The following is a 61608-nucleotide window of genomic DNA, read 5'->3' on the forward strand; positions in this document are numbered from 1 at the left end:
AGACATATTGTATTTGACAGTACAATCATTTGATTCATCTAACCTTATGGATGATGCAACTACATTTTAAGGTTGGCTGGTCAAACTTAAATCAAGTATTGTTGCACTTGAGTAATCAAATCAAGTGCTGTAGTGGAGTGGACTGTATAGGTCTCACTTTTAACAACATAATTCATGCAGTGTTGAGCTACTCCTCTTCCTCTGACTCTTGTTTCTCTTTATAAATAATGTAGTAACTGTGAGAGACTTGTATTTTGGTCAGTAGACCTCCATGGCAGCTCCTGTTCTGCATGTGTCGCGACCATCACCCAGCTGTTGATGAAGATGTCTCTTAAGTTCCCCATCTTGTCTGTCGGTGGACACTCTGTCTACATACTCTTGTAAATTCACCACCATACACCGCCATCTATCCTGAAATAGGCACAAGAACTCGGGCCTGTGAGCTGTGGGTCAGGATGTCATGCAGCAGAGTGTCGTCCTGGTGTTAATTATTGGTCTCTCATTGGGGGGTGAGAGCGGCCGCGGCTATATTAAACTCCTCACTGGAGTGGGATTCCTGAGACACCCTGACCCCACTGTGGCATTCCCCCTGTTGTCATAGCTCACATGCTTCTCCTGCAATCCTCAGGAATGTGTGTGCAAAAGTCAACATAGTAGTATTATATATTTATTATGTGGTATTTTGGTATTTTGTAAGATGGTATGCATTAACACATGATATTGATAAACACTAAGTAATATGTCTTTCACGTTTGAAGCTAAATGGCTACGTGAACGGCTGTTCAGAAAAAAGATGATCTTCACAACAAGGGATATTTCTTTGAAAGAGGCTCTTGCACAACAGCCTGTATATTCTCCGGGGATTTGGCTAGAATTTGAACACGTGAAATTTAGTTGCCTCAACACGCCCTGCCTGTACATCTCTGGAAAGCACTGAAAGCTCGGAGCAAGCTGTCAGAGGACGTATGAGGTAATACTGTTACACCCTAATAAAAACATGCTGTCAAGTGAATGGGAAAACAGAGTATTACATTGCCTTGAATGAACAGCAAACACATGGCAGCTCAAGGTCAGGATCTACTGGCGTAACTAACTGTGCACGCTGGTGTCTTTAATGTGTATGCCCCCTTTAAATTCATGCAGTGAAATATGACAGAGTGTTTTTAACCTTATCAGCTCAGTAATGGACAGAAAATATTGGTTATATTTGAACTATAAGAACTTATGTATACATCATTATTGAGGGACAGCTGTGCTAGCATCACCGAGGCAGACAGGCAATGCTAATATTAGCATGCTGAAATGACCATAGCAACAATGCTAACATGGTGAAGTTTGGTAGGTATAATATTTATCATAACGTTCAACATAGTACAAACACTAAGGTAGTCTGAAGATGCTGGAAAGCTCATTAGATTTGCCCATATTTGGTCATCAATGTCACTGTTTCACCTGATGATGGCGCTAGATGAAATGGTAAAACATTCACAAATGTGATTACAATTCATTCTAAGCAGGGAATGAATGTTGGCACTGAAATCCATTTTCTTCCAAAAAACAAATGTCTACATCATGGAGATGCAGAGGAAAAGTAAGGTTCATCCTCTGGGGTTCATGAACATGTTATAACCTTCAGTACAGTCTTACATATCTGTACAGTCTTATATATCTGTAATATATATCTGTAATATCTGACCAACCTTATAGTTGGTCAGATATTACTGGTTACTGACTGACGTCCTTGTCCATTGAACAATATTGCTCATGCATGGCAGTGAACCTTCATCTGATTAATATTAATTTGTTTGGTCACATGTTGGATGTAAATCAAGGGCTTGATTTGTTATGCAAATAAGGGAGATAGTGGGCAGCTCTGTTTTGACTTCAAGTGGGTTTGAGGGCTCGAAGTCGTTGTTTCAAAGTTTTACAGTAATCAGGTTGAACTTGATTTTATAATATTTTAGATATTGTGCAGGAAGACTGGCTAGATTCCTGTTGTCCTCCTTCAAAAACTCTGCCCTGCACTCACACTCAGTTACACAACTGTCTCATCTTTGGCTCTATTATTTGTAGTTTTATAAGAAAATTACAGTTGATCACAGGAACAGGTCTCAACTCGGTGAGGCCATAACACAGAGCACATGGTTTATTCTGCCTCTTTTTCTCTCAATACTTTCTCTATAAGTGAATGTCTGTTTCATATTAATCATTATGCAACATGTTTCTCATACTGAGAAACAAATGCAGACCATAAATTCTGAACTCCTCGTGCTGTTCCTGCTTCAGCCTGCAATTACTGTACCTACAAAGTGGACACCAATTTCCAAAGATGAGTATTATGGATAAATGCACTTAAAATAAAAGGAGTCGGATTAAATGGCACATCAGGCAGAAATTACTCTGCTTTTGTATTTTATATGATTGTCCTATATATGATATAGTATTTTATATCTGACCAACGCAGGTTAAGAGGGGGAGAGAGAGAGAGAGATAGAGAGAGAGAGAGAGAGAGAGAGAGAGAGAGAGAGAGAGAGAGAGAGAGAGAGAGAGAGAGAGAGAGAGAGAGAGAGAGAGAGAGAGAGAGCAGTAAACAGTGAGCAATCTTAAGTGATGAAGCAGATGGTAATCACAGTCTAGACAGGGAGGGCAGAGAGGAGGCAGCAGGCGATGAGAGATACTCGGCCTTACTGTTAAATCAACCACCCACAGCAGTTACATTTTAAAGCCCTTTTCAAAGACTCCACTGTATATTTTCTGCACCGCAAGAAGCAGGCACTCAAATTATCATGGTAGCGCATCATGATGAACCAACAGCACCAGACTAGAATACTAATATACTGGCATAGAAAAACGGGGGAGTTTGGTTTAACGCACGTCAACGCATTTGCTGCATATTACCACACATATTCTGCCTGTTATATGTACAGCAATTTTTTCTTTCTCCTGACATAGACAGATGCATATGTTAAGAAAAATATGTGAGAGAACCTGAAGCAGAGCTTCCTATACGCCCCCTTACAGTGTCCATTGTATGCACTAGTACTTTTCTCTAAACAGGAGAAATTTCCTTATGTGCAGAGTCATGACTATTTTACATGACAATTAATACAAACTCATCTCACTCTGCTGATACAGTTTTAGATTTGACACTAATGACCTGCAAGCACATCAAGTCACAATGAATTTGTATTGATTGGCCTACGAATAGTTCAGGGTATTGGAGAATGTTTATGTAAAAACAACTGGATCAAATGCTGCAGAGGCTGCAAGGCCTTATGGGTAGACTGACAGCACAGTCCAACTCGAGTGGAAGGCTCTATTAGGACATACAGACAAATACCAGACAAATACATTGTGATTACTTCCATGATGAATGATGATTAATGAATGGAGTTCATCAGTCATCTGTCATTATGAGGGTTATCACTGTGTTTGTAGGTGGAGAGCTCCACTGTATCAGCCTCTGCAGTGAACCTCCCTGCCACACAGTCTAATGCTGTTACAGTGAGTCCATCTGCCTCAATCTACAAGTTCATAACAGGAACTATGATTTAACAGCAATGAATTGACAAAGAACAAATACTCAAATGAGCCTTCAACGTGTTGACATTGAAAGGCCATGCTGAATGCTCACACGGGTTCAGAGGAGGGCTTGCGCCCTCTAGGGTCAGAATTGTAAATCTTTCTTAGAATGTAAATGCACTCAAACCCTCATGTTATGATAAAGTGAACAGCTTTAAATGGAATAATGCACATTTTATTTGACTGAGGGAGCTAATGCGTTTTGATACATCAAGAGATTATGTGTTTTTCCCACGGACAGTAAACTTTTTTCCATCATATAAACTTCACCTATTTTGATTATTGTTTGAATATTAATGTCATAAAAAATCACGTTTTTTGCAGTAATAACTTCTAACATTTGCCTAATATTTAAATAAAAGTGACACAATAATATGATCATTATGAGTTATAAAAAAAGCAATTTATCAGCAGATTGCAATTGAAGTTGTATCTGTTCACCAGTAGATGTCAGGCTTAACACAATATTCTGGTATCGTTTTCTTTATTATTAATGATCTCCTGTAAACATCTGCTCCGTTTGTGTGATGTTGTCTCTCCTGTGTACTTGTGTGTTGCTGGTCCAACACTCAACAAGTTTTCCCACTGGTTAGAGACTGAAACCACAAAGGTATTGCAGGGCTCTTTGCATCACAGTCCGCACACTGGAAAGAGTGTTATTGTGAGGATATCTGAATAAAGGTCTATAATGTGAATTATACATTTATTTGTGAAATGTTTGTTTAATTTGTGGCCATCGTATAACAATGCTAAACTGTGCTCGACTTAATCTGAGTTTAAAACAAGTTAATTTTAATGGCCTTTGTGGTTGTCATGAACCAGCTCCAATTCAAGGCAAAATCAAGGGAGACCGGAATAAGGGAAATGTATTTAACTAAAAACAAATACCAACTTAAAACCCAAACTAAAACCCCACATGGCTGAGAGGAGTGACTGATCTGAAGTGAACTGATCTCTATAGCCGTACTGTGTTTCAATTGGGAGATTTGGTTGCAGGTGTGGCTTCATTACTCCTGATTCAACTCTGGCTGTGTCCCAAATCACTCACTTATCACTATGCAGTCCATTATAGAGAAGTCCCTATAGTGAAGTAGGGTTTAGTGAATGTGGATGACAAAAGGAATGAAAAAGGCAAAAAAAAAAAAAAAAGCCATGAGCAGAGTGGGTAGGGTCATCACATTGGTCCAGTATGACACTTATAGTAAAGCCTGATGTTGAAACTTGAATCAGTTCAGATTCACTGAAAATGTAGCTGTTAGTTGCATTTTGAGGATTATTCAGAGAGGTAGAAGAATTTGTAACTATTTCTTTTTAAATGTTCTCGTTGAAAAAGAGTGTCATCTGGTGGTTTGTGTTGTCATAAAATAATGTTTTGCAGTAAAAATTGCTCAAATCTTTTTTTGCTCAATATAATATAAGTTACAAATCATACAAATAAAGATTTATGGAAGTATCACATGACTATCTCTTTAAAACAGCAAGTCATGACCTTCAGGTAAGATATAATAGTCATACTAAAGGTTTAAGGAGCCAGTTGAAAGAATTAAGTGATTACTAAGAGATACGGTCTAAATATGGTTAAGACATTGGACATTTTGATGGAATAAATCAAAGAGATGGACATCCTATTTAGGGGACCCCAGTGAACCCCAGTCAATAATATTTTATGATAAGTTTCAAAATATATTTGCTTAGTGGTACTTCACTTGGATGTTTTACCCTCTGGGTGCATGTGGTTCATGTTTGACACGTAGCTGCCGTTTGCACAGTCGACTGTTGAAGCAGGAAAGTTTCTCTGCGCTCAACTTAAATCTGGGTTTAAAACACGTCATCATCTTTAACGTCACAACTTATTTAAAAGCTGCGTAATATGATACAATATGTATAAACCAGACTAATATAAACGTGAATCTGTCAGTTCCCACACTGAGAATTTACTTTTTAGATAGATATGTACTTTATAACCAAATTGGGAAATTGCGTTACAGCAGCATGTCAAGGCCACTGCTTGTAGAGCGAATTAGCAATAAAACAGATACAAAGAATTACAATAGCTGAAAATAGAATGTAGTAAACATAAATTTGACTAAAAACTGTACATACTTCCTAAGTAAATAATACACAATAAACTACTGGGATACAGAGTAAAGTACAGAATATAATAGAAGAGATGATGAACTAGGAACAAGTTCCATATTGTGGATTTTTCAATGAGGCCCAATTATTTGTAAGTAGTTTGTGTTGAATAATTCCAGATGAACTATTATTATTATTTCCAGTAGTAGAAGTAGTATTTAAAGCAAAGTGTTTTTTTTAAATATGTGAGAGACCCTGAAGCAGAGCTTCCTATGCTATGCAGGCATGTTTTAAAACATGTCTGCATAGCCATACATTCCAGTTCGGAGGGCCGGCATAGTGCCACCTGCTGGTTTGTGTTGATGTCATAAAAAAAAAAAATAAAAAAAAAAATGTTTTACTGAAACAATTATATAAAAATGTTTTTGTTTTGATCTCAAATAACAAACCATACAAACGCAGATGAGAGGAAGTGTCCTCCTCGTGGGGCTGTTTGTGTAAAAACAACACACCGACAGCCTCATGTCAGATATACTGGTTGATGTGAAAGGTTGTGAAGCCACTCGGGTAAAGAACAAATGGTTATTGAGAGATGAAGTGTAAATGCAGATGATGATTAATGGCTGCTGCCGCTGCCGAGTCGCACTAAGTCCGCCTTTGACTTGTGGCGTTGAGGAGGAGCTCAGTTGTTTATTCATTCACGTCAGCCCCTCTCTTCCCTTCCCTCCTTCCTGCTACACACAACGGGGACCCACCGTTGTAACAGTGTTTCCCAGGTCCACGTCCACCGCAGCCACGTCGCCACCATAAACCGATTTTGGAACCAGGTGAGTGGAGGGGCTTTCTGTGGGGTTCTCCCCCGGGCTGCGGACGGCGGCCGCGGCGGACGGGTGCTTTATTCGCCGGAGCGTTGCCTCGTCCGGGCCAGCGAGGCGGCGGAGGAGGAGGAGGTGGAGGAGGCGGAGTGCCTCAAGCGGAACTTATTAAATTCCTCCCGAGCAGGACGCTAAATGTAGCCGCCATATGTATGTGTGTGTGTGAGGCCATTTTTATTTTACCGCCACTGCGTTCCGTGTGTTTGTTTCTGTTCCTGCGGGTTGTGTCGGTGCGGGGCTCCGAAAACAAATGGTCGATGTAGGTCAGCAACTACAGTCAAAATGTCGTCTTTTCTTTTCTCTTTTTTCTTCTTCCACTACCACATTCTCTCATTCCACGAACAGATGGCGTCGAGAGGGGGGTGGGGGGGATGGAGAGACCGGGGGAAAGAGCCGCATAGAGGAGTGTGGAAGGGGGCTCCACCAGGCCACATTATATCCCGGGTCTGTCCATCACTTAGCCCGGACCCACCCACCCCATGTCGAATCACCGGAGGCCCAGGTGTCTCCCGGGTAGCTTCCGTCTTAAACAAAGTTTTCACCGCCAACTTCTCTTAAGCAGAGCAAGTTTCTGCTTCTTTACCACGAGGTGTAATGGTTTCATTTCGAGCCACAGTCCAGGTGTGGAGATCATGTCTGCCCCCCCCTGTCAGCCCTGGTGGATGTAATGCACACTGGAGGAGGCCACATTTTTTGGTCACACGGGAGGGGGGGCTGGGGTGGGGGTATGTTGTTTGGGGGTCGCACCAGGAAGATGCACTGCAGCAGATAACCTGTAGGTTGCCAGTCTGCTCCAGTGGGTCAGGCTATCACCAGGTTGGCTCCAGTGGGTCAGGCTATCACCAGGTTGGCTCCAGTGGGTCAGGCTATCACCAGGTTGGCTCCAGTGGGTCAGGCTATCACCAGGTTGGCTCCAGTGGGTCAGAATATCACCAGGTTGGCTGCCTCCCCACTTGAGGGATCATGGACCGGGCCACAGGTTCATCTCCTCCTCTGCTCCTAATGACGCCCGTGCCGCCGGCTGTCACCCTGACTTCCTGTCCTGGTTGTCTTGCCTTTTTTTAGTTTCTTCTGCTTTAGTGCCATTTGTTTTTAATGTAATGGAAAGCCTGAGTGAGTGATCACACTGCTGACCCCATGCATACCTGCCATGCACTGTCTCATCACATAATGTGCAGTGGTGCAACTGCATGCAGCAAAAAAGGCAGCTGCATACTGAGCATACCAGTCGGCAGCCCCGGGGACTGGAGCTGTGATGCAGCTCGGTGTCAGTCGGTGCAGTTCCGTGGCTGGCAGCGGCTGAAGAGATATTTTTGGGTCATCAGATTGATGGTCATTTGCATATAAATATTCAAATGAGTCGACGTCCTTCAGCAAGGTGTCTGTGCCGTGCTGCAGATCTTGCTGTCTGTCGTTTTTATGTGTGGAATTGACCCTCTCTGGTATCACTTTGAACAGACCAGAGTCCTGAAATGACACTTTTTTTTATTGACTTCATCATCTCGCTGCCCAAGGGAGTGAAGGGCGTCAACCAACGCGGTCCATACTCCCCCCTATCAGTGTCACTGGAGCCTTTCATCAGAAGATCCCGTTTCATTGCTGCTCTTAGGTCGAGCATCCCCACTCATTTGGTCGCTATTTTGTTCGTAAGTCAAGTGATGTCGGCCTGGTATTTTGTCACAGTACAGTGCACCCCCACCTGCCTTGTGTGGAGTGCATTTCTTGTCTTTTACTGTGCTATTTTCCCTGAATAGTCAGGCAGCTCTAGTGGATAGCCTGTCATGGCTGGAGTGCTCTGCCTCCCCGAATGCAGTTTTGAGGCTCTTTGACTTCCACTGTTTGATGATAATATCTCTAGTCTGTTTTTGCCTGAAGGCATCTCTGCAAATTTTAATTTGCTTTGCAGACTTGCTGTCTCTCAGTTGGCTGCTATATTTGTTGTCTTCTGTGTTAACCTTGTGTCAATAGACTATCTTACTGAATTTGCTCTGCCGTTTTGATTTTTCAGTGTGGTTTGAAGACATTCAAGTCTTTATTTGGACCAGGCCACGTTGTTTTAAGCGTCGAAAGATTGCTGATGATTATACGATAGTCTTTGACGATGTGTATGATGATCTCATAACCTAATGTAATAATAGTGCACTTGAAAATTTGTCAAGATCAACAAGAAGCTGGCAAGCTGTCAACCATTCAGTTTTGTACTTTGTCTGCAGAATAAATGCCTTCAAGTTTAACAGTGCAGTTTTTTATTTCTTCGTCAGCTTGAGCTGTACAGTGATGAATGAATTTTCCCAAGTCTGGATCGATATTGTGTTATTACAGTGCTGCTGCTACGACACCATCTGTATGCTACTCAGGGGATCATAAGCTGTTCACCCATGGATCATCAGTGGGCCTGGTAACTGTGTTGAATGAGGTCCAGCAAGGCCAAACAAAACATACATCAGGACATCCACAGTATTTCTGGAAAAGAAACCAATCATCTTTGCAGACCCTGTGAATTAGTCACATCTCTTTTATAAATGAAATTACTGAAAGTTAAGTTCTCTCCCTTTTTTCTCCAGCCTTTATCTGGATGTGGGACTGAAGCTGTGGTAAAAGGTTTAGAATAGCCGATGATGGTGTCAGCACATTGCATTGCACAGTCGTGCTGCAGGCAGGGTTAAAAAAAGAGGCTGATGTTTCTCGAAGCACAAAGACCTAATGTGTAGAGCAGGGCCTGTTGGTTACTGAACGACCTCTAGAGCGTAATGCCATTTTGTGTGATGTGTAGGCCCATTTAAACACCACAATACTCAGGCCTTCTGGAAACAAGCCCTGCAATGTGGCATTGTTTGAAATATAACAAATTAGGATTATTTGTGTTAGTAAAGCAAGCTGACAGTTTACTCTTTATGGCTTTATTATCAATAAATGCAGGTTGTCTATCTTGAAAGGCAAATAACACAGCTGTCTTTTTAAATAATATTGTCTGACTGAAAAAAAGCATAGGTGTATGATTGTAATCTAAAACAAAAGCTACAAAAAACAGGATGGGAACCCACAAAGTGTCACTTATTGATAATATAACTTGTCTGATGGCAGATTCGTCAACACTCATCCTATGTTTTCCTTGATATCTGTAGCAAATGTTAGCAAGAATTTTTAGTCATGTTTGCAGCATGGCAGTGTCAGACTGTTAGTCCAGCACTTTTGTCCAGACAAAAATATATCTCAACAACTATTGAAATCAATGATCCCAGAGGATGAATCCTAATGCTGTGGCGATACTCTGAATTGTTCTCTAATGCCATCAAAAGGATGACATTTTAATTTTGGAGTGAAATGACAATAATGACTGTTGGATTGTGATGACATTTTCATGACGTTTAGGACCAAGGGGGATGAATCACTGTAAATTATATAACTTCTCACTTATTCGTTATATCTGTAAGCATTTACTGGATGGATGGGTATAGCGTTTGGGCAGATGTTCATGGTTACCAGAGGATGAAGCATTGGGACTTACTCGATCCCCTGACTTTTTTTTTTACCTTGGTGTCACCACATATATTATGAATTTCCACTTTTACTTCATAATCTTTAAATTTCTACTGGATGGATTGGCTCCCAAAGGGTGAATCTTCTTTACTTGGATGATCCCCTGACTTTTCCTCTTGCGTTACCCGGAGGTTCACATTTCTGTTAGTAAGTGAAATGGTACAAAAACTGATGGATGGACTGCCATTGATTTGAGTACATTTATTCATACAGAATGACCAAGGTAATCTGTAAATTTCTCATCTGGTGCCACCATCAAGTACATTTTCAATACCTTGGTTGATTACCATCACTGCAAAAAAAAAAAAAATTCGCCATTCCCATCAACATCAGTTGTACTTTGTCACATTTTCTGTGTGAAACCAGACGACTGGCAAAATAGCTGCTTCTGTGTTCTGCCGATATATTAGCTCAGACTATACACTAGTAAATTTAACGCAGAGTAGTTTTTATGAATCTTAAGTCTTCTCCACGAGGTGTATCCAGGAGAATCTCTTGACAAACTACGTAATGTCCGTTAGGTGCAAGTCGTGCCTGTCACTTTTGGTCTTGTTGCTGATCTTGCTAAATACTGTCCTTGCCAGCTTTAGCTGTGTGAAGTTGTTATTAGTTGTCCGCTGAGTCATTTCGGGCCGGTCAGTCCTCATACTCTGCCAAACTCTATGCTTGAATTTTTTTTTAGTGTTGAGCTTATTTTGCTTCAGTCAAAACGTGGTTTTGTACAATCTGCTAATTATTTATGGCTTATTTTTTAATATTCACTGTTTTCACACCTACAGAGATGCTTATCTTTTCCCCCTCATACTCTCGATAATTAGCCAAGTATTGAATCATGACTGGACCATAATCTTATGGGCTGATCTGGTATAGTGCAGAATATACTGTTTGCAACTATATCCAGTGTTAGCCTTTTGCCTCATGTCACTGCAATCAGCCTAGCTTAATACCACTTCCCAGCATAATGTAGAGCAATGGCCTACTTCATACCCCCTTCGATGTAATTTTAGCTTTGTGTGTTTGTGTGCATGCATTGTTTGTATGTGTTTGTGCAAGCTTATCTGTTTTGTGTCTTTCTCTCACCGTCCCTGTTTCACATCCTCTCGATTCCTCCCTTTGCTTTCACACTGTCTCGGTGTGACACTGTTCAGGGTTTTGTTATGGCACACTGCATTACTTCAGCTCATTATCTGAGTAGTTTTACTCTTAGTGATGCTCACCTCTGTGGATGGATTGCAGCCATTTTACAGTGTTGTTTTGATTAACATTTGTTTTGTTGCTCAGCCATTACTGCTGACATTGACTTTTTGCTGAGGTCAAAAAGTTGTGCTGTTGTACAAGATAGTTGGATCAAGTCTGTGAGTGAAATCATGTCTTCAGATTTCAGTAAATATGCTACCTTCAAAGTTTTGTTTTTGTAGAAAGGAAAAAACATTTAATATTTATTCTGACCATTTAGTATTAAAGGTCCAGTGTGTAAGATTTTGGTGAAAGTGATTTATTGGCAGAAACTAAATATGAATCAGTCCAAGTTATGTTTTCACTAGTGTGTTTCATCTGAATTGTTGTTTTCTTTACCCTAGAATAGGCCCTTTATATTGGAATACTTTATATTTACATCGAAAACGGGCCCTCTCTTCGGAAGTCGCCATGTTTTTCACAGTCGTCCAAACCGGACAAACTAAACCTCTTTTGAGTTTTTGTAACAACTGAAGGTTACAACAGATTCTATTTCATATTTAGCAGGGGGAGGAGAGATGAGGGGTATTCAGCTGAAACATTCAACTTCACAACTAGATGTCACTAAATTCTACACACTGAACCGTTAATGTTTTTTGGGGGGGATAAATAACAAATTCTCACCACCCAAACTCTTTCTCTTCTAAAAACAAAAGATATACCTGATTACTGTCATCCCAACCTACTTCTATGGATACAGTCCTTAGTCAGATTTGGCTCATATGTGCATAAGGCTTGGAATCACAGGTGCTAGAGGAGCTCATAGCTCAAGTAATCTCATCATTGGTGTAGAATAATCATTAGTAATAATAATAATTATTAGTATTATCTCTTAGGCAATCACTAGAAATAGAAGATTCTATTCATTAATATTCAATTAATAGTTTGGTCTGTATAGCATACAGTAAGAAATGCCATCACAAAGGTGATGTCATGAAGTGTCTTGATTTGTATATTCAGTATAAACTTCAAGCGTGAATTATTTATATTATATTATATTATATTTAAGAAACATTATCATGAATATTAACTAAACAAACGCGTCAAAATATTTGCTCATTCATTTTATGTCAATCTACTAATTGATTAATCGTCTTATTATCTGGTAAGTTTAGAATGAACTGCTTCATTTGGTAAATGTGCTCATTAATCATTTTAACTCTGTGAATGAGAACAGTTAGGCAGCTTTATTTAAGCACTTCGGTGATACGTTTTGGAAACACTGTGAACTTTTCTGGGCTTAGCAAAATACCTTAGCATCTTCTTCAAATGGCAATTGCACCTTAAAGCTATGGTCAGGCTTGATGTATTGGTCATTGCTTGTCAACACGACACCTTCCTTTTTCACACTCGTCCCTGAGGCACAATGACTTGATGCAGTCTTTTCCCAAACGATAAGTGGCGCTGCTGAGAAAAAAAATCAACCACATTGCCAGAAAAAGGCAAAGTAGAAAAATAGAAAAATAAAATACAACGATTTAAGAACCAGCTTGTTTCCTTCAGGTGCACTGCTTCAGGCTTTTGAGCAATTATTTTCCTTGACGAACCAGTTTTATCCACAGTTTCCTGAAGAATGCCTCGTCTTTACCAAATGTCTTTGTTAATCTCCCTCCAAGAGCCTTCTGAAAATTTGTATGTTCCATTATTTATTACATTATTGATGGGTCCTAAAGAAGTCTGTGCAGACGGACCTGAAGAGTATTGCCTCCAGCTCCATCCATGTTGAGCCTGATGCACCACGCAGCAAGTCAAAAATGTTGGGAGGTGTGCGACAGCTTAAACAATGCCATAAACAAATAAATTAATTTGGGATGCGTGCCGCTGTGCATAAAGACGGGACCACTATTGATTAATTAATTGCATTTAGTGGGTTAATAGGTTACATCTTCTCTGATACATTTACCATCCCCTTAGTTTAGTAAAGATCTGTATCAAGGAGCCACATGTGCATCAAGTTCATTCTGTAAGAGAAAAGTGGGTTTGGGTGGGGGAAGAACAACAGAGCAGTGAAGGAGTGGTGGGGATGATACTGGAAGAGAAAAGATAAGAAGGAAGTGATGAAAATGGGGAAAAGTGAGAGAGGAAAAGGGGGGTGTATCCATGGAAACATGAGGACAGACTAATGGGTGAGAGGAGGATAACGGAGCGATTTAGTTTGAAACTGTTAGTTACAAAGCACTGGAACAAAATGGTCGGCCCACAGCAGTATTTAACAAAGCAGCAGAGAACTTTTGGACGGACGTTAAATTGTGTATTTTATCAAATTTCCACTCAAAGTGATTCTGTTTGATGGTTCCATGCCATCATATTTTATTGTGCTATGGCACAATATTTAATTTGTAACATAAGAGTGAAACATGCTATGAATAAAATGGTATTAAAACATCTGGTGCTGATGTTTTAATACTGTAGGGGTGCTTTGGATTGAATAAAACCAGATTCATCTTCGTCCCTTCACATCTGTATTGAGAGAATGAGCCGTTCAACAGGCCGGTGTCATGAAACTTTTTTTTCATTTTTAAGTAGAGGAGAGATAAGATGTAAGTGGGAACAGCTGCAGTTAACACACCACGTGTGTGAGAATGTAGGACTTTATTCCCAAAGGACAGCTCCTCATAAATATATTACAATGTATACTTGCCTCAAGTGCTGCAAATGATATACAATAAATCTGCAATTTGCACCTGCTGGAAGCATTAATACATATATCTTAGATATCAATTAATGTTGGTTTCAGGTCAAACTTTTTATTATAAAATCATTCATTGTACAGAAGCACCACCTCAGACTGTCTTTTCTGATTCTTCTGACTTTGTTTATACTTAACATGGGGAATATAAAAGAAAGCTTGAAAGGTTTAGGGGTCACTGAAGTGCAGGTCAATATGGTTCAACTCCTTGGCCATAGGTAAAATACTGATATGTGTATTTTTTTTGTTATTGAAAAACAGCTATACACTAATACCAATTACAACAATTATGTTACAACAAAAACACACATTAACAGCTTGCTTAAAATGTTTTGCTCTCTACTTATTTTAAATAAAATAGATAAGTAACCAAAATCTAAATTATGTAAGGAAATATATATATATAAACATAGTGAAATGTCTATGGTTTTAAAGGTTCAGTGTGAAGAATTTTGTGACATCTAGTGGTGAAGCTGCATGTTCCAGCTGAATACCCCTCACCTCACCCTCCCTGTCTAAACATGAGAGAGATCCTGTGGCAGCCTTCAGTTTAGTTTGTCCAGTTTGATCGACTGTAAAAACAACCATAACATAACTTAGAGAACCCGCTCCCCATTTAAATATAAAGTATTTAAATATAAAAGGCCCATTCTAGGTTAAAGAAAACAACAATTTGTACAATTTAGATGAAACACACCAGTGAAAACATTACTTGGATTATTAGATATTCATCTCTGCGAATAGATTACTTTCACCTAAATTTTATATACTCAACCTTTTAAATAAAAGTCAAAATCCCAAACAGTCGTTATGTATCAATGTATGAGGTAACACGATGGGGATTTAGCCTATGGCCCACTGCTGAAAGTATCGCAGTATTATTTAAATATATTTGCTGTATTATGGGTATTTGTGGCAATATTCCTGGAAAATAACAATATGTTAAGTTATGCTATTGTTAACAATTATCTGCATATGAATGCCGGACACAGAAATGTTATCATATGATGGACAATTGTTTCTGAGAACAATGCAAACGTATCATGTCCTGTTGCTACAGCTTCCCATAAAAAGCATTCCACTGGTAAAACACGAGTTGACTTTTATTATGAAATAGTCACAAGAAATGTAATGCTAAGCTCACCACTATTGGTGTGAAATATTGTGAGAATGACAGAACAACATCAGAGAAATACAACTTTGAGGGACATGCCATCTTCTTAGAACTGCAGCCTAAAGTCTGATCATAGCAGCAGCTTTGGGTTTCAGAGTTGGAGCTCTGAACTGTCTATTTAGCCTGAAAAGTTATTGCTGACGTGTTCTTTCTTCAAATAACTTTTTGTTCTCAGTACAATAGAGGACATGAGGTTGGGTCAGTCTGTGTGTGTAGTAACACTTCTTTGAGGTCAGCACGGTGTGTCAGGACCCTTTGACCTTTCAGAGTGGTCACTTTTAGTGGTGATCATGTTCTGACTTTTGCTAGTTTCATGTTGTGCTCTCGCATCCAAACCAATAATCTAGAACAACATTTCTGACCCTGTGAAGTCAGCTCTTCTTGTCTATTCCCCTGCTCTTCCTGTGACCTATGAAGGAATTAAATGATCAATGTGTCATAAATACCAATTCTTATATTATCTGTCTCCCTCCTGAGAGTTTAAATATCACTTTGATTTTAAAATGTGGGCACATATTGCAAATAATCATTAATCAATTTCTCTAGTGCGCAGCATTTTACTCTAGTCGCATGAACTTAGATGTTTTTGATACAGATACTTAAAAGTAGTTTTCAGTGTATTGGGGCACTTTTTCTCTGCCATGATACTGCAGCTTAAGTTTTATTCAGATACTGAGCAGTGGTCTGATACCAGTGCTCTCTGCGGTGTCCTGCCATATTGTTATTTGTCCCACCAGAGTTTCATGTTGAACCAATTAGTTTTTTGCACATGCATGATAAAAGAGCTACATACAGCTTCATTGTAGAGCTGTATGTAGCACTACCTGCCTTCTTCCCTCGGCAGCAATGGAAGAAATTTCATGAAGGTTGGCCATCAAAACATCCTCTCAGGCTGAGGGTCAAGCAGTTCTCCACTGACAGGCCTTCTGAGTAGATGCTCTTACCTGTCACTTGAGCAAACGGTATTCTCTTGTGTGTGTGCCCCATCACCCCACACAGCCACAAGTCTAATAATTAATATGCTGCACATACTGGTGTTTTATGAATTTTAACCATTTAGGTTATGGCAAGTTTTTTAATTAATCTACAGACAATGTTCAGTTTTTTCCCCCACGCTAATAGATTGGTTGTTGGAAAAAATCTGACCATTGTCTCTTGATTAACTAAAAATCTATGTCAATAACTGGGTTTTGCCTTCAGTGTGAAAGGGTAAAATTGGCATTTTTCCCAGGTCAAATGATTGTATTAGTCATGGGTATTTTCTTGGCCTAAGTTCCTATTGGCAGTGATGTAAACTTGACATGAATGACTTGAAAGATGGACTCTGTCGGTACATTTCCTCCCACTGAATAAACATTAAGTCATTAAAACATCCTGGATTAATTCGCTGCCATCTTGCTTAGTGATGTCATTTGGAGCCATTGTCACGCATTAGTGATCAGGGAGTGGAGTTGCAGTATTGTGGTCCTGCTAATACGCCCACCTCGCCAGTTCGATTTACACATCTCAACCCATTTTAACTGAAGAAGACACCCTAACAGACACAGACCAGGACTTATAGGACAAGGACGTTGTTGTAAAGAAGAGTCCATGGAATTCTTTAGTGTGGAGACATTTTGGTTATTCAAAGTCCGACGATAAGCAGAGTAGTGTGCACCGCAAACTGTGTCGAAAGCATTTTCCCACAAAGGCCGGTGATACCACTTATCTTTTTTACCCTCTGAAGCAGAAATGACAGAAATAGTGATTTCATTTATATCGGGATAATATCGATATTGACTGAAAAAAAGAAGCGCCCAGCTCTACAGCAGGGCCCTTTATTCAATCTTTGGGCTACACATAATACTTGTTTGTTAAGTTGGCATGGCTGGCATCGGCAGGCTTTTATTGATGCCAGTTTGCCAAAATGTAAACAAAAATAAGCTTCAACAGAACTACAACCTGTGGCCTGCGTTGTGACTGAGTGAATCCACGGGAACAGGGGCGAGAGGAGGGGCTGATGGAGGCTTGCAGCTTTCTCAGCCCCTGCAATACAGTGATATCAATCTATCTGTGATAAGATAAAGTCGACCAATATATCAGTTGCATTGTATTGTTGAGTGCCGCAGCAGATGTGAAAAGTAAAAGATGAGGGCCTCTGGCTGTGGCCACATCACAATGTACCTGAATGGAGCTGATGCTAGTTGATTATAATGGTACTGGTTGTGTGTGTGTGTGCATGTGTGTGTCTGTGTGTGTGAGGACTTGTAAAAACCCACAATACCATTCTTCTTTTCCTACTCCTTATGCTGCATCCATGTTTGTGAAACCCACAAAATAGAGCGAGATAGGGTCTGTTCTCTCTTTCTTTTTCTCCCTATTTTTTCTACCTCTTTCTGTTTTTCTCGCTCTAGCTCTCTTCCCCTCCCCCTCTCTCTGTTTCTCTTTCCTCCTCTCTCCCTTTTTCATTCTCCCTCCCTCCCTCCCTCCCTCCCTCCCTCCCTCCCTCCCTCCCTCCCTCCCTCCCTCCCTTCTTGTCTCGCTCTCTCACCCTTTTTCTGTCTGTCTGTCTCTCTCTCCCTCCCTTTTTTTTCCTGTCTCGCTCTCGGTTTCCATCATGCTTTACCCCTCCCTTTCCTCTCTCTCTTTGCCTCCCTCCCTCCCTCTCTCTTTCTTTCTCTCTTCCTCTCTCACGTTGCACACTGCCCCTCCCTCCCTCTCTCTTTCTCGCTCTCACGTTGCTCTCTGCCCCATCTCTCTCTCTCTCTCTCTCTCTCTTTCTCTCTCTCTCTCTCTCCCTCCGTGTGTCTCTCTCTCTATTTCTGCTGCTTCTCTTGCTCTCCCTTTACATCCTCCCCTCCCCCACTGCTGCCTCTCATTCTCTCTCTCTTTCTCTCTTTACTCTCTCCATTTTACTCACTCACTCACTCACTCACCCTCCCCTCCCTCCCTCACTCACTCACTCACTCACTCACTCACTCACTCACTCACTCACCCTCCCCTCCCTGTTCTCTTTATCTCCTCCCCTCCCTCCCCTTTCAATCCCTCTTTCATTCCATCCAATCATCTGTTCTCTCTCTCTTTCTCTCTCTCTCTCTCTCTCTCTTTCTCTCTCTCTCTCTCTCTCTCTCTCTCTCTCTCTCTCTTTCTCTCTCTCTCTGCCTCTCTCTCTGTGCTTCCTCTATTACGCCCCATTTTGTCCTCTGCAGTTTCCCTTTCTCTCTCTGTCTTTCCTCCATGTTCTCTCTATCCTGCTGTTTACCAAACTCCCTCTTCACATTTATGATACAAACTTTATTTAAAAAACAGTTTTTTTCAACCAGAAAAAAACAACATGTTTGAGGTAGTTTGTTTCTAACAAAAGCTGCCCAATGAACAAAAACCTTTTTCCATCTCAATTATTTCATATTTGTTTCTCATTTAACACGTCCATCTCCACAGCCGTTTACTGGCCTATATTATTCTCGTTAACCCAAATCATAATCACCGGCATCCTTTAAAAATCGGCCCCCAAGCTAGCGGTCTTTATTCCAAAATGGCGGTCGCCTGTTTGTTTATATTCAACAAGTGGCTAACTTGCTGGGCCACAGAAGGACCACAAATCGCAGTCGCCATCCTCAGGGAAATGTAAACTAGATGAACCATGTGACCTCCTCACCTCTCAGGTTCACAGACAGCATGGCCTTATGAACACCACTGTTCCGTCTGCACAGCTGGAAGCGTTTTGTCACTGGTTGAGGATTTACTGGAAGATAAATGCAAGCATTGGTTTTTGGCATGGATAAGATTTGGCAATATTTCAGTATACTTGAGTTGTGGAATTATAAAGTAGCGCTGTTTTAGGTGCTCGTGGTCAAGGATGTAAACGTCCCATTTATTTTCTAAAGAGAAAATCGAATGTGGCTTACAGCTGGAGCATCTTTACGGCTTGGATAAGTCTATGAAAACTCAAAGTCTTTTGAGTGCCAGTGACTGAGGCTCATGGGTATTGGAGTTTTGATCCACCAGGCCAAAGTACAGATTATTATTTCTTAGAAGTTAAGTCAACAATTAGAACTGCTGGGAGAGTCCTGTGTTTCTGTGTTAAATACGTTGAGGATATTGTCTGCATTTCTTTTGAGATTGGGAATACACAGAATGGGGACATACATTGGGAACCAATGACCCCACTGTAATGCCACTGAATTTGAAATCATCACAGCGAAGAAACTGGAACCAATAAATATTGGTCATTGTCGCTTCATAAATAAACTGAGCAACTTTTATAATTCTCGATTTTTTGTTTTCTGTTGACAGGACCCACAATCGAGCTATATCATGCCTGACATAAAATACTCCTGTACCACATTGTTCATCACTGGTAGTTCGCACAGGTTAAAGGCAGCCTGGTCTGTGTGAACCATGTCAGGCTCTGACATTGTCCTCAGTGTCTTTTATCCACTTACCCATCTAGAACAAGTCTGCATCGAGCTGGACAGAGTGCAGTTTACACCTGCTATCAGGACGTGTCTCACTTTGGTTGTATTTCACTTCCTGCTCCCTTTTGACTGTATCTCTGAGGAACTGTTTCTATGACAGAGATATGATGTTGTTGTTCGCACAGCTGGAACAGAGGGTTGCAGTATTTACAGTGTGTTTTGCATCAGATAAAAACTTTGTAAAAGTTACTGTTTGGGTCACCTCTCACTGTAAAATAGTCACAGGAAATTGTGTCGTTGGCGAGTGAACAGATACCAATACTATATACTATGGTTAATCAAAAATGCATCTATGAAAGTGTAAATGTTATATTTAAATAATATTTTCTGCGTTTTCAGATGGAGGATAAGTCTGAAATGTTGCAGGTAATAATAGTCCAGTCAGGAGCAGCAGCAGTTAGCAGGTAGATGCAGAGCTACAGGTGACAGGCTGTTCACCTCCAAGGGTGTGAAGTTACCACAGGTGTCTCCATATCTCCCAGAGCTGTTATCTTCATGATTGCCACTTTGAATTTGAAAGGCTTTGCTGTGCAAACATCTTGTGGTGTTTTGTGGTTGACTGAGTTATGATTGATGTGGGCTGTATAGCATAACCCCAAAGAGCATCAACTATTTGTGAAGAGTTAATATTTTTTGATGGAAACTTAGAAATCACTGCCTCTGAAAGTGGAGACAGGACAACCCCATCGCACACAAAACTGAGAAACACAAAGAAAATGAGAAAAAAAAGGTGAAATGTCATTGAATACAATTATTAAAATATGCATATGGGGTTAAACAATGATGACTTCTATGAGATAAACCAAATCCACACATCACGACTCACTAAACACTACTGATAAAAAAAGAAAAAATTATCTGATAAGAAAATTTCCCCTAAAATATTTTACTAAATTTATTATGTTATCCATATATTGTTTGAGAAGTCTACCAACTAGAGTGTGGATACCGGACCCATGCAAATCAGGGCAACATTTTGAAATTATTTCCATGTTTGGTTTGGGTTAAGTCACGTTGGCTGGGCTGTATACTTGAATTGTTAATGCTGCATGTGGCTGTATTTGGTGAAAACGGTGCTCAGGTTGGTTTCAGGCACAAGAATAAGCAATGCCTCTCGGGTTTGGGAAAAGCTAGACAATTTTTTTCTTGAGTGTTGAGTTCGGCAGAAAATTGCAACCAGAGCCAACTAATCTATTGCAACTAGTCTTATTCCTTCAGTTTCCTTGTCTGCAAATATCTTATTTTGTTAAGATCCAGAACCAACAGTTTAATTATAATCAAGCAAAACCTAATTGTGTATTTTAGTTTAGTTGAGGAGTGATTAGTTTCAGTTCTTTCATTTTCCTTTTTCTTAAAATGCTATCTGGCTAGCCAGCAGTAAAACACAGGGCTGCCAGTATATTTACGTTTCTATTAAAAACAGAGAAAAGCACAGCCTGATATTACTGCAGCTGTGCTCTGTGACATGGGAGGACATGTGATTGATTGAAAGGGAGGAAGAGTAACGTCATGGAAATGAATGTTGTGGCCGTACAGCACGGTGGAGAGAGAACACACCTTCAGCAAATCATGCATTGACTTACGCAATAGTTAATACTGCACATCAGCATCTCCAATTACAATCAGCAGTCCATTCACAAGAATCTCACTGTCCTTGGAAGTTAGAGGAAGTTTGTCATTATTTTAGAGCTGTTGGGTTAAATAATTGGTTGCAGAAAATGAATCAGCAACAATTGTTATTGTTTTTTTATTCACTTGCTGAAGCTTCAAAATATGCCATCTTGCATTACACTTCCATGACACTAATGAGGTTTTTTTTAATTAATATATTAACTTTTTGAATTCGACAATACCCTGAATTCTTAAATGACTTTTTATAAACCTGAGCAGAGCATCAATCCACACATTTCCAAATTGTTTCTGTCAAAATACATACTAGACAACATGTTAAGTATATATTTCAAATTTATAGTCTTTTTTACGTGATGTTTTCTTGAGACAAATTACCATATAAATCGATACATATCTTTATTTATGGTTGCCAATATTAAAACTCAAAATTTACAGAATAAACAATGCACGAAAATGTGTATATCTTTTTTTTTTTAAAATCAATATCAGTCGGACTCTTAATATTTTCATATGTAGGTTTACGTAGTTATTTGATTCTTCTACTTTCCTTCTGTTGTTGATTTGCAGCCTTTGTGTTGTCTCAGTTTCATAATTGGCAGGACGTGTGTGACCTTTCTGGACTCTCATGCCACCACTGGCACCGTCTCACAGCTCCACGACTATCTCATCTCTCCACGCATCCCCAATGTCGCTGGTGGTACTCTGGTCACAAGACGACTTGAAAAGAGAGGAAAGTTCTTCACTCTTGAACCTTGATGTTTCCGAGGACGTAAATCAGTGACCCTGTGTGTGTGTGTGTGTGTGTGTGAGGGATCCAAGGTGCATCATTACAAGGCGTACGATACGCTTATTCTCTCCCGTAACTCTTATTCTTCCCTTCATCCATCTTCCATTTCTTCTCCTTCTTTTACCGCATTCTGCTCCACTCTCCCCATCCCCCTCAGTCTCTCTCTCTCTCTCTCTCTCTCTCTCTCTCTCTCTCTCTCTCTCTCTCTCTCTCTCTCTCTCTCTCTCTTTCTGACTCTCCCCTCCACCCCCTCCCCTCTCCTTTCCTCCAGTATTCTTTCCTTCCAACCCCTCCTCTCTCTCTCTCTCTCTCTCTCTCTCTGTCTCTCTCTCTCTCTCTGTCTCTCTCTCTCTCTCTCTCTCTCTCTCTCCCCCCTCCATTGGCTCATCTCCTTGTCAGTTGCACTTGCATCCGAGTCAGAGCACGAAACAATCTCTCCAATACTTATTCTCTACTCATAAACCTTACTTGATAAATGAGAGGAGCAAGAGAATCAAAGGCAGAGGGAGAAAAGAAATGGAGTGAGGGAGGAAGAGATGAAAGCCAAAAACAAAGGACTCTGCAAGGGATAAACCTGAAGGAATAAACAGATAAAGGGTGAGAGACAGGCAGGCATTGGCAGAAACAAAGACAGAGATTGACAGACAAAGATGGAGGAAATGTGGGTGAGTGAGGCGAGAGGCAGCCCCGGAGGGTTCATCATTTCACACTGAGATGATGTCGATTTTATTTTTGTTGTTGCGTGTGACTTGAGGTGACTTCACTCATTTATCACCAGACTATCAAGGGGACATATATCCGCTTAAACCTGCTCACCCCACCTTTGTATGTTGGGAGACTATTTTGCTTGTTTGTTTGTGTTTGGTCTGCATTTGCGTTGGTGTGACCAGATTCACTCCTGAAAACTGTGGTGAAATAGAAGAGAGAGGGAGGGTGGGCAGTGTAAGCCCCGCCTCCCCTCCCCTCTCACGTATAAGTAGGAGGCGAACGTTGCCCGCTCGCTCACTCAACACTCACGCCGAAGAATGAGATCCTTGAAGCACCTGAAACCCCACAGCAGGAGGAGCGTGGTGAGTTCATTAGCTGTCCCTCGTAGTATGTTGAGCCGTAGTTCACTGAGGTGGAGGGCAACATGGGTTTGTTCACATTGACTCTGAAAGTCAGGTAAGGGAAGCTACTGAGAGAGATTCTTATTTTCCTTTGGGTGTTTTTAGTTTTTAAAGTTGCCGTTTGCAGATTTTTCTAATCTCTCACAAATGAAGAATTGTCTCATTAGCGCCTTCTCCATTTATCCTCCTCTGAGCTTTTGCAAACTCTACCTTTTTCCTCATTTTTCTCCCTCATGTATTTACTTTTTTTCCCCTTCTATCTTTCATTCTGTCTGGCTTTCATTTTGTCATTTTCTTTCTGCTTCTGTCTCCTGGTGTCTCACTGCCTCTCTCTCTCTCGCTCGCTCTCCCTCCCTCCCTCCCTCTCTCTCTCTCTCTCTCTCCCTCTCTCTCTCTCTCTCCCTCCCTCCCTCCCTCTCTGTTTCAACATATCTTTCTCTTTCTTCCTCTTGCTCTTGCTCCTGCTGCCTCACACTCACCCTCTCACTCTTTCACTCTCCCCTCACTCCCTTTCTCTCTCAGCCTCCCTTCTTCCCTCCTTCCCTCCTGTCTCCCCTCCCCCTTCTTCTCCTTATCTCTCCTTCGTTCTTCCTTTACCTTTTTTCGTTTTCTCTTTTTTCATTTCTCCTCTCCCCCTCCCCTCCACTAGACTCCTGCCTGGTCTAATCTCTCTCTCTCTCTCTCTCTCTCTCTCTCTCTCTCTCTCTCTCTCTCTCTTGCTCTCTCTCTCTCTCTCGCTCTCTCTCTCTCTCTCCCTCTCTCCCTCTCCTCCTCTCTTTTTCCTCTTCTCCCCCCTGTTCTCTCCCTTCTCTCCTCTGTTTGTTTCCTCTCCTGCTTTTCCATTTTTTCATTTCATAATCTTGCTCAGTTTTTTTTCCTCTTTCTCTCCTTTTGCTCCTCTCTTACTTGAACGAATGTTTGTGTGTAGATCAGTTGGCCATCTAATCCCCTGCCACACATCCACACTCTCTCTCTCACACACACACACACACTAGCCTTACATGGAGAGCTGAATCAGGATGGTGTCTCTCATGGTTACTGTGTTTCTGTCACTGCATCTAAAGATTTGCATGTGGAAAGTCGTGTTTCAGGTTGACCTCTTGTATCAGAACAAGTGTTTTGGGAACCTCAGGTTCATATCTGTTTTTTTGTGTTTTCTTCTCAGTGATGCAACACTCAGCTATATGAAACCAACACCTGTTTCTCTCTCCTTCTCCCGCTCTCTTGACAACCAGCTCAAAGAAACACAGATTGGATCACCTTTGGCGTTCTGTAGTTTGACTGTGGTCGAATTATCATCATGGCTTTTTTGCCATTATAACAATTTCAAATGGAAACCACCTGATTAAGTTATTAACGGCAATAAATGTGATGTAGTGTCCTAATCGCTGCTGTTTGTGAGATAGACCTTAAAAATTGGCTGAAACAATAAAACCCAGGATGGTGACAGAAAAAAATCTAAACTAATATTTCCCGTCAGTAAAATGAATCATGACAAAGTTAGTTTGTAGTCACATATGTAATTGTGAATGGCTTCCTTGCTGTGCTGATGCCTTGTCCATCCTCATGTGTGTCTCTTCCAGGAGGAGGCGAGCCGGCGCCTGGGTAGATGTGAGCCCAAGGTAATGGCCAGGCTGGTGGACATAGGCACACAGACAGATCCAGTAGTTGTGCTGTCCTTGGCCCAGGCCGCCGTGCTAGGTCTCATCTCCCAGAATGAAGTGTTTGGAGCTACAATTGCACCCAACGGCTTCTATACTGGCGAACCCAAAGAGTCCCCCGCGCCCCCAGTAGACGGAGTCGACTACGAGTACGCAGACCAGCTTATCGGAGCCAACGGAGATTACTTAGGAGACAACTTGGGAGAAGACGGTCAGATGCAGCCCAGCTGTAGTCAGAGGAGGTGGCATCAGGGGCCACCCCAACATCCAGATGTGAAAATGGTTGGCCCCGACCGTCACAGCCTTCAGGCCGCTGACGTGTCCTTGTCCCACGTGAAGGGGGAAGGAGTAAACTCTGGATTGTCGTCCTGTGTCCACATTCTTAACAACATGGCTCCCAGAGGTGGTTTAGTACAAGTCGATCCAGCGACCCTTCGAGGCAGCACCAAGAGCTGTGTAGAGTGTGAGCGGGAGGTAACAAATCAGCCGCCAGCCAACGCACACGTTCACCCTCCGCCCTCACAGGTGGGCCATAGAGGAGGGGAGCAGGGCCACAGAGGACTGCAGGCCCAGCGTCCCATGGTGGGCCACGGTCGAGTTGGGCGAGGGGATGAAGAAGAGGTGGAACACCAGGGGAACAACATGATGAAGCCCACACAGCAGGATGAAGCCATCAGCAGCTACTTCCAGACCAGTGAAGTGGGCAGCTATGATTCGGGAGAAATGGGAATGGGGGGCGAGTACGAAGAGAGCGGCCAGAGCATGATGTGGACAGATGGGACTGGAGGAGCGCAGCACCAGCAGCCTCCACAACCACAGCCGCCTCGTCGGCACGGCGGCCGCCGAGTAGATCGGCTCGATATCAACATCCAGATTGACGAATCTTATTGCGTAGATGTGGGAGACGGTCTTAAGCGTTGGAAGTGCCGCATGTGTGATAAATCGTACACTTCCAAATACAACTTGGTCACACACATCCTGGGCCACAATGGCATCAAACCACACGCCTGTCCTCACTGCGGGAAGCTGTTCAAGCAGCCCAGTCACCTCCAAACCCACCTGCTAACCCACCAAGGCACGCGGCCCCACAAGTGCACCGTCTGCAAGAAAGGCTTCACCCAAACCAGCCACCTGAAGCGACACATGCTCCAGCACACCGACGTCAAGCCCTACAGCTGCCGCTTCTGCCGCCGAGGATTTGCCTATCCCAGCGAATTGCGAGCACATGAAGTGAAGCATGAGCGGGGTCGCTGCCACGTGTGCTCACAGTGCGGCATGGAGTTCCCGACCTACGCCCACCTCAAGCGCCACCAGACAAGCCACCAGGGCCCCCACACCTTCCAGTGCACAGAGTGCAACAAGTCGTTTGCGTACCGTAGCCAGCTCCAGAACCACCTCCTGAAGCACCAGAGCCCAAGGCCTTACACCTGCTCCCAGTGCGGCCTGGAGTTTGTTCAACTCCACCACCTTCGTCAGCACTCACTCACTCATAAGGTACTGACACCAGACACTACTGCTCCCACCCAGACACCCTGACTGTTACATACAGGCCATGAATTAAAATATAATATTTTTTCTTGTCATGTAAAAGCAAACAATAGTGGAGAAAGAATGCAAACAGACACATGATAAAGAGGCACTATTAGATTACAACAGGCCTCACCTCAGTTCATCTCCTGTCCTTTACCCACTGAGATCTGGGTGAAGTAGACAGGTAAGAGCACTTGTCCAGGCAGGCGTCCATCCTGCCTCCTGCATCCTTTTGTATGTATGTCAGATTTTTGAGGTGGCTAAGACCCTGTTTAGACCTGGTATTAAAATATGTCCTGAGTTAATGGATCACAAGTAGTCAGTGCTAAGTGCAGGTCTGAATATATCCTTAATGTGTCTTGAGGTCTGATCAATCAGACCACATTCAGAAATGGACACAAACACAAACACTGTGACATCAGTAAACTCAGACTAGGTAAAACGTACACTGTTTGGTCTTTACAAACACAAATGATGTATGTGTTGATTGCATATGAAGCAGGAAAAAATATTTGATTGCAAATGTTCACAGGAGACATATTCAGGACACATTTTGATGCCAGGTGTGGGCAAAAGAACTTAACGCTTAGCACTTTTGATCGGATCACCCAGGACAGATGTTTATACCAGGTCTGGACAAGGCCTAACACATTTCTGAAGCCACAGTAGAAGAAACTGCAAAATCTCCCATTATAGCAAAGACTAATCAGTTCCCCCAGTCTAAAAATGTGAATAGATTAAATTGAAATGATACAAACACTATTTAATCAGCAACATACTAAGGACAGACTTTGTCCTTAGTTCTGAAGACCCTAACTTTGTAGTTCTACCAGGTCTAGATCAGGAAAGATTTGTTTGACTTCACAGTGAGCACAGTTAATCACCCATTCACTATTCACTAGAAAAGCTGCAGGATGTGTCTCCTGGGAACATCATCAAGAGAATAGAGTTTCTAGCTTTGAACAGACGTTTGTTCATGTTAACAAAACAGAACTGATCGGATGAAAGATCCTGCAAAAATGTCTTAATCCGACTGTGAGCTGAAAAACAAAAAATTTTTCACTTAGAAATGTCCATAAATTTCCTGTTTAATGAGACAAGGCATTCACATGTACTTATCTTTTATAATCCTCGTCTGAATGAGCTGTAATCGCTCAGTTTCTGCTGTCAGTTCTACACACACACATGAATGCAGTTACTCACACACAAAAACACACATGCGTCTTGGGAGGGAAAAAATCTCATGAAACAAATTTGATTTGTAAGGATTTACCTAAACTTGAATTTTAAGTCACACGTCATCACAATGTCAGAGGAGTCTATATTCTAAATGGAGTTTTTTGTTGTGGCTTGTATTTGGGCCTGCTGTCTGTCCACTGCTCCCCCTGGTGGACAACAGCAACAACATCCATCTATTGTGCAGACAGTTGGTGGACTGACATAGCATTTGTCTGCTTATACAGACGCCGTTTTTCAACCCACCACCTGTGATACATGTCTGTTTCCCTCGATTTTCCCGAATCCACTTTTTCAGTGGCACATTTTTGTCTGCAGACACTGGCTGCAGAGCGCAGCGTTTGTGATGCAGATTCATTTAGACGGGCAACCTTGGATGTTTCGAGTTGTTTGCGCCTCTGACCTGCTTCTCAGTGTTTATACATTTACTGTTGCATGTGGCTGAGAATATTATGGGAGCAGTATAAGGTCGGTACAGAGGTCTTTTGGCGTTGCACTACAGTCACCTCCTTTTGCTAAACCTAAAATGGCTGCCTTGGATTCATGGTCAAAGACATGGACATCTCACAGACGAGATTAAAGGATCTTTATGTTAAAATGTTTAACAACAGTGCTGCTGAAAGCCCAGATTTATTTTTTTTATATTTCCATGACAGGATAAAACTCCAAAGCTGTTCTGTCCATGAGAGTGAAGTTGTAAACCTCCTCTTTGTGCTGCATGTTCAGCAGGAAGATTATACCACCTATGATGTTTTCTGGGAGAAATCAAATGTTAAGTTACAACAGCATAAATGTAGTGAGTAGTTTTTATGGGCACAAGTGTTACAGCCAGCCAGGACAATCTAATCTGCTAGCATTTTCAGTTTGCAACACACCAATGGGTGTACAGATTAATGTCAGTGCATTACTTTCATAATTGGTCAAATGTATTTGTTGTTTTCAATGAGTTCTAAGCACTAGTGCAAGGGCCATTCTTATCATGCTAGGAATGTAAAAGTGACCTGCAGTGATTGAGCTGCAGCAGGTAAGTAAGTGTTTATTCAAAGTTAAGTTTAACTCAGTATGCAGAAATCCGAACTGGAGAATCAGTGGCCCCCCGTTGTCGTGAATGTGCCAATGTCGTGATCGACAAGGTATAATGTGTCCAAATCCCATCAAACTCAACACTGCACTTCCTTAGGCCCTTAATAATACACATGCTAAGCGTGAAGCCGATGAAGTGATAGTTTTTTTTTATATTTGCTCCACTTACAGTCAGACAGATAATTCTGCAATTAGTAGATAGAAGAAGATATTTATGGACTTTTAATAGTATCAGAAATATCAAAGACAATCAAATTAATTGAAAAAGGCAATTCCCACTGAATCTGAAAATATGTGTCACGTCTGTGTGTTCAGTTGTGACCGAGTTATGACTCAGAGCGTGTGTGTGCGTGCATGCACTACAGTAACTACAGGTTTCAGCAGTGACCTCCATGAGGTGTTGCAACTACTGCCCATGTTGTTAATCAGCACAAAGCGTCCAAATCATAAAAACTAATCTCAATTTGTTATAAACTATCTATAATTATGTTCAGACCTACATGAACCTCACACTGTTTTCCTGCAGTCTCACACCTCCCCTCACTGATAACCTGTGAATGAAGCAATTATTTCACTTCTCTCACACTTTTACCAAACAATGTGGCAAACGAAAATAAAAAAAACTGTGATGCTCGCTGTTATATCAGAGGAACCAACACTTTCCTTCTGTTTGGACTCCGCAGGGAATGAAAGGCCACAAGTGTGACGTGTGTTCACGAGAGTTCACCCTGTCTGCCAACCTGAAGAGGCACATGCTCATCCACAACAGCGTCCGACCCTTCCAGTGTCACGTCTGCTTCAAAAGCTTCATCCAGAAACAGACCCTCAAGACGCACATGATCGTCCACCTACCTGTCAAGCCATTCAAGTGCAAGGTGAGTGTTTGACCTTGAATTAACACCCTGGAGGCCATCTGTTTGTAAGACATGTTCCAGCAGTCATAAAAGAAATCGTCAAATTAAGCCAAAAATAAACAATTTGGATCAACCATTCTGTAAAAACTAAATTCTGCGCTCCATACCAATACGGAGTCAGAGAAATTCCGTAAATATTTAGCTCCTACTAGGATTCTGATGATGGTATATGAATTTCATCATATTATCATGTTGTTTAGCTAATGTGAAAATCGTTTAATGTTGCTCGTGGAGTCCACTATTTTTTGTGTTGGTAACACTCCTGGACACAAGGACATAAATTGTATATGTTGATTCAAGTTTTGCAATTATTTGTAAAAATGTATCCTATCAAAGCAGTTAAACCATCTTAATTACTTCTTATTGGTTTATAGCGTAGCATATACTGCACAGAAATAACTAAATTACAGGAGAGACAAGAATCGGAGTTTGTAAACTGCAATAATGGGATATGAAGAGTACAGACAGAGAAGAAGAGAAAGTGAGATGTGCCTCATGGGAAGGCCCCCAGCAGTCCAGGCCGTCTGAACCTAAACTAGGAGCTGGTTCTACAGGAGAGGAGTCAGGTATCTAAAGGATTTGACTGGTGATCTACAACTACTTTTAGAGAATCTGTGAACCACAAGCAAGTCTGTATTGCAGGAATGCATTGTTCTAATGGGGTTAAAAGGAAATATGAACTATATAAGATGTGGTTGTGGCATTTAGGGATTTGTACTGTATGCAGGAGAAGAATTTCAGAATCCCGAGAGCTAATGACCGGGCAAATATGTTGTTAATATGTTTTATTTTCTTACTTCTTGTCAGTGCACTTGTAGCAGCATTCTGAATTAGCCGGTGAAACGTTTTTGGTCTGAGTGACGGAGGAAGAAAAAGCTCTGTCTTGCTGCCTTTGCAATCTCATCTGTGTGGTGTGACCAGGCTCAGATCCAGGCTGATGTAAATCCTGGGAAATCTAAAGCTGCTGAATCTCTCAGCTCCTGCTCCATTAGTGTGGATGGGGGCGTGCTCCCCTCCCTGCGGCCTCACAATCAATCTACAATCAGCTCCTTGGTCGAACTGAGCACAGGATCTCCTGATACTCATTTCTGCTCTGTAAGCAGACTTGTGACTGTTTGTGATGCAGCTGATGATGGTGGTGTCCTCTGAGAACTTGGTGACATAGTTGAGGCTATGCAGTCTGGAGAAGAGCACAGGGCTGAACACACCCTCCAGGGGAAGTGCTGAGTGTCATTGTGGAGGAGAACGGGCAGGTAGTGCTGATCTGAACACACCCTCCAGGGGAAGTGCTGAGTGTCATTGTGGAGGAGAACGGGCAGGTAGTGCTGATCTGGGGTCTGTCTGTCAGGAAGTCCATGGTCCAGCTGCACAGAGAGGAAAATGAAGTGCAACTCGACTCAGTTTTATGAGGAGTTTGAGGGGCTGTAGTCAATGAACTCTGCATGTGAAAGATGGGAGAGGACAGGGTGCCGTGTTAATACTATCCTATCATCTGTTTGGTCTTGAGTGGACCAGGAGATTTTAATGCATTTACCTTTTTAAAGGATTTACATACGTGGCTCTTGGTGTCTGAAGTGGGCAGTTAGAGGAAACACTGGCATGGCGTGGAGGAGGAGTTCAGCTGTTGTCCGAACACAGAACATTGTGGACCTAACTTAAGTTTGCACAGTTAATGTGTACAAACTGTAATCAATTTAATAAATGGGTCATAAAGCAATTTAGTAAGGTTCAAAAGAGAAATGAGATTATCTCCTGCTTGGAGCTGCAGCTCGTAAAGGTTTAGCAATTTGAATTAAATTCACATTCTAACATTGAGAGAAAATCCCAGAGCTTAGAGTAAACTATTGTCTGGAAGGCTGATAATATCTTTACCACACTAATGCTTTACTGCATATTTTCTGAAAATGTCTGTGCTCATAAATATCACTGTTTTGATTTTTGTTTTTCAGGTATGTGGCAAGTCTTTCAACAGAATGTACAACCTGCTGGGCCACATGCACCTCCACGCTGGGAGTAAGCCTTTCAAGTGTCCTTACTGCACCAGTAAGTTCAACCTGAAGGGGAACCTCAGCAGGCACATGAAGGTCAAACATGGGATGGAGGTTTCACCAGAGGGACAAGGTGAGGACGTCTGTACATTCTGTCTTTGTCATGTTCTCTGATTTAAAAAAGATTAATTGAATATATTTGTTTATCTTTCGCAATGTTCAACCTCGCATCAAACGATTGTATTCATGCCCCTTTTCATTCTTCAGTGGTATCACCCATCAGTGTCATCAGTGACGCTCAGATCATAAACCTGCTGCTGGCCGAGTCCTGATCTGACAGCTTTGAAGCCAACATCAGATGTTTTGATGTTGGCTGTTTTATTGTTGGGCTAAGACATTCAATATTGATTTTATTTTTTTGACTAGACAAACATCAAACATGATCTCATGTATTTTCATGTTGACTTCAGCTGCATTTGAATTTGAATCAGATCAGTTCTGGGGTTGAGTGCTTGTGTTGCAGCGACCCTGTCAATCATATCTGATCTTATATCACACACAGTTCTCTTACTTAAATTATGTTTTTTTCTTTATTGCATGATTAATATGTAACTTTACCTTCTTCCAATGTAATTTCAGTGGCTTTAAATCTAAAAAAAATCAACCTTTATAAAACGTAAGAGGTTTTATTATCCATCAATCAGACTAGAGCTAATCCAAGCTGCTATTTGGTGAGAGGCAGGGTGACCCCGGGACAGGAAGTGCCAGTGTATTGCAGGGCCAGCATAAAGACACAAATACTCACACTCACACCCACGGGCTGCGGTCAATTTAAAGTCTTTGGACTGTGGGAGGGCGCTGGAGTACCTGGAGAAAACATTCACAGCAAACTTCACAAATGCCGATACTGGCTTGAACCAAGGACACTCTTGCTGTGAGGTGACAATGCAAACCACTGCAATGCACTGTATGATAATTTGAACTCTTTTGATTTAACACAAGAACTCTTTCCTGTCAACACTTCAGCAAGAAAACAACGTGCAACATAATTAGCCTACAACTGCAGAGCCTCTAACATCCCCTCAGGTGATGTTTTTTTTATCTTGTGCTCACAAGATATTTATAAATGATGTGTGTGTCTCTAACGACATCAGATGCTCACCTCCTCCATGATGGAGAGAACTCCGCTAATCACCTTGGAAATTCTCGCCGCTCTTGTAAGGAGAGACACAATTACCATCTGCAGGAATCATTTGCTGCAGTTACATGAAATTATTTACCAAAAGCTGATTGTCTTTTGCTAAAAAGTTCATAACTTGTGCCCATAAGATAAAAAAAAAATTGGGAATGTTAGAATTTCTTTGACGTGGTGACTCTGATTTATGTTGTATAGAGAATATTGTAGCTTTTGAAATGTACCTAACAATAAGTTTATTTTGTATTTTCCAGAAGTCCTTCCAGAAATGGAGAGCCAGGGGGAGTATGAAGGACAGAACTTCAGCTTTACTTCACCAGACAATATGGACAATGGTGGCTCCCAAAACCTCACGAAACTAACCACAGCAAACATGGAAGACATGGAGGAGTATTACAACTTCAGCAAGGATACGAGCAGCTACACTACACCCTGAGTGGTGGATGACCAGAGAACGGGATTTGTTGTTTTTTTCAAAGCAGAAGGAAATTACAGATGCTCTTGTCAAGGCTGTGGGAGACTCTGGGGAAGGGGTTTTCTTTTAGTTTTGGCCTCGATCCAGAAGAGCCAGAACTGCCAGACTCTGACGGGAGGCCGGGCAGCAGACACACTTCAGAGGAGACGTTTCAGCTCTGCAGAGCAGAGACGCTGAAACCGCTGACGCCGTGTGGAGCTCCTTTTTTGGGGATTGCTACTCTAACAAACTCTAAGACTCGAACAGTGAAATGTGTATGTTGTGTGTATGTATCAGTTATTTGAGAAGAAGAAGAAGAAGAAGAAAACAAAAAAGAAAAAAGGTTGCAGAGACATCAGTTACATTTGATGTGATAGAAATTTGTAAACCATTCGGACACTTTTTTGTCATTCACAACCAATGTATGCCCTTATATTTTTGACTGAAAATGCCAGTTGGATACATTTGCCGATATGCTCCCACCATGTTGGCTATTTACTCACTGTGTATGGAACTTTTGATACATAGTCACAACATATTCATAGGTGTGAATGCTCTTACTAAACAGATCCTAGTCATGGTTACCTGTTCCTGCCCAGCCCTCAGTTTAACACAGTTCACACAGGCCAGTATTTCAGTGTGTTTATGTTTTGTTTTTTGCACGGGACATTGTAAACTTTTTCTTAGCAGAGCACTTACTACCAAAGTTGCTTCTGTCGCATGTCTGCTGACACCAGAAATGAGCCCTCTCACAACAAGGCTGCAACATGCAGTGTGTTTACCCACAGTTTTCTCTTTCACATTGGTTTTGCTTTACATTTAATAATCAATCCTGTGTAGTGAATATACTGCTCTAGTTTTTGAATTACTGAGTGATCAATACAAAGCACTTTTTCGTTGAGATCTGTTGTTTTTCTGTGAAGCCGTCTTCAGTACAGGTGGACTCGTTTGCCTACAGGAGAAGGGTTTTGGGGAAATAAGGTTATAGAATCTTTAAAAGCCCATTACGGCAATATTATTCAAATCAAACAGATATTCTTTCTCAGTAGGTTTGTTAAACTGCAGTTTCCTTCATATGGGTATTTCAACGTTTGTCAATTAACATACGAAGTGAAGAATGAGCGTTTCGAACAGAAACTCTGCAGTCTCTTTTTTTGTTTCCTTGTTGTTTGTAGTATCAGCACTCTTAAATCCAGGACTGTTTTCACTTCACTCTCAATTCAATTAATTCAGAAAAATAGTTCCTCCCTTAAGGGAAAAAAACTGAAATAGAAATTAAAGAGAAGCAGGGGAATATTTGGAGCTCGTCCTGGTTATGTTTTTTTGAACGGTTGAATTGAAATTGGACTGACAATAGTCCTGCTCTTCATTTTTCTGTTTTGGGGAAGACAGTCAGCTCCCCCTGTCCTGCCATGCAGGTCAGCCTTGATATGCACACTTACCCAGAGGAATGGTCGACTAGTTCTTTTTTTCAGATGAGGAATATCAAACTGAGACCTCATGGAAATTGACCATCAATTATTTAATAAAGGTTCTCTAGTTTAAATGATGGAGACTGGAGTTGTGATCTGTCTCTTCTCTGTGTGTGTGTGTGTGTGTGTGTGTGTGTGTGTGTGTGTGTGTGTGTGTGTGTGTGTGTGTGTGTGTGTGTGTGTGTGTGTGTGTGTGTGTGTGTGTGTGTGTGTGTGTGTGTGTGTGTGTGTGTGTGTGTGTGTAAAATTGCCATTTTGCCAAGAAATCTAAACTTAAAAATAAAAATGAAAAAATACATGTTTTTACCATTTCTTGCAATTGTATTTAAAGCTATTGTTTCTTTTTTCTTGTATAATTACTTTTTGGACATTTTATTTTGAGTTTGCTGAACAGCATTTGAAAGACAGAGCATGAGGGAAAAGATTCTCTGGTCTGATGAGAGAAAAATGCAACTCCTTGGCGACAACTTCAAACTGTATGAAGAGCACTGGAGTAGTGCAACATGGTGGTGGCAGCTTCATACTGCAGGGATACTGGTCAGAATCACATACAGGATTAATGTGGCAAGATACAGAGGTCAATCACCTCTACAATGCAGAGTTAAGATGATGAATACCTTTGTAGAGGGTATAAGTTTCGTATATTTTTTCAAAAAATATTTTAAGTTATCACTAGGGGTTACTGATGGCAGATTGATTCAAGAAAGGAAAGCTGTCTCAATCTCTGAAGTCCAGATGCTCATGGTCCCAGGAAGATTAAGCCTCCTGACTTTGTTGATGTCCCCACTTTTCCTACAGTACCACTACATTTAGTTTTTCAGTGACGTTCTTTGGCATCTGGGTGGAGTGACACCTGGAAGAGACGTTCATGTTTTCTTCAGGATCATTTCTAACCTAGAGATCCCATAAATCGTCATCTGCTCCCAACAGGATTTTTTAAAAATACTATTGTTTATGGTTTTGAAAAATACAGGTTTTCCCACCAGCAAATATTTCAGATATTGGGATCAATTCATCTGCATTACTCATGACTGACAGTGAAAAGATTATTTTGAGAAATGAACTTAAAAGAAAAACTGCCATCTTTCATTCAGATCTTTTATTTAGCTCTTAATGTAAGCACTGAGGGCAGTGATGTGCTTGACTCTTCTTGGATACTAAGTAACAAGGTTTGCAAACCTCTGGGATTTGACATGATTGATTTGATTTCTCTGCTGATCCTCTCTCTGTCAGGTTGGATGGGAACCATCAGTGTCAGATATGTTCAGGTCAGTCCAGAGACGTTTGATTGGGCTCCAGTCAGGGTTGGGTGTGTCACTGCAGGATGTTAACAGACACTCCTGCGTCATCTCCGCCATGTGCTTTGGGTCATTGTCCTTTACATATCATCAAATACATTTTAAATATCCGAATGTATTTATTGTTCATTTGTAATCCTATTTCTCCTCCTTAAGCATATTAAGTTTACTGCAGTCAGCTAGTAGGAGGTTCACGTCTCCTCAGAAACTTAACTGTGACTTTTAGGTCTTTCTGAAGTCTTCCCCCATATATACTTTACTCTACTTTATTTATGTATTCGTTTTTAAATGGGAAAATAAAATTAACATAATTGAGTTCATCAGTTAATAGTAATCAGTGGTCTGTGTCTTGGTACAATGACCAATAGTATTTCCAGTAGAACAAGTGCATGACAGGCTGACTGGGGCGATGTCGACATCTGCTGGTGGGGGACTGTCGTTGCCTCTGAAGCAGACGGATCTTTCATAACTTCCATCAAACACTGCTTTCTGTTGTGCACTGGAGGACATGTATGATGCCCAATACATGAACCTGCAGCGCTGCACTGCTGGACAGAAGCTCTTACAAGCAAATGAAAATAACGTTTTTTTTTTAGTTAATCTAACCCTACCTGTTTCTGTCAACACAAACACACAACTCCACACACAATGCTGGTTAGTGATTGATTATCAATCACTACTGTTTGTATTCATAAGGAAAGTGCAAAACATGGAATTATACAGATAATTCAGAGACTCTGATGCATTCCATTAAATTGAAAGGCTGATATGTTCATTATAAGTTAACATTAGAACGAATAAAGATTCATACAATAAAATCATTCAATTTGTGCAATAAAAAGTGTTGGCATAGAAAAAGGCAGAGGAACGGTAAGCGAGCTATACAAATACAAAAAGGCACAAAACTTGTTTCCTTTGAAATTTGATACAAAGGTTTATACAAACGACTAAGTGGTAAAAAGAGGCTAAAAATCCACAGACGTGCTTTGTTTTAGGAAGTGTTTGTTCGTCATTTGCCCAGAGCTTTGTCCAGGTTGGTCCTTATCGCATCCAGGAAGTCTGATGTGTTGATGTAATGTTCATTCAGCTTGCAGCTGCAAAATCACAGAGCAGGGGTTTAGATCAATAATAAATATAGTGATATCAAATGTAGATGTTTGTTCTACATGAGAGAGGGTCACAGACAGTACAAAAAACACGTAGTTTGCTCGAGTGAGAGATTTGAATATGTAAACTCACTTGGCCAAGCCATGGATGCAGCCTGCAAGATCCTTGGTCATCAAACCACTTTCCACAGTTTCCACGCAGACTTTTTCTAACGTCTGGGAGAATCTGAAGAGTGACGAAGCAGAGTGACAGATCAGTGTGTTGTAAAATAATAAATACAGAGTGTGTAACATCGTGTGACTAATCAGAAAACACACTTTATCAAATCAGGGTTTCCATCCAGTTTGCCTCTGTGCTCCAGTCCCCTGGTCCAGGCGAAGACACTGGCAATAGGGTTGGTGCTGGTTGGTCTTCCCTGCAGAGCGACGGTTAATGTCAGTTACTGGAAATACAACATGTGAAGTGGCTGCATTCAGGTCTGTTGATGTCACCATGGATGGAGACAATTGTATCTCTGCCAGTTTTTTACCAGGGTTTTTTTAAATGGACTTTGTGTGTAAAATAGGTGAGTCTAAGAACCGCTCCTGACCTGGTGTTAACATCTGTCCCGAGTGAACTGAACATATATCAAAGTGATGTATCATTACTTTCATTTCTTAACATTCTGGTGTAAACATCTAATCAAACTTTGTTAAATATAGTAAGAACATGTCTTACATTATTTTACTCTTTCAACCCATCTCAACCTTGCATTTGACTAAAGCCTTTGTCCTCAAACTAATCTTAACCTTAAACCTGACACCAAAACTGAGCTCTGAATGAATCCACTGAAAAACTGGCTCGGGTCAAAGTGTGTAAACATTTCCTCATTCCCAAATCTGTTCCAACAGATGGTACAACGATGCACATGTGTACACACACAAGTAAAACTCCAGTCAGAGCGACCTGATGAGGCTTACCCTCTGGTGTTCACGGTAGTGCCTGGTGACGGTGCCGTGTGCAGCCTCGGCCTCGATGGTCTTACCGTCAGGACAGACGAGCACTGATGCCATGAGACCCAGAGACCCGAAGCCTGACACCACACACAACAAACATGCTATTAGGAGGGGCATCCACTCACTAAAACAGGACATGTGATGTAGATTTAATATTAATAATCTGACATTAACATAACAGCACCTACCCTGAGCCAGAATGTCGGACTGCACGTCTCCGTCGTAATTCTTACAGGCCCAAACAAAGCCTCCGGACGACTTCAGGACCTGAGCCACCATGTCATCGATGAGGCGGTGCTCGTACCAGATCTTCAGCTTGTCAAACTCGGGCTTATAATTCCTGAAGGACACGGAACAATAAAACACTTGAGAGAGGCCGTTAAATTCAGTGGTTGTTAAAAGACCTATTCTAATAAAACTAGAGACAGGGCACTGTTTGCTTTGGCTTTTTCACAAAACACTGTTACCAGCCTGATGAATAAAGTTCTCTTTGAGTGATTTGATAAAGTTTTCAAGTTCAGCTGGTTGGTTGATGTCTTACCTCTCAAAGATGTCCTGGAAGATGTCCTTGAATCGGCCGTCGTAGGCCTTCAGGATGGTGTTTTTGGTGCTCAGGTACAGAGGCCACCTCTTCTGGATGGCATACTGGAAGCAGCTGTGAGCGAATCCAGTGATGGACTGAGAAACAGGTCCAGAAAAAAAATCACTTCACAGAACATTAAAAATAAACTTCTCAAATACCTGTTTTACACAAATTGTCATGAAGCTAAAAGCTAGCGTCAGTTAAATGAAATGGAATGAAAGAGGTACTGCTAACTTAAATGTGTCATATGACTGATGTTTGATGAAGAACATTAATGCTGGTTTTAAACATTACATTTAATATCAAATAGATTTTTTAGAAAATTCAGCCCCCCACCACTCATTATCAAATCTATAATGAAATCCCAAAACCATCACGTCATCTACCAATCAGAGACGTCCCCCAACCTCTCCTGCCCCTTGGCTGGTTCCCACACATCTTTTAAACAGCTGGCTGTGAAGTTACACATTAATTGTCTATGAAACTCGTTCTTACCTCATCAGTGTTGTACATTCCCATCCCACAGCCCCCGGCGGGAAAGTCGTACACCTCCCACTCCCTCGGCTTGCTTCCATCAGCCGGAGCAAACACCATCTTGAACTTTCCTGGCTCCTCAACAACGAAGTCTGTGGCTCTGTACTGAGAAATTCAAAATCACACCCAGTCTGTGAGATGGTTCGATTGACAGTTTCAATGCCTGGTCTGAAAGAAATGAAATCACATTTGCATTTTTTCTTTCTTTATATTACCTGATCACCAAAAGCATGTCTGCCGATCGTTATGGGCAGCGTCCAACCAGGAACAAGACGGGGAATATTTCGACAGAGGATTGGTTCACGGAAAACTGTGCCACCCAAGATGTTCCTGATGGTTCCATTTGGACTCTTCCACATCTTCTTGAGCTTAAACTCTGAAAAGATATAAATAAAAGCTTAGCCCCAAGCATTTCTGCTGGTTAAAAAAGAAGTGTGTCGTCATGCCAAACATCTAAAAAAGGCTAGAAACTGTCTGATAAGCACAGAGTGTCACTCACCCTCCACCCTGGCCTCATCGGGAGTGATGGTGGCACACTTGATGGCCACGTTGTATTTCTGAGTTGCCAGAGCAGAGTCTATGGTGACCTGGTCATCGGTCTGGTCTCGGTAGGGCAGACCCAGGTCAAAGTACTTCAGCTCCACATCCACATTTGGCAGGATGAGCTGTAAAGCACAAGATTCTGATGTGTTATTTGTCTAAGGACAACACACAAACGCCCACGCACATGCACACACACCTGCAGAGGATAAAATATCTTGTTGTTGTGATCCTGTTTCTCTTTAGGTATTTTCTTCATTCTGGCAGCTAGCAACACGTTTTCTATGTGGAGCATGTTTGTTTCGAAATTTGTGCTGTAACTTCTATTATTGACATCTGTAATTTTTGATATTATATCAAAATGATTGGGATCCAATGCGAGTGCAGCCTCAACTGTCTTCAAACCTACTTGCGTTACAAAGCTGACTCATCAGTCATGCAGCTGCAGACTTCATTTAAGCTTTAAAACACTTTGATCTGTTAATGTTTGACTCTGTGTGTGTGGCAGAATGTTGAGTTTAGGAGATCTTTGCCTCTAAAGTCAAGGGTTTTACAGCTTGTAGAGATTTCATCTTAGTGAACAACACATCTGTCACCACTGGTTCTGAGTTCAATTCCCCCCCTTTGGACGCTGCCTCCAGCTTTGGCAAGACAGTGAGGCTTTGTGGTGTTGGTGCTTCGTGCCAACTCACTGCTGAGGTCTGCCTGTTTTCAGGTAAGAAGTCAAATACATTCCCAATTCAAATTGACCAATGGACGGCCGAGATATCACCCTACATGTAATGTGTTTATCCTACGTTGTGTGAAGGAGCTCCACTTCCACTCTGCTGCTGTAAGTTGAGCACTATTCAGAGATTACAGCAATATTTTGTAATTAACAGTTGAAGTCTAATGACACAAATATATTTAGTGACGTATAAGTGAAAATAATTCTGTAACATTTTTTTCCAATTTAGTTCTATAGTGGGAACTCTCAAATGGCCAATTGTTTAGAGATGCACCTAAATGTATATCTACTAAAACCTACATGCTCATCAGGGCTCATATCATCATGATCCATTTGTCAAGTTATAACCGCTAACTGCCGAGCAGCTGTAAACAGAAGTGACTCTGAAGCCCAGAAGCTTCCTCGTGATCTACGGCTTTCTACCTTCTCTTTGATGAACTCCCATATGATGCGAGTCATCTCGTCTCCGTCCATCTCAACCACCGGCTGCGCCACCTTGATGCGCTTTGTTGCATCTGAAAAAATTCAGTCGTAGTAACTTACACAGTTTACAGCAGCAGAGGTGGACGATACAGAGATCATCTGTCACAGTTTATCTACTTCATATACATGTACTAGGTACTATTCTAAACACCCATGGACATGTTACAATACATCACAGACAGGAATGATTCAAGTAGACATATGTTATTAGTCATAATACAGAGCTACCAACTTCATATTCTAGTACAGTGGATATCCTTGCTTAAGGAGATTATACTTGCCAACACTTTACCTGTTTTTAAATCATTGCTTGAAACATATTAAGAATTAAACCCTTTTCATGAACGTATTTTAACTGGTTTTAGCAGATAAAGTTTGTTTTGAATATTCTTTTGTTATTTTTTGTTGTTGTCTTGTTTCTCCTGTGTTGTTTTATTCCCATATGTTTTGTGAGGTACTTTAGGTAAGTGCTACTGAAATTAACTTGTATTATTATTAATATTATTATTATCATTTAGTAGAAGTAAATATGTTACACACTATATGAATGAACAGTTACACTTGGTTCTGATGTGAAACAGTGTCAGTTTAACACAAACACAGTTCAGTGCTGACACAGACTGTCTGTCACACACTGACCTTTGTCTTATATGAACGCTGTGATACCAGTTATTACAGTCACACCTTTTACTGTACCGACAACACGGGGACACCCAGACAGATCCTGATACTGATACTATTATAACTTCACTGGGTAACTTTGTGAAGTAAAACATGTAATAAGTCACTGATGTAGAATAACTTATTACATGTTAATAACTTTGTGGTAATAACAGTAACTTACATCCTCTTTCACACCTTCTATCTACCCTCTCTCTTTCTAAGCTGCTGTGGCTGAGTTGGATCTGACTTACAGTTCCTGCGCTGCGGTCTGTGGAGGCGGGCTGCGGCCGGTGACACCGCCGCGGGGTTCAGGGCCAGTCCGGCGGTCAGAGCCTTCAGGAAACCCGCCATGTTCACCGGGGCTGGTTCGTCTATGAATGAAGCCGTGGACCGACCGGTTACCTGGTGACGCAGCACCCACTCACCAATTGACGAGTCACACGTCAGCACCGGAACCAGGCAGGCTTCCCACTGATTGGTCAGCAAAGCCGGTTCCGGGCCAATGATCGGGAAGTTAAGGTGAGTTCAGTTTCACTTTAACATTTGGATTCTTCCTGATTCTCTCACATTGTCTGCTCCACTATTTCACTATATGATAATATAAAATAATATAATGATTACAACTTCATTTCCCCTTTAGTGCTTTACATAGAATATATAGATGAAAATAAAAACATGTTAGACGGTAATACATAATAACAATGTGAGAAATTAAGAGGGCAGGAGTGCGAGAAATATTTCTTTAAAAGATATTCACTGAATCGGCTTCTTGAGGGGGTAGAGTGTTCGTTCTCCAACAAGAAGGTTGGCGGTTCAATCCCCAGTCTTCCCCATCTGCATGCTGAAGTGTCCTTGGCAAGATACTGAATCCCTACATTTTGCAGGATTTCTACCACCTATTCATTGCACAATGTCTTACACTATGTCAATTTAAATAAATAAATTTAAAAATTAAATTAAATTAAATGAATCCTGCACAGTCCGCTTCTGCGCAGAAGGTAAATAAAAAACAACAATTAAATTAAATTATAAAAAAATGTATAAATGAAAAACAAAACAAAAATAAATGAAAATAAATTAAAAGTAAATTTTCACAAAGTTTTTCTGCAAATTTTGGTAAGAATTTGAGCATGTAAAAGCCCTCAAAAAGCCAATTCATTTTCCTGTAATCCTTACAATTTCAATAGGGCCTCACTGCTGTCAGTGCCTGCCAGTGCTCGGGCCCTAATTATATAAATAAATAAATAGTTATGTTCTTCTTAAAGGTAATTCATTGATGTTTTAAGGCTCATCAAATTCTCTCCCCTGCATTATTTGTGGCTCAAAATGCGATAAAGACAAATATAACTAGCTTGATATTATTATTCCCTAGGTGAAAAATGTAAAGTCTAACTAAACAAATAATTTTGATTTCAAAGGTTAAACTGCTAGAACAAGATGTCTTCTATATTTAGTTGATGAAGTCCATTCTCAATGTACATATGTGAATGTTGCTTATTGGACACCTGACTGTCTTTCATAACTGTACCTTCATGCAATTTCCTGATTTCTAAGAGGAACACAGATGAACGTGAACAGACTTATTGCACCAAACTCTGACATACACCAATCTGACCACAGTAGGTCAAGCACCCAAAACATTTTTGAGTGAAGGTAGGGGCTTTGAAATTCCCAACTGATAAACTAAACATGAGTACATTCAATAATAGCTTCACTTATTTGTATGTTGATGTTTAAATTTGACTTTTGTTCTCATTGAAAACAATTAAAACACATGTTTGGGAGCGTTTATCAAGGTTGCAGATACTTGTTTTAATCGGCATTACTGCACTTGCTCTAAATATTCGTATTGGATGTATACTTTACATGCAACCTGTTTTATGTTCTTTTTCTACATGTATCACTTTAGTTCTTTATATGGGAAAATATGTTGATATCAAGGCCTGACAATAGTGCTGTAATATGTAATTAATCTAAGAGGGCGGAAATCAACCAAGGCCAAGGAAAGTTAATAATGTTGTAATGTTTTCTTATTGAAATATTTTTAAACTAAAAGTGAAAGGATATTGCAGGAATTACAACAAATGTAGAAAATCTAAATCATAATCTGCCAATGTTAAGAATTTCTTTAAACAGTTCAAATCTTATAACTTCCTATCAAATTTGATTAAAATCGTTTTGACATGTTCTGAATACACCAATCAGACAATACACAAATGGGGACTGCAAACTTTATATTTTTGGTTGTGGAAGTATCACTTCAAAATGATGAGACCAATTCAATCAGTAACTACAGGGTGGAACATATGCTAACAGACAAATTAAAGCAGTAAACTTTCAAGTACGAAAAAACCCCAGCGCAGTTGACTTCTTAAGGCACTTTGTCAGAGACAGACCAGGATGTGAGGGAGATAGAGCTCCTACAATGTAACAACAGATAAATTAATAATAGACAAAACACAGACAATAAAACAAATAAAACTAACATTCCAAAAACATACAACAATTCTTTGGTCTCTAACAATGTTCCACAGCTTTCTAATTGATGGGCATCAGAATGGAAATCCTGGTTACTAACTTTTCCTCTAAATCAAAACACACTACTCCTGTAAAATAGAGTAAGAAAATCTGTGCAAGGTTGAAGGATGTCAGCCTCATTTCAAACACAAGTGTTTCTTTTTAACACAACCATTTCGGAACTAAACAACATGGACATGAGGAAGGCACAATTCACGATTTTGAAACTGGGTAAACAGTCAGAAACAGGTAAACTCCTTGAAGTATCCCTTTAACAAAGGGTTCGCTGATACTACAAGGAGATGTGTGCAAATTCCCAGATGCACTTCTGCATTCACACTGCAGAGTTTACAGGATGACAGATTCTAAGTGGCGGCAGAGCCTTTCTTCTCAACGAAGAAGCTCTTCAGCAACATGACTTGACCGACGCCGATGACGAACAGCAGGACGGTTTCTCCGATGGACCAGTAGTTCACCCGCTCCAGCAGGTACTCTGCTCTGGTGCGGTCATGCGCCTCTCTCAGCCGGTACCACGTCTGTGAGTCAGCCACCACCTTGAGGACCTCATGGATGGAGACGCAAGACGACTCCATCTGAAAGTCCAAATGCCAACACAGATTAATCGAGAGCGTGGAAATGACCTGGGTCACACACGTATGCAAACACTGATCTATATTCTCAAAGCTTCTCCTCAACAGCTGCTATGTAGTCGTTAGATTTGGTTATTATGTGACTTAAGAAACATAAATATTCAAAAGTCCAGTGAGTAAGATTTCAGTGAAAGGGATCTATTGGCAGAAATTTTATATAAAATAATCCCAGCGATGTTTTCACAAGTGTTTGATCCTCTATATCATCTAAGTTGTACTAATTGTTGTTTTCTTTACCCTAGAATGGACCCTTTGTATTTAAATACTTAATATTTACATCTGGTGGGGTCCTCTCTACGGAGACCAGCATGTTTTTACTGGACAAACAAATCTTTTGCGTTTTTATGACAACTGAAGTTACCACAGGTTCTCTTTCACATTTGGAAGGGGAGTGGCAGGGGAGGGGTATTCAGCTGCAACATGCAACTTCACCACTAGATGTCCCTAAATTCTACACACTGAAACTTTAAGTCATTTCTCCCTACTCACACACTGCAGCAGTAAAGAGCCAGTCATAGTCTGGTCCTCTGACTATTCCCACTGCAGCAAACCGACACAGTTTGAACACCATGTCCCTGTGTAATCCAGGCTCCTCAGACATACCTGGGTCATCGCTGAGTTCCTGTTCATGTTCGGAATGAGAGGCTCCTCTTCTCCGTGGCGGAAATCCAGGTACACCGTCTTGTAGGTGAAAGAGGAGAACTCATTGCTGAAGCAGACCTTGTAGACCCCCTTCATGGCCGTGGTGTGAGAGAAGCTGTCATACTGCTTCTTCTTTTCATTGTACAACACGTTGTTCAGAGGGTCGGTGACGAAGCAGTCCACATCATAGTTTCCCCCTGCAATGACCTCAAAGAAGAGAAGGGCACAAAACACACATTAGAAACACACGCATGTATGACAGGTCATATGCATGGAAAGATAGTGTTGCTTTGAAGTAACATGTGGAGGACTGAAGCTGGCTGTGCAACAGACCAGTCGGGTAAGTGTGGGTAGAATAGAATAGAAATGTTACAATATGTAAAAAGTAACAAGATTGTATACATAGTGAAGCTGTAAAATAGTGCATGGTGATACAATATTAAATAGTCAAAGAGATTAAACAGTATTGCACATTAAAATTATCAGGTGAATACGGTTTTCAAGTAAGAAAACCATTACATAAAAATATAGCTTTAGTTGAATTGTGGTAAATTAAGCTGCAGGTAAATTAACTAATGTCATAAATCGGTACATCACTTAAAGCAGATGCATTTTGAAAGCATGTAAAACACTAGAACTATAGATGTTCTTCATTTACAAGAACAGGAAACAACACACACATGACAGGAGGATTACAACTAGGAGGATTACAACTCTGTTGGGGGGGGGGGGGGGGGGGGGGGCAGCCTTATCTCTCTCTCTCACGGTAACTCACCTGGAAGTCTATGTCAAACTTCACGTCTTTCTCCAGCTCTTCGTAGAAACACTGCTTGTCGTTGTCCGGCAGCTCAAACGTCAGCTCGGTGCCGAACACCAGGAACACATGGAGCAGAACACAGCTCAGAGCCAGGGTCAGCATGGTGACAGCACCGGGCAGAGAGCGCACAGCAGCGGGGAGAGAAGAGAGCAGAGCACCGGGGCCAGACAGCTAAGAGCCGGGGACAGGACACACAGAACCGGGGTCAGAACACACAGAACCGATGAAAGAGAGCTGTCAGAGCCGCGGACAGAACATACAGAGCCGGGGACAGAGAGCAGACAGAGCCGGGGGCGGGGAGGACTCAGAGCCGGGGACAGGACACACAGAGCCGGGGAAAGAGAGTACACAGAGCCGGGGAAAGAGAGTACACAGAGCCGGGGACACTGAGTACACAGAACCGGGGACCGAACACACAGAGCCGGGGACAGGACACACAGACCCGGGGACCGAACACACAGAGCCGGGGACAGGACACAGAGAGCCGGGGACACTGAGTACACAGAGCCGGGGCTAGAAAGCACAGAGCCGGGGAAAGAGAGCACAGAGTCGGGGACAGAGAGCTCTCGGGACCGGGGATACTCACCCAGCTCCACTGGTTTTTTTTCTCTGACGTGGCAAGAGCTCGAAACACTTCCGGTGCAGGTTTGTTTACTTTAGAAATCGTCGAACATTTTGCGGCTGTTACCAAAAGAAAAGAGGAAACACTTTAATATGAGAGAAAAATACTTTAAAACCAATGAAAGCCACGAATAAACGACATATTACCGTAATACTTCTACATTTTGGTCAAAACCAACCTCAGTGGGTCTAAACCTTTTTATATCCAGGATCTAAACCTGTCTAATCACTGGCTGCCAATCAAACAGCATGATACTACGGCCCTCCGAGGTATTGCACTTTAAAGCACTTTCGGATTGGCTTCACTTTTCAGACCCGGATGCTACCTTGCTTTTTTTTTTTTTTTTATCTACAATCTATGTTTCACACTTTAATATTTTTAAGTTTGTCACTAATAAGGTGAAACAAGTCCAAGCAAAACATAATTAAAATGGCCACCTATATGTTATGTATTTTTAAGTGTTCAGATAATGTGAAAAGTCCTATTTATTGTAATGTTTTATTGTATCCGTTGCTGTACATTTGTTATTGATGCACTGATATGTTCAAAGAATTGTTATGTCATGACTGGAATTTAAGTACTAAAGGGAATTTTAATTAGATAGATCAAATGAATGGTTTAAAATATATAGCCTAGTAGAAATTACAAGTAGCCGAGATTTAAATTATAAACAAGTAGCTGCCTCTCATCTGCACACAAAAGATAAATGTGCAGGTTTTAGTTAAACCTTTTTTTAACAATCATAGACTTTCATAGACTTTGAGTTTAAGCCTGTGTTGGTTTGCAGAGAGACTAACAGTGAGGCAGAATAATAACTGTGATCAAATTAAAGAGATGACGTGAGGCATTTAGTTGAAACTGCTGCCTCCTGCTGTTCATATTCAGTATCTGCAACGCTTATTCCTCCATCGTAGTAATACTAATACAGGTTCCATCTGAAAATAAGACATTTAACCTTTATAAAACAGTGTCATAAATCATCAGACATTTAATTTGTGTCTTCATAAAAGCTTTAAGATGCCTATTAAATGCTGCTGAGTTATGACTCTGCACAAGGTGGCATGATTCTGCTCTTGTCCGAAACGTTTGTGGACACAAAGTTTTTTGTTTGGATTTGTGTTTCTGTTGTTTGGACCAAAGGTGGTTTTTTAATTCATGGTAGTATTCATAGACTGTGGATCTGGGCTTTTTCTTATTCAGGGGCCATAAAAGAGCCACAATTTACACAGAGGGGGCATTCATATGTTCAATAACCGTGCACCATTCCAGATTCAGTAAGGTCTACACGTAAGCTTTTCCTTGTTTACTGTTAGCTCTATAGCTTTGAGAAAAGCCATTTATTGTTATTACGTTAGTAATTGACAATTTTTTAAGGGCGCCCCTCTTGCCCATCACCTGGATCTGCTCCTTACCCCGATCTTCTTTTTTCCATTGGTTTGGGATTGTGTCTCAACTATGTATCTTTGAGTTTATTACTTAATCTTTTACTTTATACTTAACTGTGTTTCCCATTTCAGAACATGTTCCTTCCATTCTTTGTCTGCATTGCTTCACCCACATTTGTCTTCACCTTTGTATTTATATTTATATTGTTTGAATTGTCCTTGAGTGTTCTAGAAATCTTCCTGGTGTTAACTTCCTCTGTGTGCTTGAACCACTTTAATATATCGAACTCACCTTTCGTCTTGTTTATGTCAACCGATGTCGCAACCTGTAAGTAATTTGGGCCATTAAGCCTAAATGAGATGAAGCCTTCATGTAGGAGGAGATCGTCACCCATTGGTCTCAAAGGAAACCGCTCCCTCCAACCTCCTAGTCATTTACCCACACTTCCTTATCTAATGTCTCCTTCATTCACTCCTCAACCGCAGCCGAGCAAAGGTGGTTGAAGAATGGCGGTGGAGTCTGTCATGTGACTTGGTTCCTGCTGCGCATTTAACCCAGAGGTGTTACATCAGCAGTGGTGTAATGACACCAAGTATCAACATTTAATCTCTACCCAACTGTATGAACGTACACTCACTTTTATAAATTAGCTTTCAAAGGGAAATATTGTACTAAGCTCCAAAAATACAAAACATAGTCAAGATGAATCTGTGGTTTACAACCTTTCTATCTTATAAAACGTTATCACTTTTAGATTTGCCAAAGAGAATATTCCCTTCTTAGTGTGTAGTGACATCATGGACGTCTCAACACTACTGTGCATAAAATTCAACTGTAAAAAAAGTACAATTACAGCTGCCTTTGTCAGAAGCTCCTCGTCGGTTTGTCGGTTAGTGAACCTTTTGTGTCTATTTGCTGAATTTTGTAACTGCCTGCCTGTTTACCTGCCCGCCAGCTTGTCCACTCATCTACATGTTAGCCTGTTTATGTATCATTAGACTATCTTCACTGAATGAGCCTGCGTTTGTGTTTGCATTTGTTTCCAGCAGGGGGACAATACACCTGTAGGGTATCTTACCTGTAGGGACGACAAAGTGAAGACACAACCCTGCTTGAAGTTGTACACATTAGCCAGTTTGTACAATACATATATAAAGACTCAACAGCTTCTAAGTTGTGTTGAGTCAGCACAAAGGGCGACTAAGGATTGGAATTGGCAATATATAAATATATAATATCTTTGCAAAAATTATATTGGCATAATAGTGAGTGGAAAACTGGGCCTGATTACCCAGGGTTCCATTTGGCGAGATCCATTAAAAAACCTGAATTGTGTGCGTGGATATGCAGTAGTCCACGACACAGTGTTTGTTTTTGGTTGTGTTGGCTGAAAGTTGTTTTTGCGTTTGCTTATATAATTGGTTGTGTTGTTTGTTTTTCCATCTCGACTTGTTTTAAATCGGTTTGTTTTGTTTACGAGGACGTGTAAGACTAAGCAGATACGGCCAACCAATGACAGCCTATTTGCCAACAGTTTTTGTTTTAACCAACTACTTCCAATATTTGCTTTAAGCTAAGTTAACCACTTGCTGCTTTGAGCTATGTATTTATGTGCAGATGTTGACACGAAGCAGGAAAGGGAAAACGAATGTGAATCAAAAAGGAATACCTTCAAAAAATCAAGTAAAGTCACCTAATAACATTAATATAAACCTAATAAAAACAATAATTAAAACCAGAATTATTCAACCATGGAAAGTACCAACTATAAAATACAATTTCAGAAATTTCTAGGACTGCAATGCAGCACTGGGCGGGCCGAGCACAATACAATTTCAATAGGGCCTCACCTGTCAGTGCCAGTCAGTGCTCGGGCCCTAAAAATAGAGCTAAAGTACTGGAGTAACTGTAGTTTCAAATACTCTCAGGCAAATTCGGTTTTATAATGATAATAAAATAACAATAATAATTGTTATTATCATTATTGCTGTTATTAATATAATAAAACCCCACCAAATGAACCAGTGTATGTGTGATTTATTTGTTTTATCTGTGATCACTCAGCCAATGAGGCTCCCTGCCAGCAGAGAATCACAGTAGATGAGTCATTGAGATGCTTCGTATTGACCTGGATGTTTGTTTTTTTTACCAGGCTCCTGTATAGTCTCCTCTGTTGTTCTTGGGACTGCAAAACATTATCAAACCTGTGTCAGAGAACCTGACATTGACTCACGATACCAAAATACATTTTCACTGTCTGTAGAAGCAAAAAAACATCAGCAGAGCAGCCATTATGTGCCGTTTCTTATGTCAGTTGCTATGACAACAACGCCGATAAACAAGAGCTTTATTCTGAAAGTCCCCCCGGTGCTTGCGTCACTTCCCCTCTGTTGTGATGTAAAGTAGTCAACGAGAGAAACGCCAGGTCACAGTGAACCGGTTTCAGAGAAAGTTTCCTGTGTGCAGTGAAGCTGGTTGTCACTGACAGGCTGAAGCATGCAGAACTACCGAGAGGCCGTGGAGGACTTTGTGGACATCCACAAGTTCGGTCTCACGGTCGCTGTCATCGCAGGTAAGAGGAATGATTCATTTTAAGAGTGTGTGTGTACTGTGTGAGGGGGCAGTGTATGTTTACACGTTTCCATAGATGTCACTGGTTGATAAGTAAACTCTTTCTGCTGAGAATGTTCACTTGGTGGATACAAACTAACCAGAACACCACACAGGACCTCTACACCCAGGGTGCAGGAAGTAGGCCAACCGGATCATTAAAGACCCCTATCACCCCAGCCAGTGACTGTCCTGCCTGCTGCCATATGGCCGAGCATCGCTAGAAGAGAGCATGTGACTCAAGCGTTCCATTGCCAGCGACTGATAAATGTAATTGGTGTCCACATGTCCATAAACTCTCAGACTGTGTTTGATTAAAGTGAAATGAGTTCTGTTTTGACAGAGGACCTCAATACGGTTGTCACATCTGTTTATGGAAAGGAAGAAGGGAAGTTTGTAAGGAAATGTAACTTTTTGACCACAATATGATCATGTTAATTCCCCCGTTTTCAAAGTTGGATTGCATCAATTGCCACGGCAAGTTTCACGTGGGAAAAGTTTCAAATGAACCACAATGAGAGATGTTACAGTATTGTCAACAGTGTCATTAACATCTGTTTTCTTCCAGCTGCTGGCGCACTGACCTTCCGTAGATGGATGGGGGGCAGGGTTTGCCGTAGCAAGGTCAGGCTGGATGGGAAAACAGTCCTGATCACAGGAGCCAACACTGGCATTGGGAAGGAGACGGCCCTGGACATGGCCCAGAGAGGTGAGACCTTCAGATGTGTTTATTCACTGTCTCAATGTTCTCTTTTTGTGCAAGATTTTGTCATTGACCTTAAAGTGACACTGACATTTTCAACAGCTGACTGATATCACGACCAATGCTTCAACACTAGCTCCACTATTACTAATTAAATCTTAGCATGCACACTGTGATTTTTATTTCTCGTGAAGGGGCCAGAGTGATCCTCGCCTGCAGGGACATGACCCGAGCCCATATCGCCGCCGACGAGATCCGTCAGAAAAGTGGCAACGGCAATGTGGTGGTAAAGAAACTGGACCTGAGCTCGCTGCAGTCTGTCAGAGACCTGGCCAGAGACATCGGGGAGAGCGAGGAACACTTGGACATCCTCATCAACAACGCAGGTATTTTCCATCTGTCACGGCAGGATCAATGTCAAAGTAAAGATGAACAACATGCAGAAATGCGGATGAGATATTCCTTACGCCCCTCAGGGCACTTTTATTCATCAAGCACCTGTTATACACAGAGCTAGATTCAAAGTGCTGAGGGGTGAAGAGCACAGATTAAATCTTTACATTTGATCTTTAGATATATAGATAGATAGATTACTTTATTCATCCCCGAAGGGAAATTAAGTCGTCATAGCAGCCGGTATATTTGAATACAATAAAATACAATACAATAGAATAAAATAAAAAATATTGAGGTAGAAAGAATAAAAACAGAAACACAAGATAAATAGGTAGATAAGGTGCAGTGGCAAGATGATGGTAATAGTACTGATGATATGATGGTAATGTTATTGTTAGACAGTATATAAAAATAGTACAGTATATATAGTATATAATATAACATAATATATATTTCTATATGATAGTAATTATACCAATATAATAGCAGTTATAGTAATAATGGCAGCAACAGTATATATAATAATAATAGTAACTATAATAATAATAATAATAAAATGTACACATTTATAAATATGTGTATATAGACTTATATACACAAAGAATGTACAGAGAGTATGATTATAATATGATATGATAAGAGAATTTCCACAAATGTATTGTCCGAAATGAGTCTGTGAGAGACATATCAGTATCAGCGTTTGTACACATGAATACTTTTATTTTACGGAGTAAACAATGCAGATGATCACTTTGGCTGTTGGAAGTTGTGTAATCACATAGTTTGTCCATAATGAATTGTACATTTTATCATAAACGTTTTGTTTAACAGGTGTTTACAATGATCAATGCAATGTTTGCGATGCAGAGCAGAAGTGCATTAATCTAAACATCTTTCTTAATAAATTGGTTAGTGTCTTATTCCAATTTCTTTATGTATTGCTTGTGTTTGTGTTGTCTTTTTTATTCATAATCACTTTGTGTGTGAGAGTGTGTTTATTTGTTTTATCCTGCATGTGTTTTTGTTTTCTCTGAGGTATCATGATGTGTCCACAATGGAAGACCGAGGACGGCTTTGAAATGCAGTTTGGTGTCAACCACCTGGGTCATTTCCTCCTCACCAACAGTCTCCTCGACCTGCTGAAGAAGTCGACTCCAAGTCGTGTTGTCATCGTCTCCAGCATGGCACACGAGAGAGGTGAAGGCCCTATATTTATAGCCGGATAACATAATTGTTAAAATGCATCTGTAATGTTTTACTCTTGACAGATAGAACTCCCGTGGTTGTGTCTGATTTTCAAAGTCTAAATTGTACATTGGTTTGTTTCTCGCAGGTCGGATACACTTTGATGACATTAACCTGGATAAAGACTATGACCCTAGGAGGAGCTATGGCCAAAGTAAACTGGCCAATGTGCTCTTTGGCAAAGAGCTGGCTGCAAGACTGCAAGGTAGTGTATGATGCACACTACGTCCTGAAAATAAAGTGTGGTTATAATGCAGGTTATTATCAACCAGATGATTTTAAGGAAGATTAAAGGAATCGAGAAGGAAAATCACAAATCCACATCGTCCCTCTTAAAGTTTCATGTATTGTAACTAACACGTGATCTGGTGGATCCCTCTCATCAGGCACCGGCGTGACAGTGTACAGCCTTCACCCTGGGGTCATCCGCACAGAGCTAGGCCGCCACATTTTCCCCACCTTATCACTGTTGCTGAGGATCATAGCAAAGCCACTTTTTCTGCTGCTCAAAACTCCCTGGGAAGGAGCCCAGACCACCATCCACTGCGCTGTGGACGAGAGCCTGGCAAATGTCAGCGGCCTCTACTACAGGCAAGTACATCCACAGCAACATCTCACCTGGCTGCACAGATCAATTAAATCAAGTTGAATTTCCACCTGAAAATATTTCCTTGTCTTTGAAAGTTCATTGTCTCTACGTTAGATTTCCGTCAGTTCTATTCCAAATAGGTCATGTATGTGATCAGTGTATTTCTGAAAATTAGATTTGAATTTAAAGGACAAAGACTAGAGAACCGTCTCACCAGAATAGAATCTCATGTCACGCTGTGCACTTGTTATGTCAATAGGGGGCAGTAATTAGCAGTGACTTTATCAGGGGCCAGAGCTAGTGGGCATCATAGATGGTATATGAAATGGATATAGTCTTGGGTCTGGAAGTGAAGCCAACCCTAACCCTGAAACCTGTATTATCTTAGATGACCAGCAGAGGGCTGGATGCAAACAGAGTTTGTCTTTGAGAAAATTATCCTACTTCTCACTTGATAAGTTAACATTTGCAAAATTCTTTTTCATGTGTCCTGCGGAGAATTGTGTTTTGTGTTTTCCCCAGTTTGCCTTTCACACATGCCTAACACTCTGCTCAGACGCGTTCATGACAACGTAAATAGTCCTTAGGATTCAGGAGAGTGGGGGTGGAGCAGACAGTGGTAGGATGTAACGTATGGCTCCGCTTTTTCAAGGGAGATATTTATATTCTTTTAACTTATTTATATTAATAACTTATTTATATTTATAACTTTTACGTCTGTCGTGTGTTAGACACGTCATCACACCCCCCTCACTCACTTGCAGCTTCTGCAGACCATCGGATTCTGCTGGATTCCTGCTCACTTAATACTAGGGGGCCAGGCCAACATTCAAGAGTAACACAAAAGTAACACACAGCAGTGAGTGGATGTAATCAATCCAACTGAACTTGGTTTTATGGCTAATAACAGATGTATTGCTAAAATGCCTGTCGATCTATTGGCAATAGATCACTGACTTTTGGAGATCTTATCCTCCTCTTTTATTTCTCCCAACGAACAGTGACTGTGCTCCCAAAACGCCGGCGCCACAGGCCCTGGACGACGACGCAGCCAAAAAGCTGTGGGACCTCAGTGCTTCCATGGTCGGTCTGGCCTAAACATCATCAGCCTGCAGTGCTTTTATGACCTACCAGCCATGTTTAAATGAGTAAATTCATTTTATTATCTATTCTGCATTATATGTCATTGCAATATCACTAAGATTTGATGATGAGTATAAATTGCACACTTTATTTAATCTCCTATATATTTAAATCTTTTGTGTTGGTTTACAAAACAAGATTATACTTGTTTTTCTAATCTTGCATCTCAGGTGATTGTTTGCGCTTGAATGAGCAATTCCTGTTTCACAGTTCACTTCAATTTTTGGATTGGAATGCTAAAATGGTCATTGCCAAGCAAACCTTTTTTTAATCCATATGATCAGTGCTGCAGACTCCAGGAGACGTTCCATGCGTCAAACTACTGTGTTTATTAATGGCATCTAACAGTAATTACCAACATACAGATGATTGTACAGTTTCTGCTACATCCTCACTGCAGAGACACAGACACAAAACATGGAAAACAAAAGAATAATTTCCCGAAAAACTAAAATGTTAGGAGGACGAGAGCCTGTATGTGTCCAGGTTTAAGAAGAACACTTTGCTGGGCGGTGGAAGTGACCTCAGGGGGCAGCGGTGGTGAGAAGGTGGTTTTCCCTCACAGTGTGTGTGTTCTTCTTTATATACGGTGGATGCTGCTTGTTTTGTATTTTTGGAATTGGTTTTGAGGTGAGGATTACATTATCGGCCTGTATTGACAAATTGTACAACAGATTACAACACTATTGCAGTTCTCTTGAAATAAATGTCTGATTAAGAGATTTTCTTCTGGCTATTATAATTATTGTTATTGTTATTATTATGATCAATTATAGCAGTATTATTGTTGTATGACACATATGGTACAAATACTGCAAATTATAAATAATATCCAAAACAATAGATTGTTGGTCAGAGCCACTTCCCCACATGCAGAAACAAACGGATGACCCAGGCTTTGTGAGCAGCCCCATCTTACATGGATATATAGGAAAACAGAGGAAGACAGTCTGCCAGAGCTCCTTATTGCAGGCTGTGTTATTTATAAGAGTTTCCCCAGAGCTATTTTAAGTGAAGCAACATGAAAATATAAATGGGTATAAGTTGAAATCACTCATGCATTAGACCCAGAAAAGTATTATTAAAATAATGCTTTCCCCTGGTAGCGCATGTGCCCGGCATACAGAGGCCGAGCCCTCCTGCAGCGGCAGCCGGTTCGGATCTGACCTGGTCCTTTGCTGCATGTCCTCCCTGCTCTCTCTCACCTTTTCACACTCATATATAAAGGTCAAACACCAAAAATATATCTTTAAAAATAAAATTACTAAATTATATATATATATATATATATATATATATGTGTGTGTGTGTTGGTTGATTTACATTGTACAGTACTTTTCAAAATGCAGGAGATAATAGATGAAACATCTAATTGAAATATATTTTATTTTAAAAAAAGACAGTTAAGTGTGAGATATATAGTCTACTGGAAGAAAAACGTCAAAGGTTCATGTTTATTGGTTTTAAAAACTGTTAGTCTGTTGGCGCTCATGAAATTCACTCACCTAAATTGTGTGTTCCAGCTGGTCCTCAGTGTACAGTTAATGGATTATCTTAGTCATGCTGCATCATGTCAGGCTGTCAGTTCACTTTGACTCTGCTGGTTTCTCAACTGTCAAACCAGACTGTGCCCTTTTTGGTGAAATTAATCCTTGTGCCTGAAGTCGCACCTGAAAAGACAAGCTGTAGTCTTGCTCTCTGACATGTTGGCTGAATATGACTTTTAACCAGGTGTGTTTCCAGCTGCCTGAAGGAAATGAACGTTTTTCTTGCATTTTATGAAACAGAATATTACATTTTAAACTTATAATTAACTTCAGTCCTTGGATTTAAACTTAATTTGTCCAGAGCTGAATCACTGTTTAGATAATTACATACAAATCATTCAAGATTCTAATGTAAACCAAAGTTCTGCAACTTAAAAAGCTCACATTCTTCAAAAGCTCTGATATTAATCACATCTTTAAAAAGCAGTGAATCACAGTTCTACTCAATCATTCAGAAAGAATTAATGCCTTAAAAGTAAACAACTGATACCAGCAATCAACATTTCACAAATTGAAGAGTGAGTGAAAGAATTACGCCAGAGGCTGTTTGACTCGGACGATGTCTCTGCAGTATCTGTAGGTTATGTCATCCACATGCCCTTATCAGTTCTCCGTCCAACGGATACTCAATCTATAGCTGGGCTGGAAAAGTGATAAGGAGATGTGAGCGACCACAGAACCACAGCAACCTTTTCCTCTCTGTCCAGCTGTGACAAAGGACCTGTTGGTGTATATGAAGTTTCCAGTGAGGGCAGTAGGAATCTGCCATCCTCTTCTTCAAAGTCCTGGCCCTGAGAGTTCCCGAGGATGAGTAGATGAGGTCCGTTGTTTCATTCCCATCATTCAGCCCCAGCAAAGGTGAATCTGTCAGAAGCAGATAAAGTTCCTGTCAGTCTCTTTCTACCATCTCTGCAGGCTGGAAACCACACAGCGAGGAACTAGTTAAGCTATAACTAGTCAGAGTGGGCTCCTGCAGCGGTGGCCCTTCGCTGTTAGACTGCTGACAACCTTTTGAGACACACCCCATTGATGAGTTTTATTTCACTGCGGCCCCGCCTCGCTCGGAGGGACTTCACAGCTGCCATTGGTCCGTGCCCCGAACTCACCATACCTGCCCCCTGGGCTCCCGTGGACCGGAGCCAAATAGTTCCTTCAGCTGTCAATCACGAGGAGATCAGCCAGTGGGATGAGAGAGGCCAGGCTTGGCGGGTGTGTCCCCCCCCCCCCAACAGGTGTGGCTGAGAAGCACATTCCAATATGTACATACCTGTCAGCTCCTCCGGTATTCAGCTGCCCCTAGAAAGTGAGACCTCTGTTGACCACTCGCTCTGCCCTTTCCTCCTCTCGGGGGCCCACGGAGAGGGAGAAGGGAATATCTCCTGTTTCTCTGCACAAATAAGCAATTTTCTACTCCTATCTCATATCTCGTGAGCGAAACACTAGGATGCCACTGCACAAACGACGACATGAGAAAACAAACATTTCACCTATGAGGGACTGTATAGGACAGGGAAGGCTTGCTTTGTGCCTCGAAGGCTGTTTGGAGAGTAAACCATAAGCAACGTTTCACAAGAAGCTTTTCAACTGTGAAACTACGTGAACACACTATAGGGATTAAAGGCTGCTCCGTGTGTACAAATTGTACTCAAGAAACACACACTGCCACGCTTCTCTTTACACACCCTGTTATGTGGAGTCGTCGGTTAGCGTACAGGTGCAGGCAGCGGCATGTGCTCCCCCCCCCCCACAATCCTGCAAACAACATCTGTGCCTGTCTTCCTCGTGCTGGAGGCCAAGAAGCCTCAGCAAGGACATGTAGTGGAGAGTACCCAGGTCCATTTTCTTTTGGTCTTCATCTGTCTGTCCCACCTCCTGTGATGGATTCCTCTGTCTCTGTGTCTCACTTCCTCTCTCTCCAGCTCAGAGTACAGACGTGGACAGTGAGCGCCTCGGGCAGGTGTGGGAATGCAGGTTTGCAGCATTCATGGGCCCAGAGCAGCGCAGAGCAGGGCCCAAGCCGTGATCACCGCTGAACGAGTCTGTGCATGTGTGGAGCTGAATCAGAGCAGCCGCAGTGACTAAGCTTCTCCGTGTCGCCAGCTATTTACCCACATAACAGATCAGGCTCTCATCAAACCACTGATGTATATTTCATGAGCCACTTCTTACATTCTTCAAGTCAGAAAGAGGTTTGTCCAAAAGTTCATCTTCACTCTTATATAATCGTGTTTAATGTAAGGTGCTTTTAATATGGACTTTGTAGCATCAATTCAACAAAAGACGCGACTTCCATAATAGTTTTAGATAGTCCAGATAGTCATGCTGTCTAAGTGATACAAGAGTTTGATAACAGAGCATCTTGAATGGGAAATACTCGCAGTGGCAGAGTGAAGTTTTGGTGTCCCAGAGGAAGAATTGCACATTTGCGCATTTGTCGCTGATGGTCAATAAATTCAAAAAAGTTCATAAAACTATAACCAGTGCTGATGTTAACACTGTCCCCAAAACTACTGTATGTATGAGAAATCAACATGAGGTAAGCCAGAAACCAGTAAAGCCATAAACCACCCCATCACATCCACAATTATCTACAGAATGAACTTCATTACATGTATGTAACATTACAGCGTTACATTTAGTATAATAAACCGAACAATGTTTCATTTTGCCTTCCAAATGTGGCAAACGAAGCATTGTGAATTTTGGTCAGTACACCACATTGATTTGCACTGCAGAGAGAGTTAAGTGTTTGAGATTCTACAAAACACTTTTTGGAGTTTTAACAATGTAGCAGTCAAATGTTTTTAGCCTAAATGTCCTCTGATAAATTCCCCTGGAGTGGCGCTCGTGCTTGGATCACAGCGGACATTTAGGCACTTACATTTTTTTCTGTCATTTTAAGTTTGAAGGATGAGTCAAGATCTACTTCAATTGTTTTGGATTTGGCTACAACGCTGTTTACCCCTCAAACTCCAAAACTCCACTTCACCCGCCCTTCCATCGGCACATTGGTGAGTAGATAATCAGGGATTTTTCATTTTTGGGTGAACTATCCCTTTAATATAGACACTTATAAACGGATGGCCCAAACAATGATGAAGCAAAGATGGGTTAATTGACATTTAAATGATGTTCATAAAGTTAGTCTACACATGGGGAAAAAGCAGATTTTTAAATATCACTAATGTTCATGTTTCTCATCCAGTAACTCATCCGAACACTTTTATAATACTTACATAATCTTCTGTTTTCACACACCTATAAAAGAACCCTGTGAGCTATTCGTGTGGTATTGAATAACTGCCCTCTGCTCCCATGACTGGTTGTTGTTGTTGTGGGATGAGAGACAGAGAGAGAGGACGGATCAGGATCAGTGGGCGTCTGTAAGAATTCCTGGGACCGGACTGGGAGGAGGATTTTCCGATAGCTCTGAGGGCCCTGAGGCTGTGTTCTGTCGCCGGGGATAAAGACACTGTCAAGTGAACACACATAGACAACCGGGTGGTGCTGAGTCAGCTGTCCGCCCTGTTTAGCACATGCTGCGCTGCCTCAGACTCGTCGCTGCACGGTTCCCACCAGCTCCTCAAGTCCGGAGTCATAGCTGCTCCATGAATACATTTCACCTCTATAAGCACAATTAATACTTTACAAAATCAATGTTATTAAACTCTTTTTTTACTTTTCGAATATTATGTTATCTGATAAATGAGATGCCTGAAAGGATGACGGTGCTTAAACATCTAATATTTCAAGACTAGGCCAAAAAAGCTCATCAATATAGTTTATTTTTTGACTGACCTTAGGTGTTGAGGTCAATGTCTCACCAAGGTAGTTAAATCTTTTCTATATATGTAATTATTCATAGTAATCTTCCATGTGGGTTCATGCAGGCCTGTTCCGCATGGTTTGACTTTTTGCTCTTGATTTATTCTGACATCTTTGCAAATCACCGGGAGAGGAAGGGCCGCAGCCACCTCTGCCGCCATTGTTGTCGATTATTTTAGTTGAGCTGCTCCCGTCAGTGTGAAAGTCTGGTGCTAACCAAACAGGCGTCGACCTCTCTTTATCCAGTTCCGGGGGTTTTGTGGGAACGTCACTGCCCGGGGCCACTCATGTGGACCAGAGGAGATCTGCTAAAGCATCTTCTGTCCCTCAGTGGGATTAGAGCCGACACATTCCCGGGCCCCCCCCTGCTCTGTCGCTCCCACCACTGCACTGATGGCCACATGTGTGTGTGAAAACCCACACGTGAACTCATACAACATCAGCTATACAACACTCAAAAGTAACTTGTGATTGGTACAATTGAATTCATTCTGGATTTGTAATACAAAGAGGACACAACTGTAGTGTTTACACATATTTTCTAAAACTATGTTCTCTTACTTTACAAATCTCTGCTAGTAATCTAACTCTACTAGTACACATCCTCCCATATACATGGAACACACTGATTACATGTTCTACCTGTTAACACTGACATGTTCATGTAATATATCAATATGCTTTAGAAACTCTTCTGTTTTTTTATATGCAAGCATCATTTTTTTTACAGAGGACCAAACTGATGGTGGGTGATAAAATATTGTAAATGTGAGAATAGAATAATCCCTAGCATGAACCGGCCTAATTCCCATAAACCCTCGTCTTTAGTGTTAATATGTGAAGAAATTGTCTTCCTCAGCTTTATGTTTTGGTTACATGAGCATTTCCATTGTCATCCACACATCACACGCGATGTCAGCGGTGGCCAGGCAGCGAGGGGAAGTACCCCCTGGTGTGTCGAATCCTCCCCTGGATGCTCTCCAGTGGAATGTCCCCACATGCCTCGTCCAGCCGCAGCAGAAGGTTTTCCCACTCATAAAGATTCCTGTCACACACATTTTCTGTGCAATTGTTGCACCTGTAGAATGTTTTGGTTTAGTCGAGAGACAACTCAGAATTGAACTTTCCTCTTACCCTGGTAACTGAAATGCTCATAAGCTTAGTTTTAGTGACTGTAAGTGAAAAAGACTATGATATCGACCAAGAGAGTATCCATCTAAATTCTGTGAGTAGGCAAACAATAGCAAGGCCCTGGAACTGGTACAGCTAAATGGAATCCAGCATTGTTAAAGTTAT

At 41.2% G+C, this 61608-nt stretch overlaps 3 protein-coding genes across 5 annotated transcripts; 2 read left to right on the forward strand and 1 right to left on the reverse strand.

Annotated features, from left to right (window-relative positions):
* The first annotated feature begins 6390 nt into the window (after positions 1-6390).
* LOC132998370 (zinc finger protein 710-like) lies at positions 6391-34764 on the forward strand. The gene is made up of 5 exons (XM_061067976.1): positions 6391-6485; positions 24741-26312; positions 29351-29542; positions 31531-31702; positions 33019-34764. The coding sequence occupies exons 2-5, from the start codon at positions 24783-24785 to the stop codon at positions 33198-33200; spliced, it is 2076 nt and encodes a 691-aa protein (XP_060923959.1). The 5' UTR covers positions 6391-6485; positions 24741-24782; the 3' UTR covers positions 33201-34764.
* Positions 34765-36637: 1873 nt separating this feature from the next.
* LOC132999127 (isocitrate dehydrogenase [NADP], mitochondrial-like) lies at positions 36638-46884 on the reverse strand. Of its 3 annotated transcripts, XM_061068921.1 has the most exons (15): positions 46205-46824; positions 45391-45636; positions 43336-43363; positions 43251-43303; positions 41872-41953; positions 40898-40989; positions 39707-39872; positions 39423-39583; positions 39169-39312; positions 38632-38768; positions 38279-38430; positions 38055-38167; positions 37413-37510; positions 37228-37320; positions 36638-37082 (listed from the first exon to the last, which is right to left on the reverse strand). In XM_061068921.1, exons 1-15 carry the CDS (start codon positions 46346-46348, stop codon positions 36998-37000), a joined length of 1794 nt encoding a protein of 597 aa, XP_060924904.1. In that variant the 5' UTR covers positions 46349-46824; the 3' UTR covers positions 36638-36997. The 3 variants fall into 3 exon arrangements, with proteins under 3 accessions (XP_060924904.1, XP_060924903.1, XP_060924901.1); XM_061068920.1 differs by lacking the exons at positions 36638-37082; positions 37228-37320; positions 37413-37510; ... (8 more) ...; positions 43251-43303; positions 43336-43363 and adding exons at positions 43838-44730; positions 46833-46884 and having other exon boundaries at positions 46205-46417; XM_061068918.1 differs by lacking the exons at positions 36638-37082; positions 37228-37320; positions 37413-37510; ... (8 more) ...; positions 43251-43303; positions 43336-43363 and adding an exon at positions 43838-44730 and having other exon boundaries at positions 46205-46820.
* A 3780-nt stretch (positions 46885-50664) lies between these two features.
* On the forward strand, positions 50665-55662 carry si:ch211-107o10.3 (uncharacterized protein LOC407663 homolog). Its single transcript, XM_061068917.1, has 7 exons — positions 50665-50826; positions 51433-51573; positions 51762-51953; positions 52999-53160; positions 53297-53413; positions 53595-53799; positions 54799-55662. The coding sequence occupies exons 1-7, from the start codon at positions 50751-50753 to the stop codon at positions 54893-54895; spliced, it is 990 nt and encodes a 329-aa protein (XP_060924900.1). The 5' UTR covers positions 50665-50750; the 3' UTR covers positions 54896-55662.
* The last annotated feature ends 5946 nt before the right edge of the window (positions 55663-61608 follow it).

This window comes from Limanda limanda, chromosome 3 (genome assembly GCF_963576545.1).
Source record: "Limanda limanda chromosome 3, fLimLim1.1, whole genome shotgun sequence".
Classification (NCBI taxonomy): Eukaryota; Metazoa; Chordata; class Actinopteri; order Pleuronectiformes; family Pleuronectidae; genus Limanda; species Limanda limanda.

Bases quoted from the DNA above. Each gene is read 5' to 3' on its own strand.
- LOC132998370 (XM_061067976.1), top strand. From the start codon at position 24,783: ATGGCCAGGCTGGTGGACATAGGCACACAGACAGATCCAGTAGTTGTG. The intron at 29,543-31,530 runs GTGAGTGTTTGA...TTTGTTTTTCAG, and splicing joins TCAAGCCATTCAAGTGCAAG to GTATGTGGCAAGTCTTTCAA. The intron at 31,703-33,018 runs GTGAGGACGTCT...TGTATTTTCCAG, and splicing joins GGTTTCACCAGAGGGACAAG to AAGTCCTTCCAGAAATGGAG.
- LOC132999127 (XM_061068921.1), bottom strand. From the start codon at position 46,348: ATGCTGACCCTGGCTCTGAGCTGTGTTCTGCTCCATGTGTTCCTGGTG. The intron at 38,431-38,631 runs GTAAGACATCAA...CGTGTCCTTCAG, and splicing joins TTCCAGGACATCTTTGAGAG to GAATTATAAGCCCGAGTTTG. The intron at 37,511-38,054 runs GTAAGCCTCATC...GTCGCTCTGCAG, and splicing joins ACTACCGTGAACACCAGAGG to GGAAGACCAACCAGCACCAA.
- si:ch211-107o10.3 (XM_061068917.1), top strand. From the start codon at position 50,751: ATGCAGAACTACCGAGAGGCCGTGGAGGACTTTGTGGACATCCACAAG. The intron at 50,827-51,432 runs GTAAGAGGAATG...GTTTTCTTCCAG, and splicing joins CACGGTCGCTGTCATCGCAG to CTGCTGGCGCACTGACCTTC. The intron at 51,574-51,761 runs GTGAGACCTTCA...TTTCTCGTGAAG, and splicing joins CCTGGACATGGCCCAGAGAG to GGGCCAGAGTGATCCTCGCC.